This window comes from Nyctereutes procyonoides, unplaced genomic scaffold, assembly GCF_905146905.1.
Source record: "Nyctereutes procyonoides isolate TBG_1078 unplaced genomic scaffold, NYPRO_anot_genome, whole genome shotgun sequence".
NCBI lineage: Eukaryota > Metazoa > Chordata > Mammalia > Carnivora > Canidae > Nyctereutes > Nyctereutes procyonoides.
This window is the reverse complement of record NW_026575048.1, coordinates 13,198,113-13,270,201: the sequence shown is the minus strand read 5'-3', so window position 1 is coordinate 13,270,201 and position 72,089 is coordinate 13,198,113. Positions and strand designations below refer to the sequence as shown.

General features: G+C 44.0%; 2 protein-coding genes across 5 annotated transcripts; one reads left to right on the top strand and one right to left on the bottom strand.

Annotated features, from left to right (window-relative positions):
- Window positions 1-27,559: 27,559 nt before the first annotated feature.
- KCNS3 (potassium voltage-gated channel modifier subfamily S member 3) lies at window positions 27,560-69,186 on the bottom strand. Of its 4 annotated transcripts, none has more exons than XM_055327366.1 (3): window positions 69,013-69,186; window positions 41,349-41,541; window positions 27,560-29,558 (listed from the first exon to the last, which is right to left on the bottom strand). In XM_055327366.1, the coding sequence occupies exon 3, from the start codon at window positions 29,497-29,499 to the stop codon at window positions 28,024-28,026; it is 1,476 nt and encodes a 491-aa protein (XP_055183341.1). In that variant the 5' UTR covers window positions 29,500-29,558; window positions 41,349-41,541; window positions 69,013-69,186; the 3' UTR covers window positions 27,560-28,023. The 4 variants fall into 4 exon arrangements, with proteins under 4 accessions (XP_055183341.1, XP_055183342.1, XP_055183340.1 ...); XM_055327367.1 differs by having other exon boundaries at window positions 69,017-69,186; XM_055327365.1 differs by lacking the exon at window positions 69,013-69,186 and adding an exon at window positions 68,290-68,369.
- On the top strand, window positions 59,572-60,104 carry LOC129510848 (10 kDa heat shock protein, mitochondrial-like). Its single transcript, XM_055327138.1, has 2 exons — window positions 59,572-59,627; window positions 59,822-60,104. Exons 1-2 carry the CDS (start codon window positions 59,572-59,574, stop codon window positions 60,102-60,104), a joined length of 339 nt encoding a protein of 112 aa, XP_055183113.1.
- Window positions 69,187-72,089: the final 2,903 nt, after the last annotated feature.

The following is a 72,089-nucleotide window of genomic DNA, read 5'->3' as shown; positions in this document are numbered from 1 at the left end:
CCTTTTTTATGTGAATTGCTTTTTCTTACTTTTCTGGAAACTATAGCCTGTTCTGAGACAACAATTTGCCTCAATACCAGTCTTTCTGAACATCAGACTCAGCTTTATGTGACCTTTTCTTTATTTCTTTATTTTTTTTTAAGATTTTGTTTATTTATTCATGAGACTAGGAGAGGGGCAGAGACGTAGGCAGAGGGAGAAGCAGGCTTTCTGCAAGGAGCCCAATGTGGGACTTGATCCCAGGACTCCGGGATCACAACCCAAGTCGAAGGCAGACACTCAACCACTGAGCCACCCAGGTGTTCCATGTGGCCTTTTCAATACAGAAACATATTTTTTCTTTCATTTCTAATCAAATTTCTTCCATTTTTTCTTTCATAATTTCTTCTCTATTTCTCATTGTTGTTGTTTTTTTTTCTTAGAACGTCTATACTGTAGATGGTGGAGACCCCAGGCCAGTTCCTTCAGCATCTCACCTTTTGTCTTTTATTTTGCAACCTTTTGTTGAAATTCCTGAGACATCTCCCTGAGTTAATATTCCATACTTCACATTGAAGAATTTGCCTGCCAAATTTTTTTTATTTCCTTATCAGAAACACTCCATAAAGGTCATAAAAATTCTACCCAAAAGTTACATGTAAAAGCAAGTGCCAAAGTTTTGTGTTCAATCAAGAAAAAAGAATTACAAAGCTGTGTTCTAAAAAGTAAGAAATATTTCCAATGTAATTGATTCACCTGTCATCATCAGAGAATGTTTTGATGCAGTAATTGAATTTTCTAGATCACTGACTTTAAAAACCAACAGAAAAAATGAAGACACATAGGTTGACCTAAAATCCAGTGATTCAAAATGTTTCTATAGGTAAAGTATTATGCTAGGTATCCTTAAGACTAGGAACTGCAATTTATTTATATAAAGCACTATTCTAGTAGGTACCTTAGTAAATATGAAAATTGATACATGGTCTTCACCCGACAGAAGCTGAGTCCAAAATGGCACAGGGAAAATTCATTGTTTTTACTCTTGCTTAAACATAAATGTACGGTATCTACCATTCCTCTAAGGTTACCTTAGTTGCAGGAACACTCATATTTTTTCATCCATCAGTCACTCATTCAGTCTGTAAACAAACCATCATGTGTCAGGTATGTACCTAGCTATGAAAATACAAAGCTGGATAATAAATGTCACCTGCTTCCATGGACCTCACACTCACTCTTGGAGAGTAACAGGCTAGTGTTACTCCACCTAACTCTGGACAAGGGGGACTTCAGACAGAACCCCCACTAACCCAAGGTCGAATGCTAAAGTACCTGTTCCTTTGTTTTTGCAGCCAGAGATGGAGTGAGAGGTACAAGACTCTGCTGTTCAGGAAGGTAGTATGGAGGACCTCTACTTCATATGCACAGAAACCTTCCTGAAAGCAAGAGGAAGAGAAGAGAAAGATAGAGGCCTGCCTGAACCGTAGGCCAGGCAAAGGATCAGAAATTACATCACCTTAGGAAAACAATTCTCATCCTAAACCTAGGATTAATTTGAGCTGCCTGTGAGCACTTGTGTGTGTCCTTGGGAGACACGTAAACGTACATCTGAACACACACCCGTGTCCGTGCTGTCCTCAGGTAGCCAGAAGCACGTATCTTCACCTAACACTAGCAGATCCCTCGTAGCAGACCTGGTTTGCCACAATCTTTCCTCCCTCACATACCAAGTTTGGGAAATGAACTATTATCTCTTATAAAACTGTTAAGTCCTCAGCCTCACAGATGGCTTGTGTAAGAGGCATTATGGACTGCGTGTCTGTGTCCACCCAAAATTCAGATGTTGTTGAAGTCCTAACCCCCAGTGGGATTGTATTAGAAGCTAATTAGGTTTAGATAAAGGGGGAGCCCCCAGGATGCCTTTGGCATACTAAAAGAGAGACTAGTGTTTGTTCTCTTTGTCATGTGAAGGCACAATAGGAAGAAGGCTCTCAGCAAACCAGGAAGAGGGCTCTTACTGGACACTGGTTCTGCCAATACTTGAGCTTGGATTCCCAGGCTCCAGAATGATGAGAAATAAATGTTTGTTGTCTAAGCCCCCCAGTCTAAGGCATCTTATTGTGGCAGCCAGAACTAAATAAAACCAAAGGGATCTGAAGGATAGATACTTGAACAAAGCCAACTTCTGTGAGCAGAAGATGCTGATTTCCTTCAAAAGGGGAGCGATGGATCCTAGAAAGGTCAGAAAGGGGCTTCCTCTATGAAAAAGGAAATGAGATCCCGGGTGGCTCAGCAATTTAGCGCTGCCTTCAGCCCAGGGAGTGATCCTGGAGACCTGGGATCAAGTCCCACATCGGGCTCCCTGCATGGAGCCTGCTTCTCCCTCTGCCTGTGTCTCTGCCTCTTTCTCTCTGTGTGTCTTTCATGAATGAATAAATAAAATATTAAAAAAAAAAAAGAAAAAAAGGAAAAGGAAATGAGATAGAGAAGCAAGGCAAAGGCAAAGCATGGGGTGTGCTTCATGTGGGGATCTCTGTGAAGGATCAACCTTTTTCTCTTGCATTGGGTGACAGAGCAGGATTTTTAACATCCAGCTTTAATATTTCTTGCTATGTCCTTGTTACCCCAAATGTTTAATAAAACCCATTACATTATTGCTTCATATTGGTGGTGTTCTGAAAACTAAAAAAGCAAAAGCATCCTGCCCACTGGGGCCAGCATGCTGGAGGCAGCAAGGCAGTGAGGGGGAGAGAGATCCAGGAGAAGAGGTGAAGCAGGAAATAATGTGCCAGTTCACCTGAGTACAAAACTCCATGTTTTGGTAATCTACACAGGATTACATGATCTGCCTTTCAATAAGAAAAAATAAGACTATCATTAATTCAAACTTGGACAATTATACTGTGCAGGCAGACAAATATAGTGGAAAGGTGATTAGTTTTAGAGTCAAGTGTTCTGGTATCAAGTCCACGCTCTGCCATATATATCAGCCACAACCTCTCTGAATCTCTTACATAAAATGGGATGATAATCTTGGCCTTATCTCTTCTCAAGGATTTTTGAGAGAATTACACAGGACAATAAATGTCAAAAAATGCTTCACAAGTTGTAAAGTGCTCCATGCATTTGCATGTAAGGGTAACAGAATGCAGAACAGAATGCAGAGCTAGGCAGGACTCTGCACCCCCTTGGGCCGTCCCTGTACGGTCCAGCAGCCCCAGGACCAGTGATGGGCGAGGGTGGGCGGGCACTGCTGACTCCACCATCCAGCTCAGCTGTACATCTCAGTGGACTGGGATGACTCAGGGAGCAGCTGAAGCATTTCAAATGCACATCCATCTCCAAATCGAATCTGAACTGGCCACCTAATCCTTTTGTTATCTTTCAGTTTGGAGCATGCTAAGAATGACAATTATGAAATTTTAAAAGATTCATTGGCACCATTAGAATGAAATTCATCTTCAGAACAAAGACGACTTGCTCGCTTTTGCATACAAATAAAACCGGCACAAAAGCCTGGGATAAATTCCATTTTCCTCTTTGGCAGAGTTTCTGTCCTCTAGAAATAAAAGTAATTCTGAGCGGCAACATGCTTTGCAACTTTATTCTTCTCCACTGGAAATAGCTTGAGCACTGTGAAGGGGATATATGGGGAAATGCTGTATTGAGAATTAGTAGCACTTGTCAAAATAATAACAGTCATTCACTCAATGCCTACTAGGTATTTGGTGCTTTTTCTGGCAGGTCCTTCAATTTGGACAACAATTCTGCGAAAAGAAATGCCATCCCCATTTTATAGAGAAGACTGAGATAGGAGAAGTGAGTCATTTATCCATGGAAACCCAATGCTGAGACAAAGTCAAACACAAGCAATGACTCCAAGCCTGGGCTCTTTTCAAAACACTCATGGAACCTTCCCTTGAAAAGAAAGGAGGGAAGTCCTTGGCATTCCCACCCCAGTATGCCAGGGCCACGAGTCCTACAGTATCAGTAGGTGGGGAGGTTTGCTCCAAAGCCTTCAGCATCACCCAACCTTATCAGAACTGGCCAAGGAAGCTTCTTTCTCTATGACGCACAGGAAAATATTATAGGGCTTGACTGGGAACAATAGAAAGATGATCAGATTTTTTAGAATGGAAATGAGGTGCCTGTATTGCCAGAAGGGCACCCCGTTATTTCTCCCCATAGGCATGGGTCTCCGCACAGTGGGGTGGTAGAGGTGGCCACATTGATTTTCCTCTGCTGGGTAGTGTGCTTAGGAAAAAGAGCTCTAGATTTGGGGCCGAGCCCCAGCTCCACTATTTATTAGCCTTGTGACCTTTGGCAAAGCACTCAAGCACTCTATCTTAACAGGGCTCCTGGAAGGTTAAATCTGCTTTAACATGGTATCTAGCTCCTGCTGGTGTGGAGGTAGGAGGCCCCATGGAGCTGCATTCACCACGATTGGGTTGGGCCCCCGTTGCCCCCTGCGTTGACCCCAGAAGCTGTCAGCAGAGTGAGCTTTTGCCACACCTCATTAGTTCACCCCATTTCCACAGCATCAAGGGTTTGATATTTCAAGGTGATATCACTGAAGCCCAAAACCAAGCTCTAGCAAAATAATTCAGAATAGCATATGGAAAGCAATTAATCTCAGTTTTACTAGAAAGCATCAATTAGAAATGATAAAAGTGTTTGGAGATGCCTAAGCCATCTTAAGGGCACGTGAATGCAATTTGCCAGCTTTACAATCGTTTCAAAATTAGAGGACTGCATTTTTGAGAAAGATGTTCAGGAACAAGGACAGACTCCGCGTCATAAATATTTCAGAGTGTTCTCCTTGCAGGATTGAAAATGCCACAAAAAGAGAGGGTTGCATATGGTCTTCATAGCTCAAGGTGTTTGGGGCACCTGGGGGGCTTAGTGGTTGAGCATCTGCCTTTGGCTCAGGGCATGATCCCGGGGTCCTGGGATCGAGTCCCTGCATGGAGCCTGCTTCTCCCTCTGCCTGTGTCTCTGCCTCTCTCTCTGTGTCTCTCATGAATAAATAAATAAATAAATAATCTTAAAAAAATAGCTCAAGGTGTTTGAACTTACAATATAAATAACCAGTGACTGAGAGGACAATCAGCCTCTCACACATATGAGATGAAACTTTAAAATAATGAAACTGTTTGCAAGGACATCCTTCACTGACTTAATCTCAGTGTTAGCAACAGTCTGGGCAGGTATGCCGTTGTCTGTTTTCCTCCTACAGGGGTGTATTGCTCCTCAGAATCTCCACAAGAATGTGGCCGGTAACTGTCTGTACCCCTCCACTCTCCTAGGTCACAGATGAGACAAGGAGAGCCCTGGCCCCTTCTCCAGAAGGCACTGGGCCTGAGGAGGAGCCCCATGGCAGCTACAGCCCTTCACTACTGCTCCAGGCCTGACCTCATGCCCCACGTAAGGTGATAAAAAATCTGCTTTCCTTGTTATCTTAACTTCTTACTTTGATGTAATTTTAGACTTACAGAAGTAGTATAGGATAATACACTTCACCCAACTAGCCCTCGCATTAACATCTTGCATAACCATAGTAAAATTATAAAATTATAAAGCCAGGAATTTAACATTGCACAACACTCTTCACTAAACTATAGACAGATACTTCACAATAGCAAACAGGGCATATGTATTTTCACATTGTCGGTGTCTTGAAAGTAGATTTCTGAAAGTGACATTGCCAGATCAAAAAGTGAGCGCATGTAGAGCTCTGTCCGGTGTGACCAAAACCTCTCCAGATGAACTGAACCAGTGTGCATCCCCTCCAGCAACATGAAATCGTAGGCTGTGTTCAACTTTTTAATCTTTGCCAATCTGATAAGTGAGAAATGGTATCTTGTGATATTTTAGTTTTGATCTAATCATGAGTAATTTGAACATTTTTTTTCATATATTTGAGGACCATCTGCTTTGTTTTCATTGTTTTCCCAAGGATAGGCATGGAAGACACTTGTAGTCAAAGTAATCACCCATCCCAGCTGAGCGCGGGCGGAGAATAGAGGTCACAGATTCTCTGGTCCAAAAGTGGGCCATAGCCAGTCATTGCCCCTCTGCTGGGTCTCTGTTTCAGTGCCCTGGGAATGTCCCACTCAGCTAACATATACAAGGAGCCACCCTCTACCCAAGAAACTGAACCCATAAGAATATCATGGGCTTGGGGTCAGTTGAACCTGGTACTTCTTCCAAGGAATGTGGTTTTGGGAAAATTATTTCACTTGTCTGGGTCTCAGTTGCCTTATTTTAAAAATGGAGATAAATGAACTCTATCAATATCACATGGTTGTCACAAAGGTTAAAGGAGGCAATGGATTCAAAGCTTCTCCCCCATGGCCAACAAATGAGAGACCCTTGGGAAATGTTAGCTCTCCTGAGTTTCTTTCTCCACCTACACAAGTCATGAAGTAGCCTTTCATTAACTGTAATGCTCTCTTGCCTTGAAACACCTGAGAGAGATGGGTGTCCAGTGAAGTGGCTTGAACCCAGATCTTGCTTCTTCACCTTGACCACGGAGCAGAACAAGATGGCTCTCAGATAGAATTTAGGTGCTGTATCATCAGATCTGGAAGATAATTGAGGTGGGTAGGGGACAGGGTTGCCAGGCACAGCAAATAAAAATACAAATTATAAACAATAAGTTTGAATTTCACACTCTAGGTATAAAAGATACTCATGTAGGATGCTCTCTTAAAATTAGAGACCTCACAATATTATTTTAATCACATTCCCAAAATATGGAGATTTGTTAAGACTGGGGTTACAAGATAAAATACAGGACACTCAAATTTCAGATAAACAATGAATTTTTTTTTTCAGATAAATAGATCCCACATACTGATGTCCTGCATGGGACATACTTACACTAAAAATTATTTGTTGTTGATCCGAAATCCCAATATTCCATGCAATATACTTTAAAAAATGTATTAGTTATCTGAAACTCAAATTTAAGTGGGAATCCTGTATATTATCTGGCAACTCTAGTAGGAGAGCTTTAAATCTCTGAAAATCACTGCTTACTGCCCTATGTGAAAGGCAGGTGTCCCTCCATTGTCCACTCTGTGGAGATCACCACACTAGCTTGTGCTACGAGATACCAGAAAAGTGAATGAGGTGGGCAATAAAACCAAATAGAGAAAAACTTCCATGGGTAGAATGTCTGACAGTTGAATCACTTAGGACGTGCTGGAGGCAAATCACAGAAACCCAACTCAACCTGGCATATATAAAAGGTAGACAGTATTGCTCCACGTACCCGAAAATGTAAGGGACATGACTGACTCAAGTGTGCCAACATGAAGGGGTCCGATGGTGTCGTTAAGAATATCTTTCTTTTTTTTTTTTTTTCTCCATCTCTCAGCTTTGCTTTTCTGTGTCTGGGCTTCATTTTCAGGCAAGCCCTCCCCATCTGGTGGCAAAGATGGCAAGCAGCAGTCTTAGCTCCTCATCCTTACAATGAATCATCCTACAAAGGGAAGGAGCTCAGCCTCTCTCCCAGTTGCATCTGCAAGAGGCTCATGGAGGACTCTTGAAGGTCTTGGGTCTTGCCCAATCCTGTCACTGCCAAGTGGAAGCATTAGGCCCAGCGGAGAGCACATGAACGGGTTTCCCAGAGGAGAGATGGTCTTTGCCACCAAAGGAGGCATGAAAAGGGAAATACACGGGGAATGTAACAAAAGCTGCAGGGACTACATCGCTTATGAAAAGTTTGTTAATCCATCAAACCTCCAATACTAAAAAAGAGAGATTGAGAGAGAGAGATTCTTGCTACTTGCAATGTAAGAATAGCAGGAGAAAGGGCTGGAAGCAGGGATATAATGGGTGAGTGACAACTACGGTTGTCTAAATAAAGCAGTTAGTACTTGTAGGAGTTCAGGGAGAATAATGAGAATGAAAGGAATGTCTGCCACCCTTTATCAGTCTACCTGAGGTGACGGAGAGAGCCATGTGGGGAAAACCTCCATAAACGATTAGGCATAACAGAAAACAGGGTGGTCCTCAAGTCCACCAAAGATACTACCTGGAACTGTCTATAGAAGAGGAGGCTGAGGGTACCTGGGTGGCTCAGCGGTTTAGAGCCTGCCTTCCGCCCATGGCATGATCCTGGAGACCCGGGATCAAGTCCCAAGTCGGGCTCCTTGCATGGAGCCTGCTTCTCCCTCTGCCTGTGTCCCTGCCTCTCTCTCTCTCTCTCTCTCTCTCTCTCTCTCTCTCTCTGTGTGTGTGTATGTTTCTCATGAATAAATAATAAAACATCATTAAAAAGGGGAGGGAGGCTGAAGTCAGATTTAAAACCCAAGTAAGAAAGCATCACAACCCCATCCACACTAGTCCCTAAGATGCCCTCGCTCCCACAAACAGCTTCAGAAAAGCTGCCTTCTCTTCATCTGATCCTCATGTCCCAGGGAGATCTTTCGGAATAGAAGAATTTGATAATTATTAAATGTTGCAAGCTTGAAACTATTTGCTTTCATGGAAACAACATTTCCAGTGACCAATCATCCCTGAAATTAAACAAATAGCTTAATATGATGAGAAATGGGAGCCAGGAAGGCAGAGAGGGGAATGCCATATATATATACAATATATATAATATATATTACGTGTTTATTATGCACTTTACCGTTGATACAGTGTTGTTTTTTAGGTAGTCTCCACACCCAGCGTGGTGTCTAATGCAGGGCCTGAACTCATGACCTTGAGATCAAGACCTGAGCTGAAATCTAGAGTCAGATGCTTAACTGACTGAGGTGCCCAAGGAATGTCTCAGGAATGCCTTCCATCTTGCAAGAAATAGAAATTGGAATTTACAGTAGGATCCAGATAAGGGGATCTAAAATCTGATATGCAGAAACCCCTTTCGAGAGAACAGGAAAGATGCCTGTGGCTCTTCTGATGAGAGTGTTGCACGAAGAGGGAAAATGTGGTGCAAAAGCCCCAGGCAAGTGCTCAGCAAAATGTGGGAACTCTCAGGTCCATCCCTGCTCTGCACCTGGGTCCTTCCAAGTCTTCCATGGTGTCTCCAACAAGGAGAACAGTTTGCCTCTTATGCCATTTGACACATGTGATCTCAAATACCAGGCCAAGAGTAAGGAAATGCACAAAAACATAACATGGGAAATATCATACTTTGCAATCAGAAGAATTATTACTGTGCTTATAAAATGTAATAGAGGAAAACCTGGGTGAAGTCATGTTGCAAGTTCTCAAGAAAGCATTATTCAAGGAAATATTACCCCTTTTAAAGCTTGAATTCCTCTATAAAGGACAAAATTGCTCCCCTCCTATTTGTGTTTTTCTAAAGAACACATTTTCTAAAGAACCCATTTCATTTTTCCGGGGTCCCAGAGGAACTACCTTCACTCTAAATTTACGGATAAAACCAGGGAAAACTCAGAAAAACTGAAACTAAGGAAGTGTTGACTAGAGACATATCTGCTTGTCACTGTGATCCGTCTCATGCAGAGAGCATCAGCTCCATTCTGAATGCTTAGGGTGGCAGGGCTGAGAACCAGACAGCCCCTCCATGTACCCCTTCTCACCCCCATCCAAACCTGCATGTGCGGTCCCTATGAGTAAAAGCTCAGCAAAGGCAATTGACATCTGTCACCTCTCAAACACTTGACGGAATGATGTGGGATATAAATAAAGAGGCATCCAAACTAAAAACATCGAAATAGCTATGTTTCCCTAAACATAACAAAATCACGCTCGTTGTCTTCCAGAAGGAGTGTGAGTCCACCAAGGAGCCCAGGCCAGCCTCCCTCCATATACTGATTTGTTCCTACCCTCACCAAAGAGCCTGGGTATCAACTGAAGCTTGACCAGTCGATGCCTGACATGTTCTCAGGGTAAAATACTGCCTTCAACGAGCTTAAAATCTAGTGAGGAAAACCATACCTAGACAAATAATTGGCAATATCTGATAAGTATAAGGAGTAACTTTCATTGTGTTCTGCTCAGTCTCCATACCCTCATCTTACAGACGAAATTAATAATTTCAAAGTAATTTGCCCCAAGGTCATGCAATCATTTGCAGTTCTGTTGCTGGAATGTAATTTGTTAGCACCAGGAATTTGTGTAGACTTACAAGGTTAGAAACAAAACAAAAAAAGTTATATTAAAAGTTAATATAAACTAAATTAAAACCATGAAATATTAAGGTATTGTACTATTCATAGACAACTTTCTGTACTTTGAGTTTCGGAAGCTAAATGCCAAAATCTTAGTTTCAACCACATTTTCATGACAATCTCTATTTACAAAAAAATCCCCCAAAACGTCTCCTGCTCGTGGAGCCCTTAGCAAATCAGCCCCTTCCTGTGAGCCGTAACTGGGTGTGCTGTCATTTGGCACACAAGTGGGTACTTGTATTAGACAGCATGGGCTGCTATAACAAAACTGCACAGACAACAGATATTTTTTGCTCACAGTTCGAGAGGCTGAAAGCCCAGGATCAAAGTGCTGGAAGATTCTGTTCCTGGTGAGAACCCTATTCCTAGTCTACAGAAGGCTGCCCTCCTGCTCCCAACATGACAGAGAGAGAGTTGAAAGCTCTCTGCTGTCTTCTTATAAGGGCACTAATCACGTCATGGGTGCCTCACCCTTGTAACCTCAACTAAACTCTCCAAAGGCCCCATCTCCAAATTCAATCACATTCTTGGGGGTTAGAGTTTCAACATATGAATCTTAGAGGAACACAAACATTCATTCCATAATGGCACTCAATAAATTCTATCCACAAAGTAGCCAAAATTATCTAGTGTCATCAAAAAAAGTTCTGATCCTCTGGTACAGACAAGAATCACTGTAGCAATTTTGGATCTTTAAAATGTTTCCAACTGAGATTGTAAAAGAGGAGGGAAAAAACCATTCTGAAAGAAACACATGATTAATCTGAGTCCAAAAACCCAGCTGCTGGAGTCAGCTAGAGAGCACCCTAGGGAGGGTCACCACCGCTGCCCCAGTCCTGTCCCCCAATGGTTGGGGGCTCTGGTCTTCCTTTGGATCTGTGAGTCTCCCTAGTGTTTTCTAATGAATCCCTGCCTATTGCTTAAGTTAGCTAGAAACTGTTTCTGTTGTTTGCAACTCAAAGAGTCTTAATAGACATAGGGAATTCTGATTCAAGTTTACCAAGGCTACTGGACTTCTGGAAATCAGCAGACTGGGAAAAAGAAGCAAAACAGAAATGAGCTCTTATCCCAAGACCATCAAGTTCAAATTCTTGCTTTTCCTTGAGAAGTTATATGTTGGGGCACTTGGGTAGCTCAGTGGTTGAGCATCTGCCTTCAGCTCAGGTCATGATCCCGGGATCCTGGGATCAAATCCCACATCAGGCTCCCCACAAGAAGCCTACTTCTCCCCCTGCCTGTGTCTCTGCCTCTCTCTATGTGTCTCTCATTAATAAATGAATAAAATATTTTAAAAAGAGGAAAGAAAAGCTATGTGTTATTATATTCCTTTGTGAGTCTCAATTTCCCCATCTGTAAAATGCTAAATGGTCTTCAGAATGCCTTTCAGTTCTGACAGTCTCTGAATTTTGGGGAGCCCCTAATGAGCCAATGTGTATATTTCCATTTGAAGTCCCTGTACTGACTGTTCCCCCAATAGCCTGCAATCCTGGCAGGGCTCAGGGCCAACTCCAAGATTCTACCAGAAACAGAGCACAGTGAAGCAGTCCAGACACTTTCATTTATTTATTTGTAAACCAAAATGTTGGTTTCCTTGAGGCATGCCTCTTCTTGTTGACCCATCTAATAAGACACCAATCTAACTGCGAAGACCTTGGAGAGTAATCCTGAATTTTAGTGAAGGCTTTGAAGGAACTTAACTCAATTACTCCAATGTAACACACCCCATGATATCTTTAAAATCCTCTTTGAACATAGCCTTTTTCCCTCAAATTTGATAATCCAGGGAAGTTAGTGCATCTTTCACTCTCCATACAGAACCTTCACATAAAATGCCCCCTAGTCTCTGCCCTTCTACATGACACCCCCATCCCGGATCCTAGGACTCTACTGGTCCCACCAAATCCTTCCATATGGTTAGGATTTTCCCCAGCATGCCCTACATCTTTTGTTATCTACTTGCTCCTCTTCTTGCAAGATGAGGCTTCCTAGAATTTTGGTGAATAGATTGTACCTTCATTCAACAAATATTTACTGGGCTTCCCCCAACCACCATGTCTACATAACTCAGAGGAAGGGATGCCACGAGGACGCCAAGATGCATCTTACACGCATATTCCAGCCCCATTCCACGTTTCAGTTCTAAAGTTTAATGATTAAAAAAATAATAATTTTAAAACCCTAGTCCAGTGGGCAGTTAAAAGTGGTCTTATATAACACAGGCTGCACGTGACTCCCACTGGACCACTGCCATCAAAGCCTCAGGCACAGGTCCCCAGGGCTTAGGGAAGAGGAGTCTGCCCCGACTCTCTCAGACACTATTGCTCCTGGAGAGGGGCCTTCCTTGGTCGTTGGGAGCCACTGCTGATCCCCCTGGATAAAGATCTCAGGACACTGCTAAGAGGGCAACTTCCTGGCTTGTGTGATCTGATTGATGGGGCCAGGGCCCATTGGGAATCACAGGAGACATAACAGCCTTATGTGGCAGCAAAGCAGCTTCCTCAGGAGGATTCAAGTTAACTCACTGCATAAATTTCCTTGATCTGAGGAAGAAATGGGGCTCACATAATTGAACAGTCAGGTTACTCCCCTCAGAGAGGTAAATTTAATTACTTCAACACACATTGATTGACTCTTTGTAAAGTGACCTATAGCCCCCTCTGTTCTTGACAGTTATCGGGCATACTAACAAGCTGCCATCATTCCAAGCTCTTAACTAACATCTCCACACCCCACTTTCTCCTCCCTTCCTATTCTCCACACTCTCAGACAAAAATGAAAAAAACAACTTCCCATGTACTTGTGGGCTCGAGACCAGAGCCACTCAGCTGACCTACCAGGCCCAGCATGCTTTGCCCTGCCTCCTGCCAGCCTCACTCAGGCCTCTCTCTTCTGTGCGGCCTCCACTTCAGACTTGTCATGGTCCCTTCAGTGCATGAACTTCCTCTCACCAGGGCCTTTGCATGTGCTGTTCTCTCTCACCTGTCCTCTGCCCTCTAGCTAGGTGGCACATATTTTTCCTTCAATGTCAATTTAAATATCACTTCCTGGGAAAAGATTTCATTTTATGTTCTCATACCAACATTCATCACAAATGCAGCTTCCACTTCTTTGTACAGTACTTTGATTAAAGTCAGTCTTTCCCACTAGAGTATAAGTTCATGAGACCAGAGGATGGGACTTGATTTTTTGTTTACTTTTATTTTTTTCAGGAGGTAGCACAAGACATGGGAAATATGCAAATTAGGAAGGAAGGAAGGTGGGTAGAGGAAGGAAGGATGAGAGGGAAGGAAGACCTGACTTGGGCAGCTCTGGGCAGTGACTTCTCAGGCCTTTGGTTGGAGTGACTCTGTGGATGGTGCTGCCATTCCCAGAAACCAACAGGACAGAAGGATCATCACCTTGGTGAGATGATGAGCTCAGTTTGGGATTCACCTTGGGATATTCCACAATGGGAGTTCCATGGGAGATTTCTTTGTTTCTCTGGAGCTTGGGGGATTAAATACTAAAATAAAAATGTCTGCGTCAACCCCTCCAGGTGGACAGGATTGCACAGAACTCTCCTTTCCCTAAAGGAGAGCAGTGGGCTAAAGGTAAGCTTGCACAGAACCCACCTTTAAGTACCGGGCAGAGAGTGAACACCCCTAAAGAAGACAGAGAAAGAATAATCAGAAGACTGCAAAAATCCAGACAGCAAAAATCAAAGACAGCAAGGATAATTCCAGAACAAGAGAAGGACCAAAGCTTGCAGTGGCTGGGAGTGTGGCTGACAGACCAGCGAGGTATGAACTCAGGTGACCAATAGAGTAACTTTGATGAGGGCAGTTCCAGGAGGGCGACGTGGGGTGTTGGGGGACCCACACCACAGGGGCTGGGAGTAAATGTACAGAAAGAAAGAGAAGGTTGGAGTCATGGCAATTATTTAGAAGCTTGACTCAGGAGCAGAGAGTAAGGTGATAAAAAGAAGGAGATGGAGGAGGATGGAAAAGATTTGAGTGTTTTTATAGGAATGAACAGCAAGAAAAGGAGGGGGCGTTAATGACAGGCCAGGGGGTGACAGATGATTGGAAGTCCTGAAGGCAGGTGGAAGGACTAGCATCAAAGGCAGGGGAACCGCCATTCCCCAGTGCCCGGTGCAGGGTCCAGGACCCAGTGGATGATCAATAAATAGAATGATGAATGAATGACAAACATATAAACAGGCAGGTGAAGAGGCTGGCCTTGAGAAAGGCTGACTTTCCTAGCCTGGAAAGAAAGCAGGATGGGTACAGATATAAATAAATTGCTACAGACTGTGAGTAGTATTGCAAAAAATGCTTTCCTTTTGAATGAACACTTACCTGAGAAGCTATTTGGATTTAGAGAGTGTTGAGAGGTTGAGGCACTTATTACACAGGGACCCCCCAATGAGCCCCCCCACTCCCAGTTTTTCCAGGCAGCTGCCATGGATGCCACTGAGTGAACTGGAAGGTAGGGCAGTGTGGGCAAAACTGACCTTTGAGTCAGGAAGACAGTTTTTAATTCTGTTTAAACTTAATACTTATTTAATTGGGGGAAATCATGTGACCTTCTGTACCTGAGTTTGTTCTTTGTAGAATAGGGCTAACAATTCTCCTTTACTCATGAGATTTTGGTAAGAATGAATATAGTGGGGACGCCTGAGTGGCTCAGCTGTTGAGCGCCTGCCTTTGGCTCAGAGTGATCCCAGGGTCCTGGGATTGAGTCCTCCTTCAGGCTCCCCGCATGGAGCCTGCCTCTCCCTCTGCCTGTGTCTCTGCCTCTATCTGTGTGTCTCTCATAAATAAATAAATAAAATCTTTAAAAAGAAAAAAAAATGAGTATAGTGTATCTAACACCATGCCTGGCACAAAAATGCTCATAAATTGAAGATATTATTGTTATTGTTGCTTGTGTTGTTGATGCCATTGTTGTTTTGCAGCCAAGAAGCAAGCCCTCTTGTGTCTAAATATTTCATTTAGCAGAAACCTGAGAATCCTTTATGAGATGATTGCCCTGAGTATGCCTGCACAGTGTCCCATCAGCAAATTGACAAGCCAGCCAGTGACATATGGGAACCTCTAACTAATTGTGCATAAAGAAATCAGGAAATGAAGTCAGGAGAGGCAAAAGCCCCAAAGCCAAGCTCCACACCTGAGTTGGTGAACCAGACATATACGCGAATGACAAAACCAGACTAGGTCGTCAATCAGTGTGGGTGTGGGATGACAGATGGTGCAGGTGTCGTATTCTCCCGAACAGCACCTGTCCATATGGGGATTTGGGGTCCATGAAACCAAGATGGGGTGCTCAAAGTCTTGAAAGAGCAGGGCAAACAGGGTTTTGTACACAAACCAGAGAGCAGGAGCAGGATTGCAGGGGAATCTAAGTTGAGAGTCAGGGCAGAAGCCCAAGAGGAGCTGATTGCAAGAAAAGCAGGAGAAGCCAGATGACTGCAGAAAAGCACGTTCAAGGTCTCAAGATTGCCCTTGCCAGCACTCATGCATGTGAGATAAAGGGTCAGGACAGATTCCAGGGGCCACTCGCTGCACCCAGAAACTGCACACTTAGCATCTCGATTGGATTCAATTTTTCTTCTGCTAACTCATTTTTGTTCTTTCTCATTATTATTATTAAGCAATTTTTAAGCTTAGAAGTTAAAGTCCTTTGGGGGGAAGCAGTCATGAATGCATATACCACAATTATTTTCATTCTGTCCTGAAGTATCCTTGTAAACTACTTTCAAACCCACCGCCAGCAAATCAGAGTACAAATAATTAAATAATATATATTTTCTAAGTCTATAACTGTGCATGTTTTCCAATTGATTTTACAGTTGCCAACTTTTCTCCTCCCCATCTAATTCATTCTTATCTTCTTGTTTCTCTCATCTCTATTTCTACTGATCAAAGTCAGTAGGAGGGGTTGAAGCACGTTTGCTGTATGCTACCCCAATTTTGGGGGTGGGGGAGAAATAAGGTGGAATGTCATTAAATAAGTAAACAAATAAATAAATATTGCCTGTTTCTATACTAACAATAGATTTACCATTTACAGAGCACCTGCTATTTATTATTTTGTGTCAAGTGCTTTTCATTTCATGTAACCCCCCTGATAACTAAATTAGATGGATTCCATCATCCTCACATGATTGATGGGGAAATCAAAGAAAAAAGTAGTTGCATAGGCCACTCAGCTAGCAAGTGATCGGAATCCAGGATTACCAGACACCCATCACCATCACCCCACCCACCGCCAAAGTTTTGGCTTTTTCCTCTAACATGCAAGATGTGTACACGGGTACATACAGACAGCCTATAGAATACCAAATAGTGGAAAGCACTGGAATGTCACAGCAATGTAACCAGATGCCTTGACTTCTCCAGGGAAGTCCCTATGCTCAAAGTCTCCCTCCTGGAACTCAGATATGGGGGACCACTACTTTGGGGTCCATCTCAAGGCCATTTCCCAGCTCAGACCACCAATTCACTGAATTGCACATCTCTTGAGAATTCACAAACAGGAATGATGAATACCCGTAGAAGCCTCAAACACACTTCATGCCTCCAAAGAGGGTGCAACCTCACCTCATGTCATCCTTGGCTTCAGACTCATGAAAACTGAGCCCACCATGGGAAAATAAACTTATTTATAGCCTTCTCTGGCAATGCTTATCTTCTCAAAACTGGCTCTAGGCTTGGATACATCAATGATTTTCCTTCATTGTGACCCTGAAAGCTGAGAGGGAATATCAGGGAGCACCATCCACTTTCACTCCTGTGAACAGACCAGAAGGGGATGGAGCTGTGGTGTGAAGATACTATGTTCTCTGGCTCACTACCTGGAATCCCACCATTCAGGATTCTTTCAGCAAAGGAGCCCTACAATCTCTTGGATCTTTATAAGGCCTCTCTGAAAACCAAAATGTTCTTGGAAGGAGAGAAGGTTAGGCTAAATGGGATTAGTTCCCCCCCCCCCAGTTTCTTCTAATCCTAATATTTAGCTTTGACTAATCCCCTATGAGAAAGGGATAAATGGCAGGGATGGGAAGTGTGCCAGGTGAGAAGGTAAAGAGGAGTTGGAAAAGAAGACAGGCTATGCCCAGAGCTAGCCCTGCCCTCTGCCTTCCTATTCAAGCCCACGTATGATAGGAACTATGAGGTTATGATCTGCTGTGGACTCACTGGGACAGTCTTGACTTAGAGATCTTTTTTTCCTGGAGTCAATTGTTTTCACTCACTCATTGAACAAATATCCGCTGAGAACCTATTATCCACTCTTTAAAAATCCACAGTCTAATGGAGAAAGACACACCCACACATACATTTTATTGTGCAATGGGAGTAAATACAGCAAGATATAGATAGGTGATAAATGATGAATGAGGGAGGAAGAAATTCATTTAGGAGTATTAAGTTTAGTTGTTTTATTTGTAAGGGAGAAGGAGGTAATTTTTGAGCTGATTCATCAAAGGTGAACAGGAGTGAACTAGTGAAAGAATGGGAGAGAAAGCTTTCCAGAGAGAGGGAGGAGTATAAGCAAAGACACGGAAAATCAGGACACAGTGTGTGTGTTGTAAACATCACTTTTAGTATGGCTGGTTAGTAGAGTATAAGAGGCAGGGAAGGGAAGGTGAAGTCAAAGTGGAGAATGAGGCAGCTCTCAGAGGTCATGTGAGCAGAGTCATGGAGTCAGAACTTCATCCTTGGACAACGGGTACAAGTGATGAATCAAAAGCACTAGTGACACAATCAGAGAAAGAGAAGTCAGCATGAGTTAGGAGAAGGGAGATGATATGCCTGTGTCTAGGTGGTAAAAATAGGAGAATTAAAGATAAGGAGAACACAAATTGTGAGGTCAACCAGGTGCCAGGACTCAAATCCTAGCTCCCTAGTTACTAGTTGTGTGAGTTGTGTGGGCAAGTATGATAATCCCTCTGTTTTTCAGTTTTCTCAATGGTAAAATGAGGATGACAGCAGCAGCTTACCTCACGGGGTTGTTATAAAGATTAAATGGATGAATTCATATAAAGCACCAATGCGAAGCACAAGTGCAATATTATTATTGTACAGCTGCCATTCCAAATACAGGAGTATATTTCAATGGCATCTAAATCACTTTAAGAACTCCAGCTTTATTAGATCCACTGATTGCAGACAATTTCCTGAGATAGACTGAAACATTTAACCATGAAGAAATAAAGGACAGTGACACCTGGGTGGTTCAGGCAGTTAAGCATGTGAGTCTTGATTTCAGCTCAGGTCATGACCTCAGGGTGGTGAGATCAAGCCCGGCGTGGGGCTCTGCACTCAGGATGGAGTTTGTTTGAAATTCTCTCCCTCTCCCTCTGCCCCTCCTCCTTCTCTTTCCCTCACTCTCCTTCAAATAAATAAATAAACAAGATCTTTAAAAAGGAAAAATAAGTGAAGGACACAATGGTACAGCTCTGTTGTAGAAGTCTGATGCTCAGTGAGGGATAGAAACCCTTGCCAAACTTTTATGGACCGTGGTGATGACTGTCAGCACTCTAATACTGCATTCATGAGGCAGTTATTTTGGGCCCGTGTTGTTTTTAGAATTCCTCGTTGACAGGCAATATTGGATGCAAGAATGTCATCAAGTCTGTAGCTGCTTAAGGAAGATCCCAAGGCTCAGTTGTCTCCTGCTGCATGACACATATGATCATCAGGGAAAGATGGAAAGGTTTGTACCAGTAATCAGTCAGGCTTGGAAGAAAGAGGCTGCTCATGACCTCAGAGCAGCATTGGCATTTAACACCATGCTAATGAATCACTGTGAATTCATGGTCAGGCAAAGGATGAGGTGGAGAGCAAGGAGACTGCATGTCTGAATCATCTGGTTTACTGTCCACACTGTTCAGATTCACTCAATAGATATCAAGGCTTCCGTTCATCTTAAATAATGAAATCTTAGCCAAGAGTGCCAGATTATGGAATGGAAAGAGGAGAAAAGTAATGTCTATGGAGCAACTTAATGTGTCCTTAATGTGCATTATCTCAACTATTTAGGCTGTATTAGCTCCCTTTGAATAGTTGAGAAAAGAGGGATTTCAGAGAGGTTAAGCAACCTGACCATGATCACAGAGAAGTAAATGGTGAAGCTAGCTCCTTAACCAAGCTCTGTACCCCAAAGCCTGTGTTCTTTTCCTGTTCTATCTTAGGCACCACAGCCCTAGATGCCCATTCTACCACACTGTGAGCTTCTCATGAGCAAGAGAGCTGTGTCCTTTTCATCCACATATACGTATATCTCAAAGAATAGCCTTTAATAACTTTTTTTGTTGAACAAATAGAATTGGACATCAAGCAAAATCATAGTAAATAATCTGGGTCCTACAAGGCAATTACCAAGAGTAAGCACTCCAGGATCCTTTCCTATCATGCTGGGAATCTGGCACAAATAACCAGATGAGTCCACAAAGTCCCTTATAGACAAGCATCAAAACCCACAGGGCCAGCTGCTCAGAAGAGAGGGCAATTCTACCAGAGGAAGCAAGAATGCACAAGAGAAGGTGGTCCATTTAAAGTCCTTTTATACATCATGCAATATCTTAGGTTTGACTTGGGCTCCCAAGGCTGGTTGATAACTCTTGCTCTGAAATCTGGAATGAAGTCTGATCAGGCGGGCCTACACTGGTCACCAGAAGTCATGGACTCCAACAGCTTGAAAGGTCCAGGTGCCTCCCTATGGGGCTTGCAGCAGGTTGGGCTGAACCAGCTGGTTGGAGTCTAGACTTGTTCTAAGAGGCTGGCTAGGATAGACATTAAATATGGCCTGAAATTAGAAGACACATAGACTGAGGGCATGAGGGCAAACCGGAGTGAACAACAAAGCAATCATTTGCCAAGAGCCAAGGGCAGATGGTGAACAAAAGTGAAAGCTGAGAATCAGGAGCCACATCGTACCCAGATCCATTAGAAGCTAGAAGGGAGCAGCAAAGAGGGCCTGGGCCTCTGGCTGCTGATGCCATGGAGGGTTGGCAGCTCACTTCCATGGGCTGGCGAGGCACCCTAGCCAAGAAGCAAAGGGTATAGCAAACATGAACCATTCTCACCTCTGTCTCTAACAAAGCCAACCTACCCCTTGAGAGCCTAGAACGGATGCAAAAGGGCTGACCTACACAGAACCCCCAGAAGCTGGGGTGAGATGTATCTGAGATAGCTCGGAAAGCTTTCTCTTGCGAGGCAGCAGGAGACATGAAAGTGAGAACTGTGAGTGCTGACTTCCCACACCTCATCTGCCCTGTGACACCGTGGACTGCACATCATGACTCTACCCTTGCTTCTGGAATCTGCAGAGGTCGGCCCAGGGAAGGATGAGCCAAGTGTCAACCCAGAGCCTCACACTCTATTCAGCGTGTGATTAGAAGCACACATGCTGGAGTCATCACCATCTATGGAGAGAATCCCTTGCAGCAACAGATTTGCTGACAGAATTTCTGAATCCGTCATTAGCTGTTCAGAACCGACGTGGCTATTTCTCACCAGCGCGCAGGGATGAATGCATGTGCTGTGCATGCTGACAAACATCTTTTACAGTTTATAAATACCATAGCACGTGCTCCCTACTCCAATGGGAACATATCCGGTTTGCTTGCTGCCGACAAGGCACAATTTCATCAGATAATTGCTACTGGAAAAGGAGCTCTGTGTGTGCTTCATACATCTGGCCTTACAGCGCCGTGGCACTTTCCCATAAAATGTATATTCACGTTGGTACTTGGCAGGATTCATTTAGAAAGAAAGCTGTGTTCAAATAAAGCTACACAGCGCTTCAGGAACCAAATGTTCTGTTCATTGATTTTTTTTTTTTAATGATGCAGTAAAATTCATCGTAGACACAAGGGTAGCTGCTTCTTCCCTTTGTCTTTCCTATCAAGGAAAGAGGGCCTCATGATAGCTTCTTACTATGATGTGTTTATAAAACATATGTGAAGCATTTTTACATCCTCACAACCATGAACTCATTGTCCCCTTTCCATACGTTGAAAACCCAGGGCTTAGAAAAGTCAGATGGCTTCCCCAAGGCGGGTCAGAGAGACATAAACAGATCTGGAATGCAAACCAAAGTATTCTGACTCCACATCCCGGGCTGTTTCCTATCTTCAAACTCATTATAATGTCTCAACTACATTATCTATCTTCTGGAAACCCTTACATCCACTTAAAAGCTGCTCCAACATTAAATGTGGTTCTTCTATTTTAGATTTATATTTCTTAATGTTAAACTAGCTTCGTGTATTTTCACACATTACTAATTCAGAAATTACTTTCCTCCTGACACCTGTAAATGTCTTGACAGTCATCAAATTCTAATTTCATTAATGTACTATAATCGGACAGAAAAATACCTGGTCCTACATAGGTGCCACCTGAGATAAGCCAAAAGGAGTCTTGCATTATAATAATATATGAAAAACCATTTAGGAAGTGCATGCTGTGTGCCAGGCACTGTACAAGATACTTTATAGAGAGAGAAAATTTATTTATTTATTTTTTTTAAGTAAGCTCTATGGCCAGCATGGAGCCCAACAAGGAACTTGAACTATGACCCTGAGATCAAGACCTGAGCTGAGATCAAGAGTCAGACACCTAATCAACTGAGTCACCCAGGCACCCCTAGAGAGAAACAATTTAATCCTCATACTATCCCTGTGAGAAGGTCCGTATCAACCCCAAATACCGAGGGTCAGAGATTAAAGAGTTTGCCTATGACCACAGACAAAGCTAGGATTAGAACTCATTTGTCTGACACCAAAATGCATGCTCTTATCCGTTCTTCCTTTTTCCCAACCAATGTGATGCATTTGTATTAGCATACCATTAAAATTAAGGCTTCTCAGTACTGTGTGACCTGGGTGGAGGAAGATGAATATTGATCTCCGAAGATATCCAGGTCCTACCTCTAGAACCTGTGAATGTTACCTTATATGGTAAAAGGGACTTTGTAGATTTGATAAAATTGGGGACCTTGATATGGGGAGATTACCCTGGATCCTAAATGTAATCACAAGTATCCTTAGACAGAAGCAGAGAGAAGTGTTACACAGAAGAGAAGAAGGTGATGTGACTATGGGGGCAGACAGGAATGATGTAGACAGCTACAAGAGGCTGCAAGAAACATGGGACAGACTCCACTCAAAGCGTTTCTGGAACGAAAGAGCCTTGGGCAGCCCGGGTGACACAGTGGTTTAGCGCCCCCTTCAGCTCAGGGCCTGGTCCTGGAGACCCAGGATGGAGTCCCACATCAGGCTCCCTACATAGAGCCTACTTCTCCCTCTGCCAATCTCTCTGTGTGTGTGTGTGTGTGTGTGTGTGTGTCTCATGAATGAATGAATGAATGAATGAATGAATGAATAAAATCTATCTATCTATCTTTAAAGAAAGAAAAATAAAGAGCCTTGACGGCACCCTATTTTAGCCCTGAAACTCAGTTCAAACTGGCCTCCAGGACTGTGAAATAATAATCTTTTGTTGTTTTAAGCCACCACGTGTGTGATAATATCACAGCAGCGATAGGAAACTAATACTCAAGAAAGTTTCTTAAATTTTCTACTAAACCACCTACCTTCTTCGGATGTTGGCCAAATTGAGTACCACCTAACAATTACTTTCCTTTCGTTCCTGGGGGAGAAAAGTGAATAGGCTTGAAGAACACAGACATTCCTTGTTCAGGGTCAGTTAGCAGTTGATTCCACCTTTAATGACGGTAACACAAAGACAAATGAACTCTTAAGCACCGTTGGCAACACTTAGCTTAAACTAAGCTGTAATGTGTTCTCTCAGCCTCCAGAGATCTCTAAAAATTGAGGAAAGGGAGGCCTGGGTGACTTTTAATCAAGAGTTCAACTCTTGATTTCAGCTCAGGTCATGCTCTCAGGGTCCTGACATCGAGTTCCATGTCAGGCCCCAGGTGGAATCAATGCTTGAGATTTTCTCCGTCTGCCTTTTCTCTCTCTCTCTCAAATAAGGAAGTAAGTAAATAAATAAATAAAATCTTTAAAAACTGAGGCAATAGGAATCTGTTTCACGTAATTTGAGGGTCTCAGCAGAAATCATTAGTTCTTGAACCTCCCACTTCCCTGTGATGGCTTAACATATAATGTGTAGAATTCTTTTACCTGAACCAGGTGTTCAGAAATGCCAAGTAACTGGAGAGCAGTGGTTATGCAATACCTTCAAAGACTGGATATTGAAAATAGTATTAAAAATGATTAATTTGGGGGCACCTGGCTGGCTCAGTTGGTAGAGAATGTGACTCTTGATCTTGGGGTTGTGAGTTCAAGCCCCACATTGAGCCTAGGGCTTACTTTAAACAACAACAACAAAAAAAAAAACTTGAAAAAATGAAATTGTTAATTTTTAATTTAATGGCATTATATTTGTGTTAAAAAAAGTTTTAAATATACTTACTGAAATACTTATGGATTAGATTATATGACTGACATCTGCTTCAAAATAAACTGGAGAGAAGAGGAAGTGAGTTGGAGAAGAAAGGAAATGAGTTTCTAATTAGTTGATAATGTTGAAGCTGGGTGGTAGGCACATGTAGTTACATGATGCTATGCTTATAGCTTTTACATATGCTAGAAATTTTTCATAATAAAATGTAGGGAGGGAAGAAGACAGAGAGGAGGGCGGAACGCACTGTGCTGTGTTCCAGTCTGGATTTGGTCTCTCTGGATACCTCCAGCTCCATGGCTTTGGGTGAGTCACTCCTCTTCCTCATCTGTAAACTGGGGAGGTGGACCTGATGACCTCCCAGGTGCCTCTGAGCTGTTCCATTCATGGCTTTACACAGTTTTTATCCAACCTGTGTGCCTTCTTTCTCAGCTCACCCCTCCTCTTTCCTGTGTTCCTAAACGCTTTGGCATTCTCCCTGAGAAGGACAAACTAGCAGATGCCAACAATGACCAAAGGTTAAGCCACCGAGTGATTTTCAAGCAAATCAATTTTATGAATCTATTGATGTTCAAGAAAACTTTTACGCACATCTACCCTCCACCAATTCTAGGGGCCTTCGCTCCTCATGACCAAAGGGAAATAAATGACTCTGCAAATGTTTTAATAACCGAAATTTTAAAGCAAGCTAATTCTCTGTGCCCTCAGCAATAATAAAACCCCATTGGTTAGAAATCTACTGACAGAGAATAAGAAAAATTAAAATCTGTTTTTGCTATACAAATTTATAATGTAAACAAAGTGAGAGGGGAACTAGCTCATTTGCAGAAAAGAAAGTGGATTACATAAATGTCTGAGATAGAAAGGATTCTGGTGATTATTACACTTAAATCCAACCTAAGAAAAGAAGCTCAGAGAAGAGTCACCTGGCCTCTTGATGGCACAGCTGGTGAGCTCTGGTGCTGATAACTCCTCCTGAGGCTACCTGATATCCACTTCTTCCTTAAAGTAGATGTACAGACAGGACCAGTCACAGGTTTGCCTAAGAACTTGAGAAACACCTTTTTGCTAACATAAGGCAAACCCCCTTAATATTTCACTGAATCATATTGGAGCTGCTGTGATTCTAGACAAAAAAAAATGATGGAATAATGACAATTTCATATGGTGCAAATCATCCTTTTCAGAATGTTAGAAAAAGCTTTTCCAATACTATTAAACAACTCCATAAAATAGTACAGGGGTCTCAAAGCACAGAAACCCCATGATGATGGCCCACCATGACCCTCAAGGTGGGTACAATACTAATTGCCCCCAAATTCTAAGTTAAATATAAGATCAACACATGGGGATGAGCTCAGGCATATAAAAAGCAACTGTGACTAATATGGGCATAGTTAAACCTCCACAAGGGAAGAAAAAATGGGATAATCACATCTAAAGATGGAAGATCCTTTAACTAAAGAAGGGTGTTGGTTGGCAGAGGGAGGGAAAGAGAAGTCCCAAAGGCAGAGGTTCACAGGGTCTGTGGCTGGGACCCAACCAGTGATAGTGAAGGTGTTCTCCCTAAAACTGAACCAAACTCACCAGGATCTCAGACTAAAGTTCCTAAATAGCTCAGGTGCCACCTCCTCCAGGAAGCTCTCCCTGTCTCTCACACCTACCCACCCACACACATACATGTCAGCTGACTAATTTATCTCCCCATCAGCCTACAGTCTCCCTGAAAGCAAAGACCACATGTCCATCTTTCATTCCCGTGCCCACCTACCCTGCGCACACACCCCACTAAGCACTGGGGAAAGGCCAAGTAGAAACATGAGCAAGCTGAGACAATCTCCGGTGGAGGAGGGCTGAGAGGGAGAAAATCAAGGTTGGTGAGATAGGTCCTTGGATGAGTCAATGGCCTTCCAAACCACCATAGAACTGCTGCTGAAGACAGTAACACAAATCTGAGGACATGGAAGAGGTCACAGGGTACAGATGAAGAGTTTGAAAGAATTAAAAGAGAAAACTCTCCCAAAGTGGCCTGGTCCTGCTCAGTGAACCCCAGTGTCCAGGACTGATCACACAGCAACAGGCAGTGCCAGAGGTAGGTTGGGTTGGCCAGCTTCCTCCCCTGCCCCGCAGTCCCTGCTCCTCTGCCAGCCCCCCTGTGCCAGGGGCCTTTGGCCACTGACTCAACCCTCTGAGATCTCACCCTCATGCCATCTCACCATGTGGAATGAACAAAAGGTGACCTGTATGGAGAGAGGCAGAAATACCATTGCTAGTCTGCTCCAACCATAAAAACTCAGGTGAAGTATGTAGGATTTTAGCCCTCCTTCAGGTCCTACCAGCTGAGAGACATTCCAGAATTCTTGTACGACCATAGTTTCCCACCTGCCACTCAGGTTCAAGGAGACCCTCACAGTCTGCTTCAGCTTCAAGGGCATTCTAGAAAACTCAGCTCTGCAGACCAACATGCCTGCTTTGTGGGTCAGCGAAGGACAGGTACAGAGCCAGCATTTTCCCCCTTTCAATTCACATTCCAGAAAAATCAAAGTACAGCAGTTTGTTGATCTTCACCTCTCCAGGTGAACTCTGTCCCGATGTGTCCTTAAATCTACTCCCCAACACAGTGGAAGAGGAGACAGCATGATGCCGCGTTCAAAGCACGGGCATCCCAGGGTTCTCAGCCTAAGTTCATTACTCACTGTGTGTACTGGCACCTTTCTTGCAAACCTCAGTTTCCTTGTCTTAAAATGCAGACAGTAATAAACCCTTGCTCACAGCAGTGCTGTAAGCAATCGGTGAGATTATTTAGGTCGTGCGCTTCCATCGAAGCTGATTATTATCATTGCTGTTGCCCTTATTACTATCATCATTACCAAGGTCATTGCTCGTACTATTCTTTTCCTATTCGTATCTCTATAGAAGCAGTCTCAGCTACTTCACTACTAATTGGGAAATCTTTAATAAAACTGGATCCCAAATTCTATTGCTATGCTTCAAAACTCAATTTACGCCAACATTTGGGGGGAAAAGGAAGATTTTTCAAATGGGCAGGGGATGACACACAAGCATGAATAAACCTCCAGATTTAAAAGTGACTATAAACCCCGTTCAGTTATATCCGTCTCAGAAGGCACAGAAACGTTAAAAGGAGAGATGAGTCAGAGTTCTCTTCATCAGATAACCTACAGGCAACGTCCTTCTTTCAATGAAATGCATCTGCAAACATAGGAAGTTGGGTAATAAATCCACGTGGCTTTTTCATTCAAAAAGATCCCAGGGAAAGAAACTCAGTCTGACAGCATGAGTTAGAGTCACCATACATCTCCAAAATTAAGATGCGAGCTAAATTCTCTCCACACGGGATAGAACTGCTCTGTCCCTGCTCTGGAAATGAGTATGTATGTTTTCTTTCATTGTGAGGGGCTTTTGTATAAGATGCAGACATTGCTGTCTCGAAGGCTATTTTCAAAGGGTGGCTCATGTTATAGTTGCTGGCATCACGCTCTCCAGTGATTAAAGCTTCACTCCTCTGGCCATAGTTAATCACATCTGTGTGTGTGTGTGTGTGTGCAGCATTTCTCCTTTCCTCTACTCACTGAGTGTATTGCTGCCTGTGAATGTGGGGGTTCACTCTGTTCTGCATAATTTTCAGGTGATGAGATGTTATCTCAGCAGGAGAAATTATAAAATACAAAATATATCCCGGATGTTTAACTGTAAGGGCACATGCTTCATTCATATATGCTACCTTGAGTATGTCCTAAACGTGTACACGTTTAATCAGTTTACACAGGACAGCCTGGTTTCGTCTCGGACATGGTCCTCCTCCCTGCCAACTACCACCAGTCTACTAAACAAAAGAACTAGCCCATCATTAAGGTTTACTCAAAATCCAGAAATGAACAGAAAAGACTCTTGATACTCCAAAGAGCATGTCCCTTCCAAACCACTTGTGAACATACTCAATGTACTTACTTGACATCAACACATACAACCAAGACATTCTCCATACTGAATTAGGCAAGTTTATTAGGCTTCTAGTTTCCATGTCTAGAACATGAACATGGATTTACATGCATTGTCTCATTTTGTGGATCTTACATGCATGTAGTCTTCAGTCAGCTGGGCCTTTGATTCTACTTGTCAGTAATTTACAGTTAGCTCAATGTGAGTAGATGACAAACACAGAATGATACAGAAGCCGTAGCAATAAATCCCACCCGATACCGTTTACCTTTTTTCCAAAATCCTATCACAACTCTCTTGTAAAAAATAAATTTCAGAACAAGGCATTTAATTCACTTCACTGAGAAAAATAAAGAAGATTCTATCATTTTGGAGCAATGAATGTCCAACTATGGCTGAAAGGTACACCCTGAGAATTAAATGATTTTAACGAACCCATTGAGGTTTATAAAGCTGTGTTAACCTAACATTAGGAAGGGACACAAGATAACAGGCACGAACGTCCCCGCTCATTTTGCTGTGCAATTTTCCAAGGATGCTGTGTTATAGACATCCTCGTTGTCTTCAATGCTCGAAGCATCTGTGGAATCGGGATCGCTCACCACGATTCCGACAGAAGAGAGACTGGTAATGAAGGCGTGCATCCGCTGTGCATAAATATCCCTAATGTTGAAGTAAGGGAGCTCCTGACACTTCTCTGGTGGGTCCTCGTTGCACTGGTCCACATCAATATCCTTCTGCTTCTGGTAGTACTTGGAAAACTTGTTGAAGATAATGGTGATGGGAAGGGCCACCACCAAGATGCCACAGATGATGCACGTGCTGGCGATAAGCTTCCCGGCCAAGGTGACTGGGTGGGTGTCTCCATAGCCCACAGTAGTCATGCTGATGGTGGCCCACCACCAGCAGATGGGGATGCTGCTGAGGCTGGACGTGTGCTCATCTTTCTCCACAGAGTAGATGAGCACAGAAAAGATGGAAATGCCCACAGAGAGAAAGAGAAGCAGCAGCCCGACTTCATGGTAGCTGTGTCTCAGCGTGGCCCCTAGAGACCGAAGTCCTACCGAGTGCCGGGCAAGCTTGAGAATTCGGAAAATCCTCATAAGCCTGAGGATCTGGACCACCTTGCCCATGTTCTCAATGTCCTCACTCTCCTCCTCCTTGGTGTCAACAGCCAAGGTGGCATAGAAGGGAATAACGGAGACGAAGTCAATTATGTTCAGGGGGTTCTTCCAGAATTTCTTTTGACAGGGGGCAGCAACCAGCCGAATGGCCAGCTCGCCAGTGAACCAAGCGATGCACGCGATCTCCACGCCTTCCAGCACGGGGTCATCCACCTCCCCATCCTCGTTCTGGAACTCCGACATGCTGTGGACACACATGGCCACAATGGAGGCCAGCACCACGCTCAAGGACGAGATGGCAATGAGCTTGGCAGACAGGCAGTGGGCGGGGTTTTCCATTCGAATCCAGATCTTCTTCCGGAGCTGACCAAATCGCAGCTGCTCAAACTTCTCCAGCTCCTTCTCAAACAGAGACGACTCTTCGAAGGACGAGTCGGTACTCACATCGTTGCTCTTCTGGTCCCAGTCCTTCTCGTGGTTTTCCTCCTTGCGCTCCTGGTAGCGATTACTGCAGCAGGAGTCGATGAAGAGCTCGTTGATGCCCCAGTACTCGATCTCCTGGCAGAAGGAGAACACGCACAGCTCCTCCATGACGTGCAGCTTCCCCGTGTAGTAAAAATTCAGGACGTACCTGAACAAGGAGGGGTTCCGATCGAAATAGTACTCCTTGTCGGCCACGCTGTAGTCATCACACAGCTCCAGGATGGCCTCTTCCGAGTGGCAGGTGAGCAGCTTTCCCAGTCTGGTGTGCGGAAACCGCAGCAGGGTGCTTTGGTCCACGGACTGCTTAAAGCCCCCCACGTTCAGGTTGACAAGTTCCTCGTCTTGTCCGGGGCGATGGAAAAACTCACCAAACACCATGGTGGATACGGGAGGCAGGGAGCTGGACGGGAAGGGAGATGAGGCAGTTCACGCTGCACCTGGAAGGAGCACAAGACGGCATTAGCACTGTCCCACCGGGCCTTGCCAGGCTTATTTTTAATCTGCCCTTTCTGGGATGATGGGCTGCACGGAGAGCAGAGCAGGAAACGGGACAAAAAAAAAAAAAAGAGTAAGGGATACAGCATTATGCATTCGGACTCGGAGGAAATCAACACAAAACAGGTTGTTTTTCAAAAACTGGGCTTGGGAGATCCATGGTTTTCGGAAACAGAAGATTGCCAGATCATTTTCACGAACCTGAATTCCTCTTTTTTTTTATTTTGCTAAGCATCCAAAAGTTACCACCCGCCTCCCCACCTCCCCCCTTAAAAAAAAAAAAAAGCAATGCATGGATCACTTACACAATACAAGCATCTCCAGTCTCAAGCACGAGGCTTCTGCCTGCATTTGGGAATGCTCGGTCCAGACGTGACAGGCTGGTTGCCGCCTGGCTTGTAGCTCCCCTCTCCCTGCGCCCAGGGCTCAATCATGCACCCTCACAAACAGCTCTCCCCTCTCCTCTGACCCCCACCCCCAACCCACACATGACTGGGGGCTCGGCTCCTACAGCTTTCCCCCCTTCTCCCATGTGTCACTCCTTTAAGAGAAAGCCCTATCCCTATGTTTGGATGCGGACAATCAAGAGGATATAATTATCTCCCTGTCCTTAAGTCCCCTACATCTTAAAGATATAGTTACACTTAATGGGATGGTGTTTCAGGTACCTCCACAGGGAAGAAAGTGACTTGGGAAAACCTCCATAAGTTAATTGCACTATCAGTTTCCTGACACAAACGGGCTTCTCTCCCACCTGCTCCCTCTCTTTACAGACCGTCCCCTACACATTCCCAATTGCTCCATAGATACCAATTCTATACTGGTCCAGCCCATACTGCCTGTTTCTAGTTGTGACACAAACTGGGATGCACCAGATCTATTTCTCAGAGAGAAAGTAATAGCTTTTAACCATCACTCAACACAACGGTGCTTCCTCAGAGCAGATGGTGCAGATCAAAGAAAGGTAGGAGATTGTCAAATACTAAGCTCCTACAGGATACTATTAGATGCTTTGTAGACATGATATCATCTCATCCTTCTAACACTTTACAGAAGGTGTACAGAAAAATGGATACTCAGAGAGGTTGAGTCAAAGATCACAGGATAGGTAAATGGTAGAGTCAAGATTTAAACCCAGGCTGGATTAGCCCCAAACCCATTATATTTCCACTACATACTCCCTCTCCCCCACTTTCTCCCAGATTATAATCCAGTAATCCAATGTGGGAAGTGCTATAACAGAAATGAGGCAAGCAGCTTTGGCATTTTTGAGAAAAGAGCATTGACCCTTGCTATCGGTTATATTTGGCTCAAATGCTAAAGGTTCAAGCAGAGTTGACCACACGAGGGGAAAGGGCATTCCCAACAGCGGGTAAGAAAGGGTGGACAGAAGCCAGACTGGGAGGAATCATGTATATCAGTCTACAGAGTCTGGACTTTACCTGGACTTTAGTGGTAGGCAAGACCACTAAATGGTCTTAATCTGTGATTGAACACCATCTTCTCTGTGACTGTGACTTAGAAAGAACTGCTGACGGCAGCGTGGGAATTTGCTGGGGGACAAAGGCCAGGGTCAAGGAGACTGGGCTGCAAAAGAACAGATGAGAGGAAGGGAGAGGCCCCAACTCATACAGCAGTGGTGTGTATAAAGAAGTGACAAAAATCAAGAAAAGTTTCTAATGTTGACTCAGCAGTACTTGGTGACTTGAAAAATAGAACAGGAAGTAGAAAAGCAAATGGAAGATGCATTTTCTACTCTGTGCAGGTGGCCGATGTGGTGATGTGACACGATCAGAGGAGGCAAAAAAGTCAGGAAGAAATTTTTTGCCCCTTATGCTTATGAAAAGCCAAGGCTATCAGCGAGACAAGAGATTCCTCCTCTGAGGAACACACCAGAGGACACAGCCTCAAAGTCCAGACCTCTGTCATCCGCCCCAGGAGGAAGCCTACTGTCACAAAGCATGCATGGACATTTGCTCTCGAGACACTAACTGAATGTGTTCCCATGAGTGTGTTCCCATGAAACCAGAGACCATAGCATAGCTTGACATACCAGTTAAAAGATTTGCTGACCTCTTCAAAATACTTGGGTTTTTTTCTGCCTCAGCTTTCTATTTCTAGCTAGATATCTTCTTTGAAGGGCCTAAATCAGAGCTCATGTCTTGGTCCAAATATTTATGGAACCTCAGATCCCTGAAAGCAGGCTTGTGCTCATGGCCAGTATAGTAGTAAACTGTTCCAAGGAGCTAGTTTAAGCTAAACTGGCATGAAGATTTTAATGGACATTTTCTTCGGGTGGCTTATTTTTCATGTCAGCTATTCTGGAGAGCCACAGTGATAGAACACCAGTGTCTGCCTTCATGACCCACCTGCAGAGGATGGTCTCATAATCAGAGAGTGTGTCATCCATTTCCTGGGCACTCTGCAGTCACTTTTCTAAAGAACACTGTTATCACCCTTCATGTCAGTCTTCCTACTCTGTCCTCATTGCTTGTTAATCATTCTATGCTGGTGAAAGAGAGCCCACTATGAGGCCCATTCACGTCACAAAGTCTAATCAGAAAAGCAATATACATCATAAAATAAGGGGCTGGTTGTTGTGGGGCCTTCAGCAGAGAGAAAAAAGGAAAGCATCTTTGGATCAGATCGAATGCCTGAACTCAGTGTCCAAGCTGAGACTTTCCAAGGCATGGTGGCGAGCGGCTGAGGTTGGTTTCCTTGCCTGTGTCCATCCCACAGGAGCCGACAGGGGGCAGGAAAGAAGGAGTTCCACCTCCACCTTCTGTAGCTGGGTTCCCCGGCATGCAGACCATTCCTTGCCAATTACAAACATTCCTTCTGTCATTTGGCCCTCACTACCACCCTGGGATTTTGCCAATGAGGAGGCAGGATCAGAGAAGATGAGTGGGCATAGTACAGCTATTAAGGGTTAGATCAGAGGTGCAAGCCCTACCGACTCCAGGGCTTTCTACAGCATGCTGCCTCACGCATCCAAAGTGACATAAAGAAAGAAAGGCAGATACTGAACATGATTATTTCTATGATTCCTATTTCAGACCAGCATCTATTTAACAGCCATCCATTTACTCCCATCCAGAAAACATTTACTAGATCAAAGGCATACCTATGTATATTTATGATTTATATGAATGACACATTTATAATTCATTTATAATATACATTTCTTTATATATGTAAGCATATACATATTTGTATGTGTATTCATAAATACATAAATAAACTTTAAAGACATTACAGCATTTTCTATATGCATGTTCATGTGATCTGTAATCCAAAAATTGAACTGCATGCTCTATTAATGAGTCTGTGGGGAAGCAGGGGAGGGATCAGGGGCAGTGGGATGCAAAATGAAGGAGAACCCTTTTGGAAGAGAATGTGGAGGGGAATTTGACAAGCAAAACTGTATAGGCACTTACCCTTTGCTCCAGCAAACTCTCTTCTAGAAATCTCTCTCAAAGAGAGACAGACAAAAATTCAAAACACTTGCATAACTGGAAACAATCCAAATATCCATCAATAGAAGATTGGCCAAATAAACTAGGGTCTATCTCTATATATGCAATGGAGAGATTTCTAGGATATATTACTTAAGTAGAGGGAAAATATGCATGTATATATTCATACATATACATGAACATACGTATACACACATACACACACGCTTACAAAGAGAAAAAGAAACAGCAGAAGGACAAATTGAAACTGAACAAACTGTTTCCCTGTATGGGAAGAGGGGGAACAGGGTAGAGGCGACAGTGTTGGAAGCTGGACTTGGGAATCATGTAAATGTTTTACATAATTATGAAACAAAATTAAATAAAAAGGAAAAAGACAATCCCTAAAAATTTAACGTTGCTGTGTATCAAGTGGGTCATTAACCTCAGAGAGATAAATTATTTGCAGATTTTTAAAATATAATTTTAATAATTTGTACAGCCATAGTGGTATACATTCCTAGGACAAATAAACCACAGAAATCTTGAGATAATTTTAGTATTCATATTGGTATAATTATTCTACAGCTTTTCTGCACACACACATAGGGCAAAGCAAATAAATGATTATGTTTATGCTATGAAGAACCTTCACGGTTTTGAGTGCCAAACTAAAGAAAATATACAAATATAAAAATCAAAGAAATTAAATAAAAATCCAGTGATCCTAAATTTGAATTGGAAAAATGCATTATTGGGGCACTTGGGTGGCTCAGTCAGTTGAGCATCTGCCTTTGGCTCATGATCTCAAGGTCCTGTAATCGAGCCCCATATTGGGCTCCCTGCCCAGCGGGGAGTCTGCTTCCCCCTCTCCCTGCTTTTGTGCTCTAGCGCTCGCTCTCTCTATCTCTGCCCTCTCCCTCTCTCTCTCCCTCTCAAATAAATGAATAGAATCTTTTTTAAAAAAGGAAGATGGGCAGCCCAGATGGCTCAGCGGTTTAGCGCCACCTTCAGCCCAGGGCCTGATCCTGGAGACCTGGGACGGGATGGAGTCCCACATCGGGCTCCCTGCTTCTCCCTCTGCCTGTGTCTCTGCCTCTCTCTCTCTCTCTCTCTCTCTCTCTCTCTCTCTGTGTGTGTGTGTGTGTCTCATGAATAAATAAATAAAACCTTAAAAAAAAGGAAGAAAGAAAATAGCATTATGAACTGATAAATTAACTTTTCCTAAAAGAAAATTTTATTTTCAGTGAAAGAGCCTAGAACAAAGTGAACAGCTCTAGGGGATGCTGTGAGGCATCACTTATATCTCCCCTTTAGGACTGAGCCACTCATTCTCACACCTGATGAAAGTGTTAATAGCAAAGGGCTCTCAATTAAATCCCTCTTTGGGAATCACTCTCAGCCAAAGAGAGCTATCTTGCCCAAGGTCATACTCCTTCCTCTGGTTAGTTCATATCCAGTGACTTATGGATATGAGGGGGCTGTAAAGACTCAGCGCCTTTTTCTCAAGGTAGGAACCCAGCTCCAGAATTCCCAGAGGATCAACTAAGATTTCTGATCCAACCTCGTCACAGTTCAACTCTTCTCCTTGCCTGATCCTCCTTCCTTCATTTCTGGCTGGTATTGGTCCCAAGGGCACCTCCTAACAAACCTACACATAAATCTCTACCTCAGGCTATTTCCCTGGGAACCCAACTGAAGAGGCCAAGTCAAGAGAAATGAACATCTCAAGTTTGTGCAGATTGGAGCATTAAAATACAATTTCTCACTAAAAGAACAAGGGCTCCTTAGAGAAATAGCCAATCCCTGGTCTGGGGTAAGAAATACCCAAGATAAGCCTGGCCTATCATGTTATATTAGAAAACAAGGAAGCTATCAACAAGGACAGGAGAAGAATCAAAAGGACTCAGAAAAAATTTTTTTAAAAATCTCCGATGGACTGGACTATGTCAAATACATTAAAATCTCTGAGTTCATAATAATATGTTTTTAAGAAAGAAAAAATAGGGGATCCTTGGGTGGCTCAGCGGTTTGGCGCCTGCCTTCAGCCCAGGGCGTGATCCTGGAGTCCCGGGATTAAGTCCCACATCAGGCTCCCTGCGTGGAGCCTGCTTCTCCCTCTGCCTGTGTCTCTGCCTCTCTCTTTCTCTCTCTCCCTGTGTCTCTCATAAATAAATAAATAAAATATTAAAAAAAAAAAAGAAAGAAACAAATACATTGGTCCCCTTTGGGGGCTATTAGAGTATCAGCTCATTATTCTGGAGTGTGAGGAAAAAAAAAATCAAACATTTATCCTGTTTTCCTGTATGAATTATACCTTAGAAGAACCACATAGTTAAAAAGGGAAATTTTTCCTTACAAAAATATTCTAATAACACAAAAATAATAGTAACAGAAACAATTAAAATAGTACACTAGAAAATATATATTTATGTTGAAAAACACAAAGAGTTTGAAAGTAAAAGCATGAAAATTGTAATCAAAAGAGAGCAGCATTGACTATACTGATGCCACATAAAATAAAATTTAAGACAGAAATTATTACCAGAGCCAAAGAACATTTTATAAAAATAATCAATTGAGAAGACATAAAAATTATAAATATAGATGTACCCAGCAATTAAGTTCCAAAATTCTGTCTCTATTTGTAGATGGCATGATCATGTATACAGAAAATCCTATGGAATACGTAAAAATTATTAGAACTAATAATAAATAAAGTCATCATTGTTGCAGAATATGAAATCAATATACAAAAATCAATTGTATTCCTTTTTTTTAATCAATTGTATTCCTATACACTCGCAATGAGAAAGCCAAAATATGAAATTTAAAAAACAATTCCAGTTATAATAGCATTAAAAAGTTATTAAGAATAAATTTAACAAAAGTGGTAAAAATTTGTGCCAAAACTACAAAATACTGTTGAAAGAAATAAAAGAAGACATAAATAAATGTAAAGACACCCCCGAATAGCTGTACTCCCCAAATTAATTAGATTCAACATAATTCCTATCCAAATATTTACTGCCTTTTTCTTTTCAGAAATTGACAAGCAGATTATAAAATTCCTATGGAAGTGCAAGAAACCCAGAATAGCCAAATAATCTTGAAAAAAAACATATGTTCAAACAAAACGTACACATTACTGTTCATGGCAGCATTATTCCTATTAGCCAAAGAGGGAAAACAACCCAAATATCCACATCCATTAACTGAGGATGTTGTTTTGTTGATCCATTCTATCCATTGAATGGATAGAATCTTATTTGGCCATAAGAAGGAATGGAACACTGAAACTACAAGATGGATGAACTTTGAAAACAGAAGACAGACCAAAAAACGCCACATACTGTATGATTCCATTTATATGAAATATCTAGAATAAGCAAACCATAGAAAACAGATTAGCAGTTGCTAGGGGTTAGGAGGAAGAGAGACTAGGGTGTGACCAAATAGGTATGTGTTTCTTTTGGGGGTTATAAAAATGTTCTAGAATTATATGGCTGTACAGCCTTATGAATATATTAAGAACCACCGGATTATGCATTTTATAAATTTTATTGTAAGTGAAGTATATCTCAATAAAACTGTTATTTTATTTAAAAAGGATCCCAGCTAATGAAGAAGGAATGAGAGAATTAAAATCTCTCTATTTTGCAAGTCATCAGGAAATAATGGACGTAGGCTGCTAAAACCCAGATAAAAAGCTGATGGGGCACTTTATCACAGCCACATCAGAATGACAATACCCCAGCCAGCTGATCAAGCTTCAAGTAACAGAAAGAAACAAGACATGACATGCCTCTTGATGGGAGTTTATATACACAATTCTGCAGAATTTCAACAACAACAAAAAATCAGGCCTGAATTTTATGGAGAGTCTCGATCTGCCATTTGAAATCAGATAGAGATTTCAGAGGAACATGTGCGATGACACAGCAAAATCCAGACTGAGGGAAAACTACAGGACAAACAGCACAGACCAGATAAGCGACGTACCAAATAGATCCAATGTGTGGGCTTTGTATGAATCCTGATTTTTAACTAGCCAAATGCTTAAAAATATATATATAAAAAAAAAAAACAGGAACATTTGGGTACCAAAGAGATACTTGATAAAAGGATTATTGTTCATTTTTCAATGTGCTGATGGTATTGGCATTCTGCTTTTTAAAAGAATCCTTATCTTTTGAAAAAAAATAAATAAATAAAAATAAAAGAATCCTTATCTTTTGAAAATATATACTACAATTTTACAGATAAAATTCTACCACGTTTGGGATCCATTTCAAAATAGTCCATGAAAGGGGGGTGACAGAGCCAGGAGGTAGGGGGTTGGGGGGCGGTGGGGGAGATTTATCTTGTTCATACAAGATATGGTCATAAATTGATCACTGTTCAGCTGGGTGATGGGTATGTGAGTTTAATGTATTAGTCTCCCTATTTTTGTACATGTTAAAATTCCCATCAAAACTGTTTCAAGAAAAATTTACTAAGCCCTTTTTCAGGCCACGCACTGTAGTAAGTGCTTTCTTATGCACTACCGTCCACCCTTGGATTCCCAGCAACCCAGGCAGTACCCGGGCACTAGGAGGCGATGAGAAAGCATCACTGAATGAATGAATAATTTCTTTTAATTCTTTAACAGTCCTAAGGGGTCAATCTTATACCCCATGTTGCAAAGAGGGACACCCAACACACAGAGTTTGACCAACATTGTCTAGCTTTTACGAAGCACTCTCTCCACTATTCCTCGAATATGAGTCCTTAAAGTTTTTTAAGTGGAAGGGGGCTGATCTTTAAATTTACCTCGTTTTTCATCATCCTTATTAAAGAGTGCTATAGTCTTTAGTAGGGGACTTGGTATCAGCATGCTAAGGACTCATGGGGTCTCCAATCAGGTGTGCCCAGGAATACAAAAGGCATGGGGCCACCAAGTTGAAAAATCAAATGCTATTTTCATTCTTTTTCTCAAGAAGAGCATGGCTAACCATGTCACTCTCCCCTGCCTAATATCAACCCAAATTACTCATGGCGCAAACACTGTATACTGTATTTGGCCACCTTGTGCCTCTTGGTGTTTACAGGATTGAAAAGAAAAAGATGTCAAAAATCCAAGAGATTCACTGGCAGCTTAAAAGAAGAACTGCATTGATCTACTCCCCTCCGAGTGGCACCCTGTAAAAGGCTTTTCAAAGCCATTAACCTCTTACTCACCTCTTTGTAGTCCACTTCCCTCCCTTTCTGCTTTATGCTCTCCAACTCACTTAAAAAATACTCTCAGAACTGTGTCTTTTCAAGGCTGACAAATATACATGCACACGTGTGCCTGAGTGGCTCTGCTAATGCTCTTGCTTTGCTCAGAAAAGTAACAGAAGCCTAACAAATGCAAGTCGGTCTTTTGATTGGTCAGAACCACCTCTTTCCATTATTGCATAAAAGTAAATAAAAACCTAGACTCCTTCTGCCCTCCCACTTGTCCAAAATCTGCATTAATCCTTCCATCAAATTAAAAAAAAAAAATACGGCATTTTTCTGAATTAATAGTGCCACCTTTTTGGGACAATCTTCTAAGAGCTGCACTTCATCCCATTAAATTTAAAAGAAAAATCACTAATTTTTTTTAAAGATTTTATTTATTTATTCATGAGAGACACACACAGAGAGAGAGAGAGAGAGAGAGAGAGAGAGAGAGAGAGAGAGAGGCAGAGACACAGGCAGAGGCAGAAGCAGGCTCCATGCTGGGAGCCCAACTTGGGACTTGATCTGGTCTCCAGGATCACGCCCTGGGTTGAAGGCGGCGCTAAGCCATTGAGCCACCCGGGCTGCCCCTAATGTTTTTTTAAAAGGGTAAGTCACGTTAAATTTTATTTCTACCCATGGCACGTGAGAACAGTCCAAACAAAACCAAGCAGATGTTGGGGTACCTGGGTGGCTCAGCCGGTCAAGCATCTGCCTTCAGCTCAGGTCATGGTCCTGCGTTCCTGAGATCCAACTCTGCATGGGGCTCCCTGCTTAGTGGGGAACCTGCTTCTCCCTCTCCCTCTCCCTCTGCTCCTCCCTCTGCTTGTGCTCACTCGCACTCTCTCCCTGTGTCAAATAATAAATAAATAAAATCTTAAAAAACAACAACAAGCACATGTAAACAGAATTAGATATCTAAAGTCAACCCACACCCATGGACAGAGGTGTTCCCACCAGTTACCTTCTCCCCATGCACCGGTGTGGGTAACGTGTAAGGAAAAGAAAACCTTAATGACAGGCCAGAGAAGAGCAGAGAGCATGCATGGCGAAATGTCACTGGCATGGCATAGCCCACTCTGTGGACTTAGACACAGAGATGCTGGTGTTCCCTGGTTCAGGCCTTCCTGCATCAATGTTGTTAGAGCAGCTAAAATAGTGCAATTCTAGGAAATGAAGGTCTGCTATGAGACATCTAAAAGGTCACACCCAGAGCCAGCATATAGAATATATGAAACTGGGCAGCCCGGGTGGCTCAGCGGTTTAGCGCCGCCTTTGGCCCAGGTTGTGATCCTGGGGACCCAGGATCGAGTCCCGTATCAGGCTCCCTGCATGGAGCCTGCTTCTCTCTCTGCCTCTGTCTCTGCCTCTCCCTCTCTCTCTCTCTCGCTATGTCTCTCATGAATAAATAAATAAAATCTTTAAAAATATATATTAAAAAAAAAAAGAATACCTGAAACTTCCAAGAGCCTTCTGGAAAAGAGGCAGCTCTCCTCACCTGGAACAGTATTATGATAGTAGTCATTCCCTATTTAGTGTGGCTGCTCCTCCCTAGAAACTCCAGGGATCCTGTCATTTATACAGCTCATCTCCAAGCAGAGGCCACTTGGAAGGCTAAGTGACTTGGTGAGGCAAGTGGCCAGAAATCCGCCCTATTTGTAAAAAGCAAAAAATCACAGATGGAGGATTTCCAACCTGAAACAGGAAAAATGTGGATAGACCACAAGAGGGGAGCCTTAACTCTCCTGGAGGTACCCTATCAGGAGTCACGTTATATGGAGGAACCCACAAACACATGCTCACGTTGGTGTCCAGGGGAGGGAGTTTTGGACAAACCCGCTTCTTCACCCCTCTCACCTTCTCCCAACAGTCCCCAGTACACAATTATTTTAGCACCCACCACCAGATATTATAATGTTTTTACAGTTCTCCTTAACCCCCGACCCCCCAGGTCTGACTACTGCTGTCCTTTATACCCTCAGCTGTTCGATGGAAGGAATCGTGTATTGCCACCTCTACAGTCTCAGCCCCATATGCTAATTTCTGCCATAATCTAGTGAAAGATACTCACTTTTGTCCAGAAGAATTAAAAGGCTATCACTATTTTTGTCAAAAAGCTAGCAGAATGATCTGGACCCAACAAAGTGAAATGAAATGCTTCCAGCGGCGAAACAAGGAAGTTAAACAAATGAAGCGGGTTGGTTGGGACTGTGGTGAACTATCCAGAGGCAGAGGCCACTCAGTACCAGAGTCCTTTGCGGGAACCGAGAGCCAGTACACACATATCTCACCTTGAAATCCTGATTTTTATGTGGGATATCTCAAGTTTAATTAGAATTGATCTGGGACATGCAGGTCGCTCAGTCAATTAAGTGTCTGCCTTCGGCTCAGGTCATGATCCCAGGGCTCAGGGATCAGAGCTCCGCATCAAGGCTCCCTGCTCAGCGGCCAGTCTGCTTCTCCCTCTGCCCCTCCCCCTGCTTGTGCTCTCTTCTCTAACTCACTTTCTCTCTCTTAAATAAATAAAATCTTTTTAAAAATTTTAAAAATCAAAAAAATAATTAGAATTGATCCAACATGTGTTCAACATTATGTGGCCCAGACAAAATGTGTCTCCAGGCCAAGTACTTCCAAGAAGCCCACAATCTGTGACCTGAGCCAGACTTACCCACCTGGCTCCACGGCCCATTTTAAGCCAGACTGACTTAAATGGACACAAACGAAATCATATCACAATTAACAGTAGTTGTTATTTCCTCAAGTTGGAGCCATAAATGTCAGAAGGGGAGGTGGGCAATGTGGACCACCGAGTCTTCCATAGCAGGCTTGGCACATCCCCCAAAAGAATCCAACCTAATCCTTCCAGGCTGGCTTTCTCACCTTCTTCCGTACTCGTCTGCCCCAACTGCCAGTGAATTTTAGTCAGAATAGTCTCTCTGGTGGGTGACCTTCATTTCTGTCACTACACTGTAAAGCTCATTCTCCCTTCCGATTAATAATGGTGCCAGAGGAAAGGTGAGTGGCAGCTCTTACCCTTGTGGTGTCGATGTCACACTCCCTGCCCTCATCCTGTCCAGTAGAATGTCCATCATCATCCAAGAAGCTCCGCCCTTTTTCCCTCACGGATATGTGTGGTGCACATAGGCATTTGGTGGCCAGAAAGAAGAGAAGAATCCTGTTTTCTGGTTGTATCAGCCAAAGCAATCACTGGGAAATCCACTCTCACCTGCAGAGAAAGCCATAGGTCAAGTTTTAGCTCCAAGGAAGAAACACATCTAAGACATTCTAACACAGACTCAGTGATCTGGGCATTTTACTGATTAGACCCATATCTTAGAGCCCCATCTCATCTCAGGGAGGGTGTGTTCCTCTCTCCCCGCGGAACCATCACTCTCACTGGACACATGGATGGATAGGGAGCTCCAAGACCTGACTTGCAATTGCTCTCAGGCTTTAGGACTCTTAAGTCATGACCACAGTGGACACTTGGAACATCTCCACTGACCCCAAAGCCAACAAAGCATACAAAGATAAAATAAGGCACTGGAATTAGGACTACAGTCATTCACTTTCCACATAGTTTCTCCTAGGAGTATTATTTTTCCCAGCTAATTCATCAAGGATATACTTATAAACCTCTAAATGAATACATTTTAATCCATTTCAGAGACCAAGTTTTGAGCGTGACTGCCCTAATAGAATTAACACTGCTGCTCTAATTTGAAATCAATAGGTTTCAAAGGCTGGTCAAATTCGATTTTGCCTTATTTGTCCATTGTTGTATTTCTCAGATCAGAAATGACTACACAAGCCAGATCAGAGTCCTTTGGTGAAACAGGTGTGTGTCCATGGATGTGTGTGTAGTGTGTACGGGGGAGTGGAGGGGTGGGCGGGATTAAGCTTGTACCAGAACAAAAGGACAAAATTACATTTCTCTGAATAAATTAAGGAAAACAAAAAGTTTCCAGTTCCCAACAAGCTAAGCCTTGCCTCATGTCGATCCCTTCCTGTAGATTTATACTAGTATCTAAGCATCTCTCCATTGATTTTCATGTTTTCCAATCAATGCTAGATCCTAAAGGGGGCCAGGGGTGGTTGGGGAGGAAGAAGAAAAGATTGATTCCAAACTTCAGTAGGAAAATAAAGGAAATGCCTCCAGCTATGTCAGTCATTAAGCAAACATTCATTATCACTAAACATTGCCTGGAACTATCCTAGCAAACCAGATGCCTCGCCTGCCCCCTCCTCCCCACTCCAGGAGCTCCCAGGCCCAGCACCAAATGAAATAAAAAGGAATGGTATCCTACCAACATCAAGGGGATGCGATAGAGAGAGAGTAAAGCAGGAACACACTGGTCCCAACAATGGCCAGGGTAACCCTTCAGTGCATTTTCACCACTAATAATGATAACAATGAAAGATTCAGAAAAAAAAAAATGCGGCTCTACGCAAAGTAAATTTCTGAGATGGGACTCTGAGCAGAAGAGGTAGAGAAATCTCAACAAGGATAAATAAAATCAATTCAGGAACTAAAATCCTCCTCCTTCCCCTCCTCCATAAGCTCCCAGCAACACATCATTGGGTCAGTCTCAAATATTTGTGTTCCACTGAAACGCAGAAATGCTGCTGTGCCTTTTTTTAAAGGGTAGAGCACACATGTATAGTCTTCCTTTGCCTATCAAATACCTTTCCAAATGTAGCACATTTTAAGGGAAGGTAAGATTAATCTGCCTGGGAGATAATTAATTAACTGCAAACAGCTTTGATACGACTATATTAATTACTGAAGAAAAAATTAACGAAGTACTTAGGCTATTTGGCACTTCTAAGAACCCCTAAGCATTGTTGGGCACTGGCTCATCACAGAAGGGCTGGCCCAGGGACAGGCTGTGAGGTGAGCCAAGTGTATTTTTTTTACACAAACTGGTACCTAGTGGGCCTCCATCAATGTCTGATAAATTAATAACATACCTGGCTGCCCTTCCTCTCCACTCCCCCCCTCAAACTCAGAATGCCAATGTTCCACCTCATTTTCCATCCCTATGACTCCTGTCCAAAAAAAAAAAAAAAAACCTAGATTTTTGGAAAAGATATAATACCAGTCAATACTTCTCGTTGTGAATTTATGTCAATTCACACCCCACCTAGGGCATTCACATTCTAAAGGTAACCTTTCTACATAAATGACACCAGCAGGGATCCCTGGGTGGCGCTGCGGTTTGGCGCCTGCCTTTGGCCCAGGGCGCGATCCTGGAGACCCGGGATCGAATCCCACGTCGGGCTCCCGGTGCATGGAGCCTGCTTCTCCCTCTGCCTATGTCTCTGCCTCTCTCTCTCTCTATCATAAATAAATAAAAAAATAAAAAAAAAATCATTAAAAAAAATGACACCAGCATTTTCTGAGTCCCTACAATATGTCAGGAACCTTCCAGGAGTTTCACACACCTCATCTCTATTCTCAACCACTGAAAATGTGAACTGTTGTGATCCCCATTTTATGAATGGGACATAAAGCTCAGGGAAGCTATTTGTCCAAAGTCCCAAAACTGATGGGTGCCAGAGCCAGGATTCAAACTGGGGCAAATCTGCCTGATTTCACTCAGCACAGAAAATCAACTTTGATCCATTAATTACTGAAGAAAAAAATCAGTTGTTGGGGAAAGTTAAGGATTTTTCCAAACCAGCAAGGCTTTGGGAAAGAAAAATGTATACATCCAACACAGTCTCCCCTTCCTGCTTTACAAACCCACCAAATGGTTCCATGACCTATGTTCCTACCACCCCTATCAGTGTGTAACTGTTCCAAAGAAGACAGTATTGTTTGTAATTTAGCACCTAAGCAGGTTTCTGACTTTGCTGGTGATTCAGCACATCAGGTTCACTCGAGTATTGCTAGCCTCTGTAGAATCCTCTTCATGATAAAAGGGGACCCCCTCTGCGGCATCCTTCCAGTAGGCCCTCTAGCATGGCTATACTTCCTGGTGGGTTGCCTATAGCATTCAAAAATGTACAAAATGACTTGCTCCATTACTGAGAGGGAAAAGGTGGAGATTAAGTGGCATATTGGCCTCTTTCATCATCCAGAGAGCTGACATCCAATCTTGGCACAGAACGAGGAAAATCAAACGGACAAGCAGACAGTATACAGCGGTAATAATAACTCCCTACGCCTGTCTCCCAGGACTCAGAATCACAGGATTAAGGTTGCTCTCCAAAAATTAAACTATAAAATCAGTGTCTGAGAGATCAAAGCAGACACTCTGAGTGACACTGCTGCATAATAGGTCTGTGTCTTATGCACTTGCACAGAATCCTGAGTGCACCTGTTACTGCCCTGCTCACTTTCTTCTGAAATATTGTCACCTCCATCTACCCACTAGACCGGCAGCCTCCAGTTAGGGACAGTGTTATAATATCAGTCTTCATATTCATTATCCCTGTTACACAATGGTGCTTGACACATTTTTATTGAACCAATTCCTCTCCCCCAAGGCAACGAGACTAAAGAGTAAATTAACTAAAAAGAATCAATATGGATAATGAAAGGCAATTGGTCAAAGGGAAGCAGAGGAGGAAAGTGTAAAAGATCAAAGTAGGTTGCCAAGACCCAGCCCAGAACTTTGCAAAATGCATCTCATCCTGAAGATGTAGCACCTCCCAGTCCTGATGGGTATATCTTGAGTGGCTTGTTAAGGGTCTAGACCCAGAGTTTCAGGTATCATTAAATACCCAAAAACCTCTCCTTGTTCTGATTCCAGACTCCCTGAGGGATCTCCTGGCAATTTTAGTTCCCAGGCGTCTTGCCAACAGGGAGCATATGAGCTGCCAACACGAGTGTCCACTCTGTCCACTAGTTATATTTATAAGTGGAATGTAATAAAGCAGGAAGAGGTTTATTTACTGAGTTTTCTGTGAGTTTCTATGAGTCAATTTGCTAGAGTTTGATCAACTCTGGGACACTTGAAAGTGAGTTTCTGAAGTTGCCAGGCTGCGAGAGAGCCTGACCCTGATCTGTGATAGAGTTACCAGGTAAATGACACCTTTAAGCACCACCCTGACAGCCAGCCAGGTTCCCTGGAGACATCCTAACCTGGCCAACTTCTACAGGAGAGTTTCCTCAGCCTTTGCACTATTGACATTTTGAGGCCAGGTAATCCTCTTGTGGAGGGCTGTCTGATGCACTGCAGGATGGTTAGCAGCATCCCTGGCCTCAACCCACTAGGCGCCAGGAGCACATCTCCCCTCTATCCCCTAAGGTCATGACAACCAAAATTGCCAAATGTCCCCCAGAAAGTAAAACCATCCCCAGTTGTGAACCACTGCTCTGAAGTAGAGTAAAAAGACCTCAGATACCCATTTGGAAGATGGGAGATTGTACTAATACTCTGTCTGCTGACAGGAGCCGGGGATATTCCCCTGGACACTTGTTCTAGAATTCAGTCATGGCATTTCTGGTGTCAGACAAGCGAAACTTTGCAAGTGAGGAAAGATAATGGAAGGTTAAGCTTTTGTTGAAACTCAAAGCATGCATCAGGCAATTTGAGTCTAGAGTAAAGGTTACTGATTTTCTTGGAGAATCTATCTGATATTTGCTAACATTTTTGGTGCCAGAATGACTCACCGTGCAATGCACTAATATAGTCTGAAAGATGTCTTACTATACTTCTCTGCATGTAGGGGTCCTCCTGCTGACCATACCTGCCCCTGAACAAGCTCCAATCTTGTGAAAACTCATTGATGTCCCAGGAAAAATGCAAATATGTGTCAGTTTTGTAGTCTTGCCATTCTTTATCAATCACAGACTAATTTTCAATAAAATCCAAGAGTAATGAAATAATAGGAATAATAACAAAAGGTGAAATTTAACCCTACTTCTATCTTGATTAACTAATGAGAGTGGTAGTCTGGGGTTTTGCCTAAATAAAATTAAAATCTCACATTCAGGCTGCCATAATTAGATTTAGTGTACCAGAAAGACTGTACTTAAATTTAAATCCCATAATCCAAAGCAATCAGAATAATACAACACCTCCCAGTTGACTCAGACAGTAGATTTCTAAGAATATCCCTGAATTACTTCCTTTTTCCAGATTATCAAAATTTCGAGACATCCATTAATATGTGAAATCCTTGAATTAATAATGTTTTTTTAAAAAATTTTGCTCTGTCCACAGAAGAAAATGAAAACTTCTCAGGGTCTAATATATTCAGGGATTAAAAATAAATTTATAGAAGTTCTGGTCTTCGGGGAAGAAACCAGTGAGCACCTCCCAAAGCAAAGCCCCTAAATTATATTTCAAAAGTTAATATAAATTATATTTCTCTTGGCCATCCAGAATGAATAAATGTAATACCATCTCCAGAAATCCCTAAGGCTTGATTTCTCGGGTAACTAAACACCACTTTCCTTTCCTTGGGTTCTGTGTTCCTAGACAACCCTCCCTGGGGAACAGAGGGAGACAGCAGGCTGCTGCTGAGTCACTGAGTCACCTCCAAAGGCAATCTTCAGAGAGGAAAGTGAGGAAGAGCCCCGAGAAAGCGAAACACCGCAGCCACTGACCTCAGCACAGTCATCCCCAGGTGCTGATGGGGGTCCCAGAGATGGGAGTGCCCCATAGGGCTGTCACTGTTCCACCAGCCCCAGAAAGGAACTGCCCTAGCTCCCTCCCCCTTGCAGGAACCCCCTGCAGTAGATCTGGCTGGAAGCAGGGGCTCAGGCTACAGCTAGCAAACAGACAGGAAACCAGCCCACCGAGGGGCTATAGATCCTGTGTCATCTGGCCCGTGGCTGATGCATCAAGCATCTGCACTAACCCCATGATGAAAAGAGTACCTGAAAGCAAGCAGTTTTATGGAACAGAGGAGAAAAAAACATATCATGCCATGGTAACAGAGATGGAAAAAGGCAAAGGGAAACCTTCTGGAAGATACTGTAGAGATGTATTGCAAAATCATGGTTTCACACTTGAGAATGTATCCCAAGGGGATGAATTAGACACGTGTGCAAGGATGGGTATCCAAGGATGTTCACTGCATCAGTAGTTATATAAAAAGTCAAAAGCAATCTAAATGTCCATCAGTGGGGAAATATGTCAGGAGGTAGGCATCTAATGGGATATTCTGTGGTCATTAAAAACTGAAATACTCATAGTAAGAACTATAGTAAGAGCTCCCGTATCCTGAATCAGATGTTTCAATACCCCTGGGCATTTGCATATCTGAACGCACCTAACCCTCCCAGCACTTGAACAAGTAGTATTTTTACTGGATTCACTGTACAGATGGAGGAACTAGTAAATAGAGAAATTAACTAACTCTCCAGGGTCAACAGCTATTAAGTGGTGGTCTCAGAGTTGGAATTTAAACAATAAAGCTCTAAAGCCATTCTCTTAACCACAACGCTCTATGACCTAGAGATTCATGAAAAGCTCATCACGATATGCTAAGTGAAAAGAGAAAATAATTATAGTACAATATACGGCCTGATCTGATCTTTATTAAAAAGGTCTAACTTTACAAAGTGGGGGAAAAAAATCTCTAAGGATATGCTACAATGTTAAATGCATTCTCTCGGGCTGCTGGAATTTGGGGTGGTTTTTGCTTCCTGCTCTGTGCCTCTCAACATTGTGTGACTTTCTTTGCGAGGATTACAAAACACGTCTGGAATAGTCTTTTATTTTTTGGAAAAAAATAAAAGATCAAAAGTAGCCTTGGTCAGTACCCGTGGAGAGGAAGGGGGAGCAGGATAGATGCTAAGGTGATCTCACCCTACAGATTTGGGTGAGATGGGATCCTCCACCAACTGGCTCCTTTGTCATCTGTAGAATCATAAGCTTCTGTGGCTCATTCATGGCTGCTTTGTGGCAGGCACTGTCCTGGGAACTATGGCAAAGAAAAGATAACATGGCTCCTGCCCTCAATGCTTACAGGTGCTTAGAAGGGTTATGGGAGGGCATGTAGGTAAATAAATAACGGCAGTACAAGCAGAAGATGTCAGATACCCTGAGGAGAGGTACCAAGACGTGCCATGTAAGTTCACAGGAGGTAAGGGGTCCCTCCGGGATTGGGAAGGAAGGACAACTATAGGAACAGGTGGCATTTGAGCTGAGGCTGGAGGGCCAGGTCAGACATGAACAGGGAAAGAAGACAGGTAAGAGTGAGAAGGTGGTTCTGCAAGAAGAGGAAGGAACACATGCAAGGCCTTGCAGATTAGAAAGCTTGTGGTATGTACAGAGAGCAGAAAATAGTTGAGTCTGGCTAATGGAGCCCTATGACCTCCAGGTGTTCATGTAGAGTATAAAGAACTCTCTACACCTGTACTATCCACACCTTTGTGAGCCTAACCAAGGTGAGTCAGTGATAGCTTTACGAAAGAAGAACGGATTGCAGGTGGCCCAGCAGAGAATCTGCTGAAACGGGAACCAATATTCAGGTCTCTGGAACTACATAGCTACAAGGAAACAGTCAGAGAGACATAAAAATAAAATTAAATAAAATTAAAATTAAAAAAAAAAAACCTCTCAGAGTTATCGCTGTTTCTAGAACATCTGGAAAACTAGAGGCTGGTGTTGGGTACAGCAAACCCACCAGGAATGGCAGTGACCTAAGACAATGGCAAGGCCAGAAACGTGGGCAACATCAATCACATGAATTTACCCCACTTCTCTCTTGCACTTCCACCTAACAGCCAGAGCAGGAAAGCAGTGGTCAGTAGAGAGAACTCAGGAGGTCCTTAAATTTAAATGCGGGGTGGGGGGGAAAAAATCTTGATTTTCACTAATCTCTAACTGAAATTCAGTAATTCCTCCCAGTAAAAATGCGAGCAGTGCCCCAGGGCAGTAAGAGCAGTACCACTGACTTCAGTCCATTAGAAGTTCCAGATAATTTTATATTATAGCACAGTTGTTCTAGGTCTCAGAAAATAATCACAGGAGTTCACTGTCTCTTTAAAATCATAGTAGTTACAGGCTTACTGCTAGATCACCCTTCAGGAGCTGATAAAGAAGTGCATATATCACTAAATCATACGTAGGTTTAAATATTTTGAGATATACATATTTCCATATACTTGGATTTCTTTATATTCTGTGGCTCCTGTTATTTGTATTTAAAAATGCTATTCTAAAAAGTGGTTTATAGGCTCCCCCAGACTGCCAAAGGGGTCCATGGCACAAAAAAAAATAAGAATCCATTAGCTAGGTCATAGGGTAGCTCTATTTTTAACTTCTTAAGGAAACTTCACTTCCAGAGTGGCTGTGAAGGTTGCTTAAGAAGTTAAAAATAGAGGTACCCTAAGACCCCGTTATTGCACTACTGGGTATTTACCCCAAAGATACTGACGTAGTGGAATGCTGGGACACCTGCACCCCAATGTTCATGGCAGCAAGGTCCACAATAGCCAAACTGAGGAAGAAGCCACGATGTCCTTTGACAGATGGACAGATAGAGAAGATGTGGTCTACATATACAATGGAATATTACTCAGCCACCAGAAAGGATGAATACCCACCATTTGCTTCAACATGGATGGAGTTAGAGGATATTATGCTGAGTGAAATAAGTCAATCGGAGAAAGACAATGATCATATGGTCTCCCTCATATGTGGAATATAAGAAATAGTGAAAGGGACTAGAAGGGAAAGGAGGGGAACTGAGTGGGAAAAATTAGAGAGGAAGATATACCATGAGAGACTCCTAACTCTGGAAAACAAAGGGTTGTGGAAAGGGAGGTGGGTGGGAGGATGGGGTAACTGGGTGACAGGCACTGAGGAAGGCACTTGATGGGATGAGCATTGGGTGTTATACTATATGTTACAAATTGAATTTAAATTAAAAAAATGTAAAAACAAACAAAAAGAATCCATTAGCTAGAGATCCTATTAAAATGTAAGTCACATCATGTCACTCCTGTGTTCAACTCTTTAGTGGCTTCCATCTTACTCAAGGCAAAAGCTCCCCTCCTCCCATTCCACTTATCTGATTTCATCTCCTTCTCCTTTCTTTCATTCCCGTCTGGCATAGTGTTATCCATGCTATTTCTTAATCATTCCTGCCTCAGGGCCTTTGCACTGGCTAATCTCTGTGCCTGAAATACTCTATCCATAGGAGACTGTATGGCTTTCTTCCTCGCTCTCTGCAGGCCTGGACTCAAAAGATATCTTCCAAATGAGTCCCTTCCTGGTTATCTTATCCAAAATATCCCCCACTCCCTGCTTTATTTTTTCTCCTTAGCATTTATCACTCCCCAAAATATACTTACAGACATGTACTTTATTTCTTTATCATATTTATTATTTATTTCCTCACTCAGATATGAGCTCCATGAAATTAGGAATTTTTATCTGCCTTAAACACCACCATATCCCAAGTGCCTACAACCTCGTCTGACACACAGTAGGTTCAAAATTATTTGTTGAATTCATTAAGTAACATTTGTCATATAGCTTGGCTGCTGGAGGCTTCCACTCCATGTCGAATTTTTTTTTTTAAGATTTTATTTATTTATTCATGAAAGACACAGAGAGAGAGGCAGAGACACAGGCAGAGGGAGACGCAGGCTCCATGCAGGGAGCCTGATTTGGGACTCGATCCCGAGTCTCCAGGATCACACCCTGGGCTGAAGGTGGCGCTAAACCCCTGAGCCACCCGGGCTGCCCTCCATGTCAAATTTTATTTTATTTATTTTTTATAATAAATTTATTTTTTATTGGTGTTCAATTTGCCAACTTACAGAATAACACCCAGTGCTCATCCCGTCAAGTGCCCCCCTCAGTGCCCATCAAATTTTAAAGTCTCCCCTTCCCATTGTATTCCTGGGAGAAAAGAAAAATCACAGCAAACGTACTTGTAAAATTGTGGCCACCAGAGAAGAAAGGTAGTTTAGTCATCAGCTACTGCAGAGAGAGATACCTTTTTTTCCTTAATAAAAAGAATTTTCATCAAAGATAAGATAGATGAGTTCTCTCTCTCTCTCTCTCTCTCTCTCACACACACACACACACACACACAATATGTTATTGGATCAACAAATACAAAAAAGTAAATGGGAAAATTGGTATGTCATGTACATCCAGTAAAAGTCCCACTAACCCAGCTTGAAACAGAAGTGATGCCGGTTGATAAGATCATCACACAGATTCCACCTGGCAAACAGTAAAATAAATGGACAGTAAACAATCACATGAGTAAATAAATGCAGGTAGTAAGTCACCACACAGGCACGGCTCAACTTAACCTGCTGCTGTGAAAATACACAATTGCCCGTTTTAAGGCGCTGTTGCTCAAACTAGCAAAAATGCACTTAACATTGGGAAGATCTGAACTTGGCAGGGCTGCCTTCATACACATACAAGGAGCGTCATTCCATTCTGTACCCTGGAGCACTCTGTTTTAATAAAAACAACCTAAGTAAGACTGGATTCCTCATTGCTATAAAACATGAGTTGAGGACAAAGAAAGTATTCTTTCATATCACATACATCCTTATATAGAAATGATCAAGTCATTCACATATTAAAAAGTCACAAAACAAACTCTCCCAACCCCAACTGCTCTTTGCAACACAGCTTCTTAAAATCATTTTTTATACTCCCCCTTCCTTCTCCTTGTGCAACTCTTGCCCTAACACTCCACTAAGTGTTTTCACTAAGCACACCTCTCATCCGTGCGTGACTTACCAGCCCAAGGATTTGTCACTGCCCACCCCCCAACCCTTGGGGGTCACTGATGCCACCCGTCTGACTACTCACTCTTGGTTTCCAGTGAAACTCTGCTTCGTGTTCTGATACCTTAAATCTGGGATCACAAAATATCCAGAGGCCATGCAGGGGCCCAAAATGAATAAAAGAGGACATCTGGCTGCTGTGACAAGCTGGAGAGCACCGGCCCTGCCAAAAGGGGACTTCTGTCCCTTATCTGTGCACATCAAGTGGTTGCATTGCCCAACTTCTCAAGAACACCCACAAATCTTATTTTTATGTGAACTTTCCCAATTTTCTAAATGTTGGCAATTATCAGTTTTAATATTTTACTACTGTGAGCCAAATCAAACAAATCTGTAGCGTGGGTATAATCTTCAGGCCTCAAATGTGTGTGGATGTAACCCCATGGATTTCTCCTGTCCCTCCACTCCTCTCTCTGGGAATTTCATTGAACTCTAGAGACTGAATATATATCTCCTGCCCAGATTGCCTCCCTCCATTTCAGACTCCTATAACTGTCTACTGGACATGTCCATTTGAATGTCCCAGTGGGACCTTAAAATAAATGTGTCCACACTTTCCCTTCATCCTCTATTCCCAAACATTTCTCAAATTCCTTTCCTTTCCTTATCCTTCCTGCCTCTGCTTTAATTCAGACACTCTGTATTTTACCATGATTACAATCCACTTCTAATCGTCTTCCCTGCCCTGGATCTAACCCATCCCCTACCTTCAGATTCATTCTCCATGCCATATTCAAGCACCTTCTAAAATGTGCAAGCTTCAAGTCCCCTGATAGCTAGCTCCCCTGCCCTTCAGAATGAACTCTGGACCCAGACTGCTTGAGTCGGAAACCCAGCTTCACCACCCACTAGCTGTGTGACCTTGGTCAATTACTTGAGTTCTCTGAGCCTTGGGGGTTTTTGTTTTCATTATAAACTTTTTAGTGATTTATTTTATTTAAATTCGATTAGCCAATATATAGTACATCATTAGTCTTAGACATAGTGTTCAACAATTTATCAGTTTTGTATAATACCCAGTGCTCATCACATCACATGCCCTCCTTAATGCCCAGTTACCCCATCCCCCTACCCATTTTCCCTCCAGCAACCATTAGTTTGTTGTTAAGAGTCTTTCATGTTTTCTCTCCCTCTCTATTGACTTCCCATTCAGTTTTCCCTCCCTTCTCCTTGATCCTGTGTGCTGTTTCCTATATTCCACATATGCATGAAACCATATGATAACTGTCTTTCTCTCATTTTTTTAATTTTTATTTATTTATGATAGTCACAGAGAGAGAGAGAGAGAGAGGCAGAGACACAGGCAGAGGGAGAAGCAGGCTCCATGCACCGGGAGCCCGACGTGGGATTCGATCCTGGGTCTCCAGGATTGCGCCCTGGGCCAAAGGCAGGCGCCAAACCGCTGCACCACCCAGGGATCCCTTGTCTTTCTCTCATTGACTTACTTCATTCAGCATAATACCCTCCAGTTCCATCCACATCGATGTAAAAGGTAAGAATCCATCCTTTTGATGGCTGAGTAGTATTCCATTTTATATATATGTATATTGTGTGTGCGTCTGTATATATATATATATATATATATATATATATATATATATATATATAAAATCTTTATCCATTTATAAAGATGTGGGACATATATAGATATATTTTTTCAATTGACATCTGGGCTCTTTCCACAGTTTGGCTATTGTGGACATTGCTGCTATGAACATTGGGGTGCAGGTTCCCTGTACAGATCACTACATTTGTATCTTTGAGGTAAATACTTAGTAGAATTGCTGGGTTGGGACTTCATTAAGATAAAAAGCTTCTGCACAACAAAGAAAATAGTCAACAAAATTAAAAGGCAACCTATGGAATGGTAAAAAATATTTGCAAATTTCTTATCAGATAAAAGGCTAGTATCCAAAATCTATAAAGAACTTATCAAACTCAATACTCAAAGAACAAATAATTCAACCAAGAAATGGGCAGAAGATATGAACAAAGAAGTCATACAAGTGGCCAACAGACAAATGAAAAATGCTCCACATCACCTGGCATCAGGGAAATACAAATCAAAACCACAACGAGATACCACTTCACACCAGTCAGAATGATTTTTTTCATTTGTAAAACATGAATACTAAATGTCACAGATTACATAGAGCAGTCATGAAGATTAAAAATAAGATAAGCCCTGCGTGCTTAGTCCATAGCAAATGCTCAATCAAATGTTAACTATCATTATTATGATTCCTTATCCATTATCCTTACATTCCACAACACAACTCAAACTCTAGAATGATAAGGAATTACCTGAAATTCCCCCAAAGTATCCTCAACTTCTCATTCGTCTGCTCAGAATGCCTTTTGACATTCATATTCTCTATCACAGTCTCTAGAACCAAGCCCTGACCCCAGACCTCTCCCTACCCCAAATCCAGGCCCCCATCCCCATCCACCATTGCCTGCCTTTACCAAGTATTTAACCTGCTGAAATGCAGTAGAACAATTTCCTGGAAGCCTCCACCGCTGCACTGTGAGCCCCACAAAGGCAGGGCCTATGTTTTCTTAATCTTTATATCCTTAATGCCCAGCAAAAAATAATGAATGGCTGGATGAACTTTGTTAATTCACAGATCAACCCAGAGAGGCAGGTATTTATGAGGTTCAGAATGGCTTAGCACGCAGGGGAAACAGCAAGCTCAGAGCCCAAGCTCAGCTTTCTGGGTGAGGCTCATGTTGGGGAAGCTGCTCACATTCTGCTCTTCATGGTGCTGCTTTGCTGTCTGTTTTTACACACTAGGCTCGTGTCCTTAAAACAACTTTTACTTCTGTCCTAGCTCCCTAAATGAGTGTGGGATGATACATATGAATTGTCATCAACTTATGTTCTTGCCATGAAGAGCTTCAAAATATCTAGAAAGGCCTTGTAGATACAAGTGACCAATAGAAGAGTCACAATTATTTCTATGCTTACCTCTAGAAAGATGTACAGTCAGCCTTCTTTATAGCATCCATTACAAAATAATCTCTAGCAAGCCTCCTATAGTGCTTACTTTGTACCAGGCACTGCTTTAAACACCTTATTTTATCTACCTTAAGGCAGATGCTATTACTATCTCCACTCGGCAGATCAAGCAACTGAGGCCAGAGACATTAAATAGCTTTCTCACAGTAAGTGGTGGAGCCAAGGTTCAAATTCTTGGATAAGAGCAGATTCTGTACCTGGCCGGCCAGGATTCAAATCTCAGTTCTGCTATCTTCTAGTTGTATGACTTGGGTAAATTATTAAAATCTCTCAGATGTTTTCTCATCTGCTGATAAAAAGATAGGTAGATAGGGAGGGAGGGAGGAAGATAGATATGGTATAGATAGAACAAATATATAATTTAAGATAAAATGATAATACTTATCTCAGATTGTTGTGAGAATGCAATGAGCTACCATGCAGGCCACATTTAGAACAGTGCCCAGCACACAATACAAGTGCTACAGAAGTATGCATTGACCTCACCAGGTAGACACACCTCAGAGGTACCACAGGCAGCAACACAGGGGGAGCCAGCCAAGCTCATCTGCAGGTCCTTAGTGAACTGTGTCCCTTTCAGTCCATTCTTTGCTCCATTTTAGCAAATGACATCCTTGCATTCACCACCACCCCCCACCACACACACACACACACACACACACACACACACCCCTTTGAAAACCAGCGGAAAGGCTACAAGATTAGTCTTTATGCTCTGCTGTGAGATAAGGCCTTTGGATATTCCCACATCTTGGGGGGTTCTTGGGATACAAGCAAGAGATGCTGGTGCTGGCTAACTAAACAAATACAATTTTTGTCAGAAGGCAACTTGCAGCTCTCAGGATCAAAGAGAAACTACTCACAGAAGAGGTCTGGGCAAGGAGCAACTCCAGGCCTCTTCCAACCTTGAGTCACTCAATGGACAGAGTATGTGATAGGCTGAGCCTACACCACCTGCCCACCAATCGCTCTTACCAGGGCAGGGACCAGAAGCAGCTGGCAGAAGGAACCTACGGGCACATCCTTAGTGTTTGCTGTCCCATCAAGATAACATTCAAGGGATCCCTGGGTGGCGCAGCGGTTTAGTGCCTGCCTTTGGCCCGGGGCACGATCCTGGAGACCCGGGATCAAATCCCACGTCGGGCTCCCTGCATGGAGCCTGCTTCTCCCTCTGCCTGTGTCTCTGCCTCTCTCTCTCTCTCTGTGACTATCATGAATAAATAAATAAAATCTTTAAAAAAAAAAAAAAAGATAACATTCAAATGGGGAGGGATAATTATCCAAAGGTAATTAAGGGGTTTCAGGAATAGCAAACCAACATGTGGCCAAAAACACCATTCACCTTTCCCAGCAAGTTCTCCATTCTTGAACTTAAAATATAACACAAAGAGAATGTAGAAGCCTGAGGAATTTCGGGTATCAAGAAACAGACCAAGTTAACGACTGGGTGACAGAGATCCCTTTTTATACCCCCGAATTGCACTAGTAGGCAAGTCAATGGCATGGTCTTGCCCCACTTCTAATTCCCTTTCCTCTCCACAGGCCAGAGGGACTTTTCTGAACTCCAAGTCAGGATGTGTCATTGCCCTGCATACACCTTTAAGAGCTCCCAGCATCCTGAGGAAAGAGTCCAGACTCCTCCTCAGATGTCAAGCAAGAACATCCTGTCTGCCCCTCTGGCCTGTGATGTACCAGTCTACTTCAAACCCCTCTGCCTCAGTCCCAACAAATTATTCACCATCTTCAACCTCACACTGCACTCTCCTCCCCAAATCTCCTTGACGCTCTTCCTTCTGTTCCCTTCTTTTCCAGTTAATCCCTTTGTCTACAAGAAATCAGCTCAGATATCACCTCTTTCAGGACACTTCCCTTTGATGTACCACACGTGAGCACATGTGCGTACACACACACACACACACACACACACACACACACACACCCCAGATGCTAAATAGGAAAAAAATAGTCACATCCTCTTGATGCTTCCAGAACCCAATTTCTTTTCTTCTTCTCCTTTTTTTTTTTCTTCAGGGGAAGAGGGGCAGAGGAAGAGGGAGAAAGGGAGTCTTCAGGAGGCTCCATATCCAGCATGATCCCGACACAGGGCTCCATCTCATGACCCAGAGATCATGACCAGAGTTGAAATCAAAAGCCTGACACTCAACCAACTGAGCCCATCCAGGCACCGCCAGTCCCAATTTCATAGCAACCTCACCAAGACACAGTGGTTATCAGTGTCTGATACACAGCAGACAAGTGGGAGATTTGGGTGCACGTATCACTAAATGAATGATCTACTTAAGGGTAAAAGACAAGGATCTTCCTGCTCAAAATGGAGCAAAGGAGGCTGCTTGGGAGTTGCCTTTGCATCATACAGGCCTTCCTGAGGCCTCCAAGACACTGGGATGAGGATGCCTTGCTGAGCTATTGCTTCTCTGTACCCAGTGGGAGCGATCGACACATTATGACATTTCCAAAGAATTGTAGAAAAGCGCTTATTGCTACTAGAAGTAACAGAGTGCTTTTGCCAAACCATAAATCCTCAGTATGTTCAGAAGGAACTCAGGGAGCCAAGTGTCTACTGCTCTAGCAAGTTGCCACAGTGGCTATTTCATGGGGTGAAAAAAAAAAGTTTCATTTAGAATTTAAAAGATATAATCAAATAAATATGATCATTCATACAGCATCTAATCCATTATTTGAGAGGTAGAAAAAATGTTTTTACGCTTCACAAATATCCACATCCAGCTCCTAGAAGCCACCCTGGGAGGATTTTTTTTTCCTTAACACTTTCCGCAGAACTATCTGCTGTGACTAACCGCATACTTCATCAACATGAAAAAAAAAATTATAAAATAATGAGATTCCCCAGACAATGTGATCCATAAAGCTTTCAATTTGACTTATTAACATTAAATCTCACATCTCTCTTTTTTCCAATTCATTTCCTAAGTGCATCCTCCTCACAGGGTTTCCAAGTTTTCCACACAAGGAGGGAGGAGGGGGGACAGACCTGGAGGGAAGACAGGGAGGTTCTCTGAAGAGTGAGGTATCCTCCTGAGAGTGCAACTCAAGGCCAAGACCCAGGAGATAGCTCTGGGCACCACCTCAGGACAGACTCCTCAGTAAACAGGAATGCACACTTGAAAAAAAGGAAACTTTGTGTATCTTGGAGGAAAGCGTGGCTTTCTTTACCTGATTTTCACACTCAAAATTTTCCATGTTTTGAGCTTCATACTCAAGTCAGGTTAGCAAAGGAAATTCAAAATCCTTTGAATTTTGAATTTAATCAAAATCCTAGACTAGGGATCCCTGGGTGGCGCAGCAGTTTGGCGCCTGCCTTTGGCCCAGGGCGCGATCCTGGAGACCCGGGATCGAATCCCACATCGGGCTCCTGGTGCATGGAGCCTGCTTCTCCCTCTGCCTGTGTCTCTACCTCTCTCTCTCTCTATAACTATCATAAATAAATAAATTAAAAAAAAATCCTAGACTAATCTGGTAGCTTCCGAAAAAGTTAACAATGGAATGGTGCAAAGAGAGTTTTTGTTGTTGTTGTTGTTTGTTTGTTATACAAATTCAGGGAAAGAATTATGGTACTTTTACTTTATTTTCAGGAGCCACCTAGGTCTTGCATTTGAAATCACAGATAAGCAACACATTGAATTGCTAAAGTTCAAGTTTGGATAATATCTGATGAAAAGAGCTAAAAACTGTAGAACATAACAAAAAATTAATTTGGCTGCAGATTTATTCTTTATCAGTTCTCAAAATGTGGTCAGGAGAACCCTGGGATTCCTAAGACCCTTTAAAGAGTCCATAAGATCAAAACTGCTTTCATAATCAACTAAGATGTGATTTTCCTGTTTACTTTCATTCATTCTCTCACAAGTGTCCCATAGAGGTTTCCAACAAGTATATGATTTGTGGGATTATAGACTAAACATAGAAGCAAGTCCAAGAATCCCACTGCTTTCCATTAAACCAGAGGATAAATACATTTGTAAAAATGTAAAACAATGCCACTCTTGCATTGTTCTTGTTTTGAAAAAAGATATATTTCATAAAAATATGCCATTTATGTTAACATGTAATGAGGTTATTGTTATTTTTTTTAAGATTTTATTTATTTATTCATGAGAGACACACACAGAGAGAGAGAGAGAGAGAGAGAGAGAGGCAGAGACACAGGCAGAGGGAGAAGCAGGCTCCATGCAGGGAGCCCGACCTGGGATTCCATCCCAGGGCTCCAGGATCAGGCTCCAGGATCAGGCCCCAGGCTGACGGCAGCACTACAGGGCTGAGCCACCTGGGCTGCCTGGTTATTGTTATTTTAAATGAATTAGTAATACTTCAAAATTTGCCTATTTTAAGATTTTTTTAAGTAATCTTTACACCCAACATGGTGAATATTACAATTTACAACCCCAAGATCAAGAGTTGCATGCTCTACCCAAGTGAGCCAGCCAGGCACCCTAAAATGTGACTAATTTTAATTTCTAATATATAATTGATAGATGAGAGTATACACTGTAGCAGCCAGAGTCATAGCAGGACAGGCATTTAGAAAGTTTCTTTCCCGCTTTTTTTTAAGATTTTATCCATTTATTTGAGAGAGAGAGAACATGGCAGGGTTGAGGGGTGCAGAGAGGGAAAAGCAGGCTCCTCCCTAAACAAAGAGCCCACCACAGGGCTTGATCCCAGAACCCTGGCAGCATGACCGGAGCCAAAGGCAGATACTTAACCAACTGAGCCACCCAGGCGCCCCCTTCCCCTCTTTGACCAAGTTTTAGTTGAAAGGAGTATAGCCAAAACTGTAACCAAAGGAGACATTATGCTTCTAGAAAAATCTCAAGGAAAAATATTACAAGCAACAGTAGTAGCTATTGGTTTGGGCTCTAAAGGAAAGTGTGGAGAGATTCAACCAGTTAGCATGAAAGTTGGAAATAAAATTCTTCTCCCAGAATATGGAGGTACCAAAGTAGTTCTAGATGACAAGGATTACTTCTTATTTAGAGATTGCGACGTTCTCAGAAAGTATGTAGACTGAAACACATTATTATTGTAATGGTATCACCTGAAGCTGCCCTTTCACAATTGAAGTTATGAAATCTTTCACCATGTACATAATTTCTGTCTCTCTTTTTTAATAAACTAATGGTATCCGAAAAAAATGTGGATAGATATAACCCACAATAACAGGAGCTTTCAGGGGGTTCTCAATAATCCCTAAGCATGTAAAGAATCTGAGACCAAAACAAAGGAATCTCAATTTCTCTTTTCCAACTTATTAATTGTGATAAAAATACACATGACATAAGATTTACCATCTTACCTATTTTAAGGGTACTGTCCAGCGGTATTAAATGCTTTCCTAATATGCAACCATCAGTACCATCCTTCTTACCTTCTGTTTGCATCTTGTCAAACAGAAACTCCATTTCTAATTGGTACTTCTATGGCTTGTCTACTTCTGTGCAATCCACGGAGCAAACCCCAGCAGCGAGCACTCTTTCCCCTGTAGGGTGTGCATCTGTGTGCATGGTGTGTGGAGTAGAGCCCTGCTTTCAGCAGAAGGAACTGCACCTCTCTTCTACACCACACAATCGTGGCGTTCCACTAAGAACCATCTGGTTTCCTACTCCTTCTGACTTACCTCTGCATTTGCGAGCATTCTGAAACCTAACCCCAGTGCCTAATAACGTTAAAGTAGGATTTATTTCTGAGTTCCTGACACTAACTTAGGAATGAAGGGTTGTAAAACAGGGCTTGCAAAAAAAAAAAAATTTTTTTTTTAAAAAGCATCTGAAAAAACAGGGCTTGCTTGGGTGCTTTTAAATGATGTGGATGACAGGAGTGACTGGTCAAAAACAGCTAAAAGCAAACCCATTAGAGTTTAGGGCCACATTACACAACTGTATCTTGTACTCTTTGCTTCAAAGCCTCACGTAAGGGACACTAGATGAGAAGGCAAAATGCACTGCAGTGTCCGCATTTTAAGTCGTGCGGGGGTGGGGGAGGTGGCTGGGAGAGAACTCAGTGCACATCACCACAAAGATGTACCACACTGTCCTCTGCTTTCTAATTAGGTCAGGAAGTCTGAAGAAACTACATAAAAGGTGAAGTTCTCAGGCATCATATGAACTTTCACGAGATTCCTAGTTTTGCATATCCAGAGAGCTTACCCTGTGCATTTGTGGTTTAAGGAGATCATAAGATATAAGGATACTGATACCTTTTTACTCTTTGACAAAGATGAGCACCTGGGTGGCTCAGACGGTTGAGTGTCCAACCCTCAATTCCAGCTCAGGTCATGATCTCGGGGTCTTGAGATGGAGCCCCAAGCTTGTCTCCACGCTCAGCAGGGACTCTGCTTGAGATTCTCTCTCCTTCTGTCCCTTCCTCTGTTCATTCTCATTCTCTCTCTCTCTCTCTCTCAATCTCTTTAAAATAAATAAATAATTTTTAAAAAGAAGATAGATAGATGGATAGACAAAAGGACACTACAAAAGTACAATGACACTTTTCATTTATACCTTTAGCCTGGAGGAGAAAAAGGTTGAACCCTGAAACATCCTTGGAGCTAAATCATGGCCAGATGATGTCTTATCACCAAGAAGAGGAGGGGAGGAGGAGGTTTGATGTAAGCAGCCTCATGAAGGTTCCACTCTTAGAAAACTGAGATCTTAAAAACCCACAAGAAAACCCTGCCCAGAAGGTATAATTTATTGACCTCAAAGGTAAGAGTGCTGACCTCACTTTTTGTCAGAACCCAGGCACCTCCTCTCAATCCAAACCAACCAACCACAGTCTGGCTGCCAAGTTCACCTACCACTCTGGCCAATGAAATTCTTTACCTTAAGTAAACCCTAGGAAATGCTTTGAGGTTCACCTTGGCATGTCAGTCAGAGTTTAAGAAAATCACACCCAGTCCGTAAAAGAATGAAAGTTTAAAAAAATGTGGGCATCTTCAAGCCTCAAATTTTAGTCTGCTGTCATTCTTTTATCTCACCACAATAATTATTTGCGAGGAGGAAGTCTGAAAACTGATCTTTGGGGTAACTTCCAGTTCATGGTCCTACCTATGTCCTCATTCCACACAGCTACAAAGGGATCACTTTTCCAAGGCCCCATTAGGCTATGTGTCATATTCATTATGGATCTTTAGGCTGTCACATTCTCCCAAACGTGTGTCCCCAAAGGACAGACCAGAGGTACCTCTCTTGCATTCTTTTATGAGATATCCATGGATAAAGAGGAAGAGTCTTACGTGATGAGGAAGAGTCGGTAAGGAAGGATTCCACTGAGACACTTAGCCATGCCTAGAGCTCTCCACCAGGCCTCACCCCCACAGAACTCAGCGGAGCTCAGCCTCTCCTCACCACCAGGCTTATCGCTGCTGCTGTCTCTCCATTTAAGGCAATTCAAAAGCAGCTTATTGATAATCATCAAAGAACAAATGCTTAGAAACTCACCACAAATGTTCCACATACCCACTCATAGTTCTCCTAATTCAATTTATAAAAATGATCCGAATTAACACATATGAATGACACTATTGAAGAAAAATATTCATAGACAGATTACCTACTTTTTTTAATGATAAAATCAACAGGCTGTGAGGAAAATAAGAACAAAAACAAAGATGATTATGAGATAAGCTCAAATTTCTCCAGCAATTAGAGACAAAACCAGAGCTAGAATTCAAATGTCTTATCTTCTAGAAGTGCTAGATATTACCCCAAGCACAGAGAAGGGGATGTGTTGACTCATTGAGGAGCTGGACTCAGCTCCCTAACCTCAGCCAGGGCTGCTTGCACATAGATGGGCATATCCATACGCCCTGTCTGGCACCCACTCTGCCTCTCTGATCCCTTCCAGAGCCAACCTGTACAATTGTGGCCTCTACTTTCTCAGCTCCTATTCGTTCCCAGTCAGTCCAATCTGGTCCCAACTCTCCAAAGTTCCAGTTAAGGAGGCTCCCAACTGCCATGCCTGAGCCTCTCTGATCTATTCTTCACTGTCTTCATGGACTATCTTGCAGAAATGTAAATTGGCTCCTGACACTCCCCTCCTACAAATCCAAGAGATCCTTCCTGCAGCCCCCAGGATACACCCAAAGGTCTCTAAGCTGACATAAAGTGTACAGCAAGGGAGCACGTGGGCGGCTTGGTGGTTGAGTGTTTGCCTTCGGCTCAGGTTGCGATCCCAGGGTCCTGGGATCGAGCCCCCCACATCGGGCTCCCTGCATGGAGCCTGCTTCTCCCTCTGCCTATCTCTGTGTGTCTCTCATAAATAAATAAATAAATAAATAAATAAATAAATAAATAAATAAATAAATAAATAAATAAATAAGGGGGGAGGGGTGTGCAGCATGATCTGCCCTTTCCCTCCTTGCCAGCCTCCTCCCAGCCATGACCCCCACCTCCAGCCCCACCCAGCTCTCTGGAAGTCCCTCCGAGGCTCAGTGTGCATCCTTGCCTTCAAATCCTCACACTCCATCCACAGCCTGGGATTCTCTTCCTCCCACTTTTCACTTGATAAACTCCTGTGCCTCCCTCACATTGAAAAGGGCCTTCCTCAGATCTTCCCATCTCCTGCACCTAAATGAGTGCCCTCCCCACCCTTGTTCCTCTGCCCCCAGGAAGTTCTTTAGAGCACCTGGCACTACCTAATGTTTGCATTTCTTTGTTTAATGTCTGTCTCCTCATCCACCACCTACTCCTCCGTGCCTGTTTCCTTCACCACAGTACCCCAGCACCTAACAGTATGTACCCCCGGGTAAGTACTCCAGTCCTTATAGAATGAATGCTTGTACATATTTGTATATGTATAGGAGATTTATATATATATAAATATACATTTATATATATGACCACATAAGTTACTCATTAAGTCAACATTGGTAAGCATCTGCTAGCTGCTTAGTTGAGCTCAGCTGATCTGCTCAGGATGATGAGCAGGAGGCTTGCATTCACGGGGGACCTCAACAAGCACACTGAAGCCAGCTGCTGTCAACATTAACTGCTTATCTGTAACATTATTAGCTAAAAGCAGATGTTAGACCTTTATCATTCAACACTTGGGCAATTACGGATAATTTTAAAGGGTGTCTACTCCAAGCAAACCATGGTGCCAGGCTCTGCAGAATTCCAAAGAGAGCAAGAGCCCCTTGCCCACAAAATGATAAAGAGGAAAGAAAAATGATAAAGGAGGACACGGATGGAGCTTCTTCTAAATCAGGTTCTACATTTGACTGCATGTTCTAAACAGTGTTACTGAATTCACCATAATTGAAATTTCTCTCCACGTTTCACATACCAGACTCCTAAATGCAAAAATGAAACAAGAGCGACAAATACTTTCTCCTCCCCTGCTCCTCCTGACTAGCCAAGAGCAGTGACTGAAAGCCAGCTTCAGGATGAAATTCAAACTGCCAGCTCCGAGGACCCTCCACATCCACCACCTTCCTTGTGAGACAGACAGATGATGATGGCTTTGGAGTCAGAAGACCCCTTGCCATGGCTAAAGTCAAGTGGCTCACTTTGCCCTATTTCCTTATTCCTTTGCAACATTGGCTTCCAACCACCACCCTGCCCATGGCCTATGGCACTGTTACTAGGAGTGAAATGAGGTTACCTGTGAAAGTTTCCGCAGACTATAGTAGGCTGTACAAATGTGACAGTTTGTGACTTTTATCAGGACTCAAATATTTAGCATCTCGTATTGACCTGTCTAGTGCTTGTTAATCTCGAGCCTCCAGGTCCACTGTATATTCAGGCTCAGAGAACACACGCCTTACAATCTGCCTGCCGGTGGTGCCTGCAATACTGGGCACATGGCACCCACATAATAAATTCTTGTAGGTTGGTTACTTGTTGGCGTTTTTGACGGATTTGACTCAGAGTACAAAGTGTTCCATGACCTTCCTGGGTTTCTCATTGATAATAAGCACTTTTTCTGGAAATAGCCATACTGTTTATCTAGACAATAATCTTTATGATCTTTCTCCCTTTTCCCCAATTATATTGGAAAGAAAACATTTTTGGCAAAAGCAAAAAAGAATACTTTTCCAGTGCAATTTTCGATGTTCCTTCTAAAGATGAGATAGCGGCCAAAAAGTCACTTGGTAATGGCAAGCCACTTCTACTACTTGCTTTTCAACAAACCCAGCCTGAGTCCTACTGAGCATAGGGCACACTGTTGGGGCTGTAAGGGTAAACAAGGTCATCAGAATCCCACAATGGGTCTGCAGCCAGACTGCCAGGGATAGAATTCTGGCTTCACATAGTCCTACCTGCCTGATTTTGCACAAGTCACCCAGTTTTTCTCTTTTTTCTCATCTAAAATAGGGTAATAATGGCCACACTTACCATGGTGAGCACTGTGTAATGTATGGAATTGTCAAATCACTATGTTGTATATCTGAAACTAATAGAATATTGTATGTCCACTATACTTCAATAAGAATAAATAAATAAATAATTTTTAAATAAAATAGGGTAGTAATAGATCCCACCTCCAAAGGTTGTCTTCAGGTTGAACTGAGTCAATACACTGAGAGCTTTTAGCATAGTGCCTAGTATAGGGTAACAAAAATATGAACCATGTAAATCCCTGTAGCTGAACAGACTGCGATTCAGAGAACCAAAGTGACTTAAGTCAAGGAGCCATAAAGAGATTGCAATGAGGGCTGGAACCCAGCTCCTTGTGGGTATTTCACACAAGTGGCACTCCAGAGAGTCCAGATAAGCTGAAACCTGATAAGCGGGGACAGTAAAGACACCTACTTCTACTGTCCCTCCAACTAACCTGCACAGCCACCCTTGCCTGCCAATGGGACCCCAAGTCCGGCCCTTTTTGTTCTCCCATGGGACTCAGAATATACCTAGAGGGGTTCCATCTACTGCTAGCTCCGCCAGAAACACTGTGATGAAGGGAAAACCTCACTCCCTCATGGGGTGGTTTTGTAGATTAAATGAGATAATGCTTGGAAAAGTGCCGAGCAGAGTAGCTGGCATATGGTATGCAGCCAATAAATGTTGTCTATTAAAAACATTAGTAGTGCCTGCTCTCTAGAAGCTGTACACATTCCAACCCCAAATGCCAGACACAGGGCAGACTGAGATCTCACTTGGGTAGAACAGAGGGACACAGAGTCCATGAAGAATTACAGTGAAGGGTGAGATTCACTTAAGACAGAGGAAGAGTCCGGAGTCCCACTCTTCCGTGTCTTTCTTTAAGAAAAAATAATAATAATAATAATAATGATAATAAGGGAAAAGGAAAAATCTTTAGCTGGTGCTTTGCTAGCAAAACCCAGTATCTGAGCATTGGATTTTTAATATTTTAGTATTTCTAAACAGAGCAAAGACGGCTTCCACTCCCTATTTGCTTACATATACTTGCGCAGCAAAAGCTTGGCTTTGCCGCATTGATGAATGGGCTTATTCAGGCTGATTTTCCAGGTTAAAAAAAAAAAAATGGCTCAGATGCAAGACTGAATTAAAACACAACCCACAAATCTTCTTAGAATATTCACGACATGCTTTGGATTCAGAGTTCTAAAGCACTTCCGTATCACCTTCTCCCCATCCCAATACTGACAATCCCTAGTTGTGAAAAGACCAATTTAATATTAGAACAGAAGGAATCTGGTGGGGAAAAAAAATGAAAAAGGAGGACAGGACTAGACGGGGAGCAGAAACTGCATTTTTGTACTGTGTATTCCCCGGAGCAGAGCCCAGGGCCCAGCCCCAGAGGCACGGGTGGTAAATGCAAACTGCCTGGATCCACGTCCCCACGGAGTTTGCAACCCAGGTGAGGAATGTAACCTAACTATTACACCAAGTTCAACCACAAAATCAACTCCACCCTCGTTCAGCCTGAACTCCGTGGGGCAGGTGCTCAGGAAAATGCTAGCTTCCTGTTTACCTGGGCAGGTATTTGCAAGGAGTCTAAGAGGCGGGGGGCGGGGGGGAATGTATACAGTTCTAAGCAAATGGTTATGCAAATCACTTAAACAAATGCATGGAAAAGGGAGGGGAAGGTTTCTGATCTGGCTTTCCTCACCTGCCCCACTCTTCGGAGGGTAGGATGAAGTGCAAGATCCAAGAGCGGGACGAGCCGCAAGTCCGCTGTGTGTGAAGACCACGCACGACCCCGCTCCACCCGCTCGCGCTCGGGCATCAAACCCGAGCCCCCGGGGTATTCGGGCGGGAGGAGGTGGTTCTTTGCTGTCCTCCACCCCTGCCGCGGGGCCGCCCGAGTTACACCACCGGCTCAGTCTCCCTAGCCGAGAGGTGGGTGACAACCAAGGACGCAAACGGTGCTCCTTTCCCAAAAGAGACGGGGAAAGACAGAGCGCAGAAGGAGGGATGGGGGGGCGACCGAGCCCTGCAATGCGAAAGGCGCCCGGCCCGGCTCGCCGCGGCCCCTGCAGGAAGGTCTGGCTCGCCCTCCAGCCGCTTCGCCTCGCGAGGTCCGGCAGGCACCCCGAGGGGCGCGGGGAGGGAAGTCCCCGACCTCCGCCCCCACCCCCGCCCCCACCCCCGCGGATGCAAACGCGGGGAGCCGGCGCCGCTGCAGGGCGGCCCTGCAAGCCCCGCGCCGCTCCCGCCCGAGCGCCCGGCGGTCCGTGGGCAGCGCTGCACCAGCCGGGGCCCGCGTGCGCTCCGCTCTGCGACTGTCGCGGGGCGCCTGGCACCGCTGCAGGGCAAAGGGGAGGGGGATGACAGGCAAGAAGGCGGAGCAGGCGGCCCGGGAAGCACTTACATTCGCCGGGAAAGCGCCTCCTCTCGAGGACGAGAAGGAAAGGCTTCCCGGCGCAGGAAACGCCCCAGGGATGCCCGAGGCCGAGTGCCGCCTCCCCGCTCGCCCGCTCTCCCGCCTGCAGGCGGCCCTGCACCCCGCCGCTCCCCACCCCACGCGCAACAGCGGGGCCCAGACGCCCCCCACCGCCCCGAGGCCTTCCGAGGGGCCCAGCCGCCGTCCCGCCGCCCGCGGCTCGCGCAACAGGCGGATCTGCAGGACTCCGGCGACGGCGGGCTCCGGGGACCCGGGGGACGGGGTCGCCGCCAGGCAGGCGCCCCGCACAGCGCACAGTCCCCCGGGGCCGCGACCGGGGCCGCGACCGGGGTCGCGGGGCTGCGCGGGCGGCGAGACGTGGCGAAAGTTGCGGGGTCGCACGGAGAAGTCGCCGGAGTGCGCGCGGAGGAGGGGACACGGGCAGGTACCTGCGGGAGTCCCGGCGCCCGCCCGGCCGCCCGCGCCGCAGGGATCGGGCCTCGCCGCGCGGCCCCGCGCCCGCCGCGGCGGCGGCGAGGACAGCCGGTGGCCCGCCCGGGTCCGTCGGCCCGTCCCGCCCGGCGGGAGCGCAGCGCGGGGCAGCGGCGAGCGGGGCGGGGCGGGGCGGGGCGGGCTGCTCGGCCGCCGCCCCATTGGTCCCGCTCCGCCAGCCGCCGCGCCTCGGCCCTCCGCCTGCGCTCCCCGGGCCCGGGGCCAGGCGCCCCGCCGCCGGCGCCGGCAGGTTGCGGGGCCCGCGCCGCGCCTCCGGCGGACGCACCGGAGGGCAGACCCCCGCCCCCGCCCCGAGCGCCCCCGCCCCGAGCGCCCCGAGTCCCGCAGCCGCGAGCCCCGACCGGCTGCGAGCAGGAGCGCGCCCCCCGCTGCGCCCCCCCCCTGCGGGCCCCCCGCGCCCCCCGGGCTGCAGCCCGCGCCGCCGCCGGACACCCACCAGCTCCTCTGCCGCCCCCGGCGGCTCGGAAAAGTCGCGGCCCTAGCGACGCTCTGCAAATTTGCCGGGATTCCCCTAGGAAGTACCGAGGCCCCAACTTGTTTTAAAACAAAGTGCGAAGGAGGAACCAGCCCCGCTCCCGCCTGTTACCCGCCAGCCCCGCTGCCCGAAGGCCCGTGCACTGTGCACGAGACGGCTTCACGCGCTCCGTTCCTCGACTTACCTACCAAGGCGCACGCAGCGAGCGGAAGGAGACGAGTCGGGTCTCCCTCCCGAGGATGGAAGAGGAGGTCACAGGGAGATGCCCGCAGCCCGCGGCTGAGGAACGAACCCGGGGCGTCAGCTAGGGCGCCCTGGGGTCCGGAAGGCCTGGCCGGCCCCTCCGCAGTGAGCAGGAACTCAGTGAACCGCCCGGAGCAGAAATGGGACGCTCGGGGACCCACCCCCGCGCTCCCCCTCCCGCCCCCAAACTGCAGATTTTTGAGTTGTGCAGACTTGCAATAATTCCTCAGAGCCAGCTGCTCCAAGCTGTAGGCGCCCGGTGTTCCCGCCCCACAGCACGCAATGGGACAACCGCCCCCCACCCAGCGCCTGCTGCCCGCTGGCCTCAGACAAGCACCCGGCAGGACCACACAGAGTTAAGTTCCAGGCTCTGAGCCGGCACGTGGGGGGGGGGGGGGGACAGGGGCAAAGGATGTACGGGAAGGGTGAAAGACACTTTTGTCTGACCTCATCCAAGGACCCAGTGGTGTCTGGATTTTCTCATTGTTTTTGTTTGATCAAAACCCACGTTAGGAATCAGAGAAAGGGGAGCGGTGTTTTACAATGTCTGGTAGGCTTCTAAAGGGGGTGAAACCACCTTCCAGAGAGGTTGAGCTACAAGAGAGGATAATAGCAAGCAGGAATGGCAGAGGAGAAGCAAAAGCACAGCAGAGTCTTCCCTCAGACACCAGCATTTTCATTTGGCTCATGGAAGGCAAGGTGGGGAGGCAGGTGGCTGGGAAACAGGTGTTTGGGGGCCCTCTGTCCCTAATCCCATTGTTGTTTGGCTCTCCCAGGCCTGTCCCCTCTCTTATGGAAGAGGATCCAAAGCATTTGTCTACACTGCTGTTTGCAAGCCTCTGAAGAAGGTAATTTGCATATACAATAATCATCTTTAGCGTAAGATCTAAGATTATTCTAAAAATATGCTTATATTTTATCAGCACCTGAGAAGAATGCTTCCAAATCTCTCCCAGCAGTTAGCTCTTTAATCATTTCAAATCATCAAGTAACCCGAAAAGTCCAGCATTGTTTACTTGAGAATGAGATATGTTCAGAATCTCCATGCACTGCAGAGCGCATCTGCAGTGCAGAAGAGCCAGGAAGCCAGGGCCTTCTCACTGGTCTGCATAGCACCTGGGAACTAGAGGGAGGCACCCATGGTGGAGTTCCGAGAGGACTCCCCACTCGGCATCTGTGAAAACGGGGCACAGAAAGGACAGGACTTTACTGGGCACATATGGGGGTGTGGTAGAAAAGGGGCTCAGATTTAAGAGACACGCTGTACCCGGGGGAGCCCGGTGAGCAAGTCACTTAGTGGTTCAACATGATGTTTCTTTTTTTTTTAATTTTTATTTATTTATGATAGTCACACACACACAGAGAGAGAGAGAGAGGCAGAGACACAGGCAGAGGGAGAAGCAGGCTCCATGCACCGGGAGCCCGACGTGGGACTGACGTGGGACTCGATCCCGGGCCTCCAGGATCGCGCCCTGGGCCAAAGGCAGGCGCTAAACCACTGCACCACCCAGGGATCCCAACATAATGTTTCTTCTTCACCTTCTGGGGTCATCAGGGGGATCATATGAGGCAAATGGAATAATCAACAGGGAAGCATTGTATGGGCCATAAAATGCATGTCTATTCCCCAGAAATTCACCCCTGACCATTTACCAAGGTTGAGTCAGGCAAGGTGGTAAATGCATTTATACACACACACACACACACACACACACACACGGAGTCATGCTCTCACCCGTGTGTCTAGGGCATCTTCCCCTAATCTCTATCATCATTGCCACAATGCCTGCTCTGATCCATTTAACTGCCTCCTTCCTCCCACATGCCACCTCCTTTTTTCCTCCCTCCATTAAAATGTCTTTATGCCACATAATATGGCCCATCCCCTTTTCATTAACCATGTGCGTGGAAAAACATCTGGACAAGCCAGACATTAACCTATAAGGGGTTAATCATTGGCTGACAGTAATACTCCCTCCTCCATGGTTTCCAGAACTCCCTGGGTCAGTGGAGACATCTCAAGCAAATGCGGGCCTCGGTGCATATGTCTTCCAGGCTTCTATAATTCTTGCTTTGGACACTCTTGGTAGGTTCCCCCTCTCTTACCCACTTACCCACAGGTCCATGTCGTCCCCCTCCTCTCCCACCCCAAACCTGTCTCTGACCCTTCATTCTCTCTAAAATCCAAATGACAGAAATCCAATGAGGTATCAATTTGCTTTTTAAATGGAAAAATGTGAAATGAAGGTGTTCTTATCTCTGACGAGGAGATGGTGAGTGAGGGAGTATTAGTAACAGGGGTGAACATTTGTTCCACTGGTTCCTTTTGTTGGCATCTGTTTAAACAGCAGCCTGAATGTCACAGGAGTACTTGAAGCATTTGCAATTTCCCACAGTGCCAGCCTTTTTCCTGTCTCCCTGCACTCACCGTGATCTCCCTCTGCTTGGAATATCCTTCCCAACTGGAAGCCTTTGTTTGCTCACCCAACTCCCTTTCTCTTAGGACACCATTCAGTTGCTGGTGGAAAGCCACCATTCAGTTGCCTTCTGGAAAGCCCCCTCGCCTATCCAGGGGTCTGTACCTCCCCTTCACACTCCCTCATGCTTTTAGGTTCTCGCTTAGGTAACACCTACCATATTGGATTTTCATTGTTTATCTTCAACTTGGCGCTGAACTCCTCGAAGGCTGAATTTCTAGACCCTTTAATAGGGTCTACGTGTTTATGAGGTGAATTACTGAAGACTCCACATGTGCTTCTGATGGAAATTGATATACTTTATTTCTTCCATCAGGTAAAGAGAAAACATATCAACCATCACATCAATTTCTGCTTGGATGCCAGGCAGGTCGAGATTAAATCTAGTTATTTAGCTAGAATGCTTTTATCCCAGACTACTGCTCCAATGATCTCTCTTCTTTGACAAAACTATTTGTATGCTTATTTTGAATGCCCTGTTATATTATTTTTATATTGAAAGTACCTTAGGGGCACCTGAGTGGCTCATTCAGCTAAGCCT

Excerpts from the sequence above, each read along its gene's own strand:
- KCNS3 (XM_055327366.1), bottom strand. The coding sequence starts at position 29,499 with ATGGTGTTTGGTGAGTTTTTCCATCGCCCCGGACAAGACGAGGAACTT.
- LOC129510848 (XM_055327138.1), top strand. The coding sequence starts at position 59,572 with ATGAGAGTATACACTGTAGCAGCCAGAGTCATAGCAGGACAGGCATTT. Across the intron at positions 59,628-59,821 it reads GGACAGGCATTTAGAAAGTT|CCTTCCCCTCTTTGACCAAG; the intron begins TCTTTCCCGCTT and ends ACCCAGGCGCCC.